The sequence below is a fragment of the Meleagris gallopavo genome, chromosome 1 (genome assembly GCF_905368555.1).
Source record: "Meleagris gallopavo chromosome 1, MGAL_WU_HG_1.1, whole genome shotgun sequence".
In the NCBI taxonomy this organism is placed as follows: domain Eukaryota; kingdom Metazoa; phylum Chordata; class Aves; order Galliformes; family Phasianidae; genus Meleagris; species Meleagris gallopavo.
The window spans coordinates 129,752,882-129,815,825 of record NC_139404.1 but is presented as its reverse complement, the minus strand read 5'-3'; the positions used below and the strand labels follow the sequence as shown (position 1 = coordinate 129,815,825).

The window sequence follows — 62,944 nt, the reverse complement described above, 5'->3', positions numbered from 1 at the left end:
GCCAGACTGAGGGAGCAACAATGGAAAAGGGTGATGACAGCAAACCAGCACGTGTGCATACACACAGCCACACACAGCCAGTGTTTGTGGTCAGCCTGGTTGTGCAGACCTCATTCAGCAAGAGCTGAGGAACAACCCCTGCACTTAACACTCTCAGACATCAGCTCTACAGTTTTGTTCTGGCCAAATATTTATTAATCAGTGAGCAGAGGGCTCTGCTTTACATTAAGAAACAAACTGCTCTTTTTCCCACACCACACAGTGTCTTTCTGAGCTGGTCTGTGCATTGCAGGCTTAGATCTGCTCCCATAGTGCTGGTTAGGATGAGCAGGGATTTCATCAGCCAAACCTTATACATGCTGGGCACAGCAGTACGGCAGGAAGGAGTGCTGACTTCAGGAGAGCTGTTCCACGTCTGGACTGGCAACATTTGTGCTTGGCTTCAGAGTCCCCTGGCACTATGAGCGTTTCCATCCTGGAACAGACAAAAAGAATCAGATCCGTGTTTACATAATTCATTTTGCTGTCAAGAACACACAAAGGCTTTTATGAATGCTGAATTATTTACTAGATGGGTCTGGCAACTGCACAGGCAGCTGAAGCCAGGCTTTGGGCTGTGGCAGCTTTCTGGAGGGAAACTGTCAGTCTGGGAATCCCCATTTCCACCCTAAATTTACAGCAGAGAGATGAAAGGAGGATGCTGAGCAGCGGAGCCCTCAGAGAGGCTGGGGAAGCCCCACTGTCCTTCACTCTAACAGAGGCGAAGGACACACACACATCCCAAGGTACACCCTGAAGGTCTATAGCCAGCTTGACCTTCTGTTCCCCAAATTAAGATTTTGCAATCATTTCCAGCTCAAATTTACTCACTGGGCTCACAAGCCAAATGCCGAGGCTTGCAGCTGCCAGCAGCCCTCATGGCTTTGCTGCAGAGGAGGAGATTCCACAGTCAGGTCTGCAGCACGAGGAGAGGCAGGACAGACTCTGGGTGCATGAGGAAGCCAGCTCCTGCAGCTCCATTCACCAGCCAGCGGGCTGTCCTCACCTTCCTGAGCACAACCATTACCTTCACACCAGAAGCAGCAGCAGCTCTGAGTCTTTCTCCAAGTGCTCTACCACTGCACTCACACCAAAACTATCCTCCCAGGATACTGAGGACATTATTCAGCTCCAAAACAGATCTGCCCCATGTGTAGTTTGTGTTTCAGCTTTTTGCCTCTTTGGACATTTGTTCCATTTGTTTGTAGGCTTTAATTCTTTAGTCTTCTGTTCCCATCACCAGCAGTTATTCTCCCCTTCCTCCTGCAGGAGAAGCTGCCCCATCAAGGCCACTCATCCTGAGCAGCCCCTCCAGGTGCCCAGTTCAGCAAGAACCAGAGGCCTTTACACACAAAAAGATGGAGAAGCACTAAAGCATCTTTTTTTGGCACCGCTTACCTCCAGAGCTGATGAATTGAACAAACTGTGCTGCAAAGATCCATTTTCAGAGAGCCAACTGTCAATTCCCTGTAGTTCAGATATATCCAACAAACTTCAAAGATTGCCACTATTTTCATACTATATACAGATTTAGGCAATTTAGAGCAAGTCTTGGGGCTGACTGTTCCAGTGCTCCACACAATGCAGCTTCATACAGCAGAGGCTTGGGGACATCCCTGCAATACTAAACCAGGCAGGTCATTGCGCACATGTCCTGCTACTGACCTTAGGCTTCAACATATTTGGTTGCTTCAGTAACACTGAGAGGCCCATCCATTATAGTTGAAGTTGTGCACAGGTGTAAGTGGTGAAGGTGGAAGCGTTCCAAGTAACATGTAGATGTGGCACTTTAGGGACATGGTTAATGGGCGCGGTAGGGATGGGCTGATGGTTGGACTTGATCTTTTCCAGCTTGAATGATTCCATGACACACATGTATATGTACGTCATAGATACAGAGTGGGAACTGCAGGTAATTTATCACAATCCTTTGTGAGTTTGAGGCTAACCCTAACATCAAACAGATTATATCAGAAAAGGATTGTGTGGAGCTAAACTTGGAAGAAGCTTTTCTTGTATCTTTTGTATTGAAATGCTGGAATTGTTCCATGTGACGAATGAGGCGCAATCCAAAGCACACTGAAACCTCAGGATGAAGACACTCAAAGCCACCAGAAGTCTTTAATTTCCCCATGGTGGGGGATTACTGCAGTCTGAAGCTCCTACTGCGGTGGTGAAGGCTGCTGTTAGATGAAGTGTGACTCATGGAAACCCTGGCTGATGATAGCCCGCTTCAGTGTCAGCTCTCCTCAAGTCATGGGGAGGGAAGGCGGTCTCCTTGGCTGTCGTGGTCCAGGCTCTTGTTAGTGCCTGCCAAAGGGTAGATAAGCCCAGTCAGAAATTCACAAAACACTATTCCTTAATTAAGTGATCTTTGCTCACACCCTGTGGATTTTCCTAAAATCTTTTTAGCAATCGACAAAAGCCTTCACCTAAAATGCCTGTGTTCCCTTGAGATTCTAGCACTACTATACCTTTAGGTCTAAGAAAAACAATCCTTTCAATACAAGTACACAAGAGATATTTTTAAAGACAGGTTAAGTAAACCTAAACTTGTGATGCTTCTCTAGACCCAGAATTTGCTCAACCTTGCTGAAAGCCAGTGAAAAACATTCAGGGTTGTTCCCAGAGCCCAGCAAAAGAGAACTGAAACGGCATCTTCTGTACCTTGATGAGCCCTTCCAGTAACAGAAGACCCTCTGGAACTCCTGTAGAGCATGAGAGCAGCTTGGAGCTGTACCACTTCAAGAGTTACTTATCTGGAACTGTAACAGCTTGTAACAGCTGCTGCTGGAGGATCAGCTGAAGTTTCTAACACTACTGAGGAGATAAGAAGGCATTTTGGGAAAGAGGGCAAATATCTGCATGGAAAACTTGTCAGTTGCAAAGTCTTCATAGCTTACCTCAAAATGATTCCTCAAGAAACAACTTACAGTTTTAAAGGCTAACACAATTATGCATTATTTTAATGCTAAAGAATGACAGGAAAAGCATATTTACAATAACAGCACTTCAGTGAGAGCTTTGTATTTCTAGGCAATTATGTGACCTGCCCAAGTTTTGGACATGCCTAAAAACCTTAAGAAACTTCAAGGTTCCTACACATCCATCAGTTGAGCATAACCACCATCACAGAATCACAGAATAGCTTGGGTTGGAAGGAACCCCAAAGATCATGAATCTCCAACCCCCCTACCACAGGCAGGGCCACCAACCTCCAGATTTGGCACTAGACCAGGCTGCCCAGGGCCCCATCCAACCTGGCCTTGAACACCTCCAGGGACGGGGCATCCACAACCTCTCTGGGCAGCCTGTTCCAGCACCTCACCACTCTCTCTGTAAAAAACTTCCCCCTGACATCCAATCTAAACTTCTTCTCCTTGAGCTTAACCACCTTGAGCTTACTATCCATAACTACACCAGAATAAAGCATATCACAGATATTCTTTGAACAGTATCAGCCTACTGATGTCATTTATACCTGCAACAAAACACCTCACGGCACTCAGCAGACTGTTCTCACTGCCTGTAGTGAAAGAAGCCCTACGTCCAAATGAATCCACAAGCACCATCAAATCATCTTGCATTTTCCTCTTAAATCTGACACGTTCAGAGATGGCAGCGCTGAAGGTGTTCCTTAAGTGCCACCTGAAGGTCAAAGACGAGAAGGCAAAGAGCATCCCTCCCTCCCCAGCAAGGCAGATGTGCATCAGCTAGGACTCAAAGGCAGAACACTGCCAGGCCCCATGCCACTACAAGTTCATTTCTGGAGAGTTTTTACACATCTTTAACTCTCAAATTATGCTATACTACAATGTTTTCTAAACAAATAATTTAATATCCAGTTTATCAAAGTAAGGAAATCGTTTTCTTTTTCACTGAAACATGGTGAAAAAAGGTCACTGTTTTATTCAGCATCATAGTTACATAGCAGTTGTCTGTTTCTACTACTAGAAAGTAATTATTAAAATAATCCTGAAAGACATCTTTTCTTTCTCCAATGATTTCAAAACTATGCCTTTTTAATGCCAATTCCACACAGCCACTGATCTGATCTGTAGTAGTCAGTTATAGCAATTGTCAAGGCACAAGCTCAGCTCCGCACGCTAGCTGTAGCTTGTATTATAAAAGAGATATGCCACTTATGTCTTCGCTTAAAAATGCATAATCCCTTTGTCATATATTGCAACAGGAGAAATTAACATTAAACACAGACTACAAAAGGTAAAGGATTTATTTCTGATATGATTTGTTGAGTTAAATTAAAAACCTACTGAATGTTTTCTGTAGCAGATGAACATAACCTCATTACTTACTTTCTAACAGTTTATTTAATGGTTGGAAGTGTACAACATGAAGTAGGCCTTTAGGTTTAATATTTTTCAATTTTGCTTATCGTTAGATGAGATTAAAACACAGCAGCCATCCCTTTAGATTATGTTGCAACACTGATCATGTGCCTTGATAAGGAGGAACAATGATTCATTAAATAAATGGCGATGACAGAACGCGTAGGGAAGACTTTGGATTGTCTATTTAAAAGGTCAACATAATAGGCAATTAAGAATAAAACTTCATTTTAAGTGCACTTCCACATGCTTTGTTTATAATGTAGCAAAAACTTCCTAGTCCCCCCCGCCCCAAACACTTCATCACTCCCTACTCTAAAGCCATTCAGTTGAAAATGCACTTTTCCCCAGTAAACTTTTTTCTTTTTTAGAAAAAGTAACTAAAATTTCTACCTTTTCCTATGCTAAGAAATGTTTTTCTAATTAAAACCACAATTTATTACAAGACATGTGAAGACAACATATAGTGAAATGAATTTTAATTGTTGTGCTGTGACTAAAGTAAAGTTTTCAAGGCTGCAATTTAACATTCCAAGTTCTCCCTTCCATCTTTATTGATTCTTAAGGTTTTGCACAGAAACTCTTTGGGGGCTAGAACAGCAGTAATTGCATCACACTGTTTTCCAAGACTTCAAGTTTCAAAAGCAAACTCTTCAAAAAGTACAGTTCTTGATTTGATTAGATACAGGGACAAAAATATAGCACATACTTGAAGGTTACATAGTCTACAAATGATGGCAATAGTTTCCTTGGGAGAGTACAGTTTGTTTTCTTGTAAATACTCAAAAAGGCTCAACTTCAAGCAGTAATAAACACAAGCAAAAGTGATTTAACCCTTAAAATAAATATTCAGGAAAACCTCTCTGTACATACAAGTGAAAGAATATGTAACACTTTCACGCTAAAAGAAAAAATAAAGATTTTGTTCATATAAGCAGCTGAAATCTGCTGTTCCAGCCCAATGTCCCCAGTAAAGAAGGGAGGCACAAACACAGGTGACTACTGTAGCTCACTATCTTATGGCCTTTTTGGACAGGGACATCACCACCATCATTTTTTTTTCATCCCTTTTGTTACATTTATTACAGCATGCCAAATCCTTTGGCGTATGTGATGGCCTTCAATAATCTTTCTTTAAGCTTTTCTTTGCTTGAGTACTCCGGAAGCAAAAGTACATTAAAGCATGTGTGAGATGTAGGTAACCTGTGGGGAAAACAGAAAATAATTGAGATGAAAGAACGCATGCACTACATGCAACAAAATACACTGCTATTTCATTATTATGGATTTAGGAATTCTAGGAGCATCCTCTTTGCTTCAAGATTCAACTTTCAGATTTAACTTAAGTTAATAAATTAAATGAAAGCACAGAATTTGTTTCCATTTATAAACAAGCAAACAGAATTTTACCTCTCTGTATCTGGGCCATTTTTGGCTATGATCATCTTTAACTTTCCAAGTCCTCCCACAGGGGCTCTGTCTGTGCCTGTTGTAAACTGCAAGAATAGTCTTTTCTGTTCATCCGTAAATGAATGGACTATCTCCCAGAATTCCCTAGTGAGGAAGAAAGAAATAAGTTAATTGACATCAGTCTTCAGTGTGACACCTTCAAAAGCAATTAAACTTTGACATTTTAGAAGTCCAACCAATCTTACAAATTCACAAGTTACATTCAAGAAAACCCACCACAACATATTTACCAATCACTGAGACAACCAGGTAGAAATTAGAAATATTACCAAAATACTGTAGTTTAAATATTTTTAAGTCTGCTGATAAATGATCTGCAAACATTCTTTGTCTTACTATTTTTCTGCCCCCTGGAGTAGTACTGGTTCCACTATACTGTCCAGTTGAACCACCTGCATTCCTGAGCACCACAAATACAATTGCTGTCAAGAGCTCTGCTCTATCACAAACGAGTTTTATGATAAAATCCAGAAGACCAAAGACATGTGTCTCTGATTCTTGCCTTCTTCTTGCTCCCCAGTCAATGGGGACAGAAAAGGAATAAACACACTAAAAACATTTCCCCTCTTCAAAAACGTTGAGTTTGCTTGATTTCTAATCAGAGAAATAAGAAGTTCTTCACACATTGTGCCTATTCAAACAATTCATTCCCCCAAAGAAAACCAAAGCAACGCTTATTTATTTAAACTGTCCTATTTGTATGACATAAGAGAAAGATAAAGTCCCAAATAAACAAACATTTAAGATTTACAGAAGCTCACTGGAGGCCAAAGCATTGCTTATGGTATCCGTTCTAATGACAATACTTGAATAAAGTGGAATTATAGTGAAGACTTAAATCCAATACATCAAAAATACAAAATCTTAAACTACTGAAGTCCTTACAAAGAAACAGGAAAGCAAACTGCTTGTAATCCTTCAGAAATTAAAAAAAAAATTACCTAATAATAAGAGAGTCTCTTGTATAGCCACCATCATATTCTGTTGTTTCTTCTAGTGCTTGAAAATCTAAATTCTGTAAGAAGATGACATTTTTAAGAATGACCACTAATTATGTTAGGATCAAAAAAGTTCCACTTTTTCTGATGTACACTCAGGACTCTTACCCTACTTCCACAAATAAGTAATTCAATTTCCTCTGGTCTAAATAAATATTTCAAAGGAGATTCATTGGTCACCATGTGGAATCCTCTCCGAAAGGCCTTGAATTGCTTTTCTACTGATTTATTGAGTATATAGTCAGCATACAGATTGACAAATTCCTGTAAGGAAACAACCCCCAAGAAATCCTTAGTACTTTGATACACACTTCACTCAAAGAATCTCCTATTAATGTAAGACTCCAAAATACATTTAACTCTATGACTCCGCCCAGATAACCTGGGCTCAGCTTCTACTCAGTAATGGTAAGGAGTAAGTCTCAAATCTTTCTCAAGCAGGTCAAAACACCCCCACAGAAGCTATATATGTATGTATTTATCAATGCTCCCTTTAACACAACAAAAACAAGTAAATAAATGCTTTAACACTTGCATTGTGAGGCCAAATCTCTACAGAGTATTTCTGCACAGAGCACCCTAAAATTACTGATTACTTTTAAGAAGTTATTTGAGCACAAAGCATACCTTTCTATTTTCATTTGTAATAGGAATTTTATCACCGTTTTCCTTTAAATCATGCATCATTGGATTGCCAAAGAGATCCGTGTGAGATATTTGAAAAGTTATCATCATATCATCTTCCACACTTCCTTCATACTCTAGCAAGTCTCTCAAACTCTGGTAAAGAACCTATTAGATTAAGATACAGATCTGTCGTAAGTAAGTTTCAATACAGAGCAATATCAGAAGACACGAAATAATCTGTCATGAAAACAGTTGTGACAAGTCACTTAATTTCCATTCACTCCTAACAAATGAACATCAAACTCACTCAGTGTTTGTAAAAGCAACCAGGAGCAGATGCTAAGGAAAGAGATAAAAGGCAACAAATGGTAATAATGACCTGAGGAAAGCTTACTATTACCCAGGGGTCGTGTGGTCTAATCTGTGGGTTAAGAGCCAGTGATTAACTTTTAACTCTTTTGAACCCAAATTTACATCCAGAACACTTTAAACCACTAAGTTCAATTTGTGCATTGAAAATCACAGAAATAACTGAATCAGAGAAAAAAAAATGGGCAGCAGGTTTTTATCTCCTACATCTTGATTTAAAAGTGAATTAAGAAGTAATGTGGAAGCAAGCAACACAGATAGGACAGTCATTAAATTAAGAAAGTGTCTGTACAAAAAAAAAGTAAAGAAGTTAAGAAATCCCAACGTCTTTACGAAATAAGTACAGCTTAGGTCAGAGGTTGACAAGTGCAATCTGAAATTACTTTTGACAGTTAGTTCCACTGAAAGAAATGGTCAGTCTTCCTCCTTACGGTGCCTTAGGAAAAGACTAAGACTCTCTGGAAACCAAAGCCTATGCAGAACAGAAACAATTCTTTGGCTAGGACAGAGGTGTAGGACTCAGACTGAATACAAACTGAAGGTAAAAGAAAAAACAAGTGCAAATGTATTTTTGTAGTTAAATGGAAGTAATAAGTTCCCTCTTTATGTTTTAATTACTGAAAGTTTACATGAAAGCCTCACTCTTTTACTAGCTGTATTCTTTCAACATTTCACAGCATCTCTTAAAATCTCTTATATTGGAAATGACAGGATTTGAAACCCTTGGTTGTACCCGGGTAGGGAAGCCCCTATCCATCCTCCATGTTCTACTGTTAAAGAAAGTATTGAGTGGCTTGATTACCTGGAACTTCATCTTTGGTTTGTGAAAGCTCTGAAGTAAGTTTTTAAGTTATATTAAAATACCAAGAGGAAGCACAATCCAAGCATCAAATCTTTGCAGGTCAAGAGCCACTGTAATGTATTTTGTAGAAAACGATACAATGCAGTTCTAGCTATTGTTTTAGAAATCTCTTTGGGAAGCTATTAAACAATGATTAACAACAAGTCATGTTAATAAACTATTTAATAGTTAGTTAATAACACACAACATTAAGCAACTTTGGTAGTTTGCAAAAAAAAAAAAAAAAAAATAGAACTAAGCTCTATTAATATCCAGCCTTATTTGTTCACAACCTCCACCAAGTCAGATATAGGTTTTCATTGCTATCGATTTGTTTAAACAGATACAGACTCTACACACAAGGTTAGTTTACTTTCAACTTGGACAGTTCTACTGTATTTAATTGAAAACTTCATTAAGGCAGCGCACAGAAAATGCGGTGATAAACACAAAGAATATAATGAACTTACAGGATGAGAGTCTGCCAGATCACGGAAAGTTCCTTTTTTGCCCATTAGCTTCCTGTAGACAACCATGGGAAAATGTACATCCAGTATACAGTTATTGTAAATGGCGAGCCCCAGCACTATGCCAATCAGTGTAAACTGACCCTCAGTTTCAAAAGAGGACGGATTAAACCAAAACAGTTTTGTAGATTCATCGTATGTGAACATGCCTGTAAAAAATTATTTTAAATAGTTATGGCTATATTTAAAAAAAAAAAAAACAAACCAACAAACCACCAACATGTAAAACAGCTTTATAAACCTCTGTATATTAGAACATCTCTGAAACATTGAGAATTATGCTGAATTTAATGGGAAAGAAAAGCTACTTACCTTTAAGGTAACAGAAGCTACTCAAAATGCTAGTACTCACATTACCACTAAAAGCATGCATGAGCCTTGCGATACTAAATCTTACAACGCCAGCTGAAGCTGCATGTATACAACCTTCTATCCCTCCTATTACTGACGAAGAAGCAGCACGCTGTTAACAGAGATTTTAACTTTGATAAATCCAATGGTGCAAGAGCAGAATGTAATCAAAAACGTGGATGAAATTGCATCGAATTCTAGTTACTATAAGTGGTGGACTTTCCTCAAAGGCTTTTCTATGCTGATTCTAGCCAAAGAACAGGACTACATGCAGTTCCATCACTGAGCCATGCAGCAGGAAAGCATGTAGGGGTGCTGCTAGTCAACATCTGGCTGAACACGAGGCAGCAGTGGACCCAGTTGGCTAAGAAGGCCAGTGACATCATGGCTTGTCTCAGAAATAGTCCAGCCAGCAGAGAGGTGATCGTCCCTCTGTACTCAGCTCTGGTGAGGCCACATCTTGAGTGCTGTGTACAGTTTCAGGCCTCTCACTACAAAAAAGACATTAAGGCCCTGGAGTGTCCAGATAAAGACAATGGATCTGTGATGGGTCTGGAGCTCAAGTCTGATAGGGAGTGGCTGAAGGAATTGGGATTGTTCAGTCTGGAGAAGAGAAGGCTCTCTACAATGACCTGGAAGGAGGCTGTGGTGAGGTGAGAGTTGGCCTTTTCTCCCAGGTGACTAGCAACAGGATAATAATTGGCTTAAGGTAGTGGTCAGGGAATGTTCATATCGGATCTTAGGAAAAATTTCTTTACAGAGGATTGTGAAGCATTGCAATGTGCTGCCAGGGGAGGTGGTGAAGTCACTGTCTTGGCTGAGGTGTTCAAGAACCGTGTAGATGTGGCACTGGGGATGTGGTAAGTGGGCATGGTAGGGATGAGCTGACAGACTCAATTATCTGAGAGGTTTTTTCCAACCTTTGTGATTCTATGAACTGAAACTTATGGTGATGAGGTGGTGATAAGAGTTACAAACAAAATGAGCTAGATGCCCAACACACACTCACACATATACATATAAGCATATAAAAATGTAAACATTTGCTTCAGCTATCACACACATTCCAACTTGATGAGAAAACACAGCATGGGACTGCTGTTTCATAGAAGGGTTGCAATTTTAATAGTATGTTACTGATATAAGGGGTAGTGGCTTTGTCTTTTTCCCCATATCCCCTCATTTCAACATACTGTTTCAGGTAACTAATTTCTTGCCAAGTTCATAGAAGGCTTCATTTAACAGCTGAACTGGCACATGCTGAAAGCTGAAGGGAAAGGATATGGCTATATGAATGAGAGTAGGGCAAAGAGTTTCTTAACCTTTTTGCTGTAGCAAGCCACCAGATTAGCTCTTGCTCATCAAATCAGTTTTTATACAGTCTATAAACTGTTTAAATGAATCCCTCAACGAAATCCACTGCTTACAACAAATGTCTAATAACAAAGGACTAACATTTTTCCCAGATTCACCTCTGAAAAGGCTCTAAAACAAAATCCAATTTTATTCACTGGTCAAAATTAGGAATACTGTGCATTAAAATCACAATATAACACCAGGAAAAAAAAGGGAAGCTGAAATAAAGGGGAAACAATTGTACAACGTAGCTAGGAGTATTATATTCTTTTCTATATTATATATAGAATATATTATTACATTCTTTTACCATGAAAATTACTGGTAATAAATCCCCAACTCTGTCTGTGTTATTGCTTCCTTGAACAAAATATTTAAGGTGGTTTATAATATGAAAAATCTAGCAACATACTTGCAAACGAACTGTTATAACAACAAACATTACTCCACGTAACTATCAGAAGACAGCTAATAATCTTCAAAGGATTTTTTTCTACATTTACAAATCAGAAGTCACGCTTGGTACATACAGTGTGTAAGCTGTTATACTACAGTGCATATTCTTAGGTGCAAAATAAAAATGTGAAAGCAAGCCATATTTTCTGCTTCTACACACCTATGGCATAAGCAGATAAGTTAGTTTTTGTCAGTAAGGTTGATATAAATGAAAAAAAGCATGTAATTATTTGTACTTGAATAAAACAGCAACACTTAAACCATGCATGCATAGCTAATGTATTATGCATTTTTATCTGTATGGAACACACACATACACTAGCCAGAAAGTACTAGCTGAATCAGACTTCAATTCTGACATAGGACTACTTCAGTATACATCACTGAATAATGAAAATCCCCACACAACTTTCATTAGCCCAATGTTAAAAAAAGGAATTTAATTTGGAAATAGTATTTTAATCAAAATAAGGAAGTCTTAATACTTTCATACACTCCAATATATTCTGACTAGTCTCTCCAACAGCAGTTTTCTGAGTAAGACTTGTCTACAGATCTGTGCCACTTTTTAACAAGATCTGGCTTGCGTGTGCTGAAGGGCAAGTCCCAGGATTCAGATTCTTTTACCTCTTCTGAGAACTTCCTTTCTTGTCTGGTTAAAATGAATACCTGCTTCTGTGTCAATTTGCTAAACCACAAAGCTCAATACAATGGCTTTAAAAAAAAAAAAAAAACACAAACAGTTTGATGAACACAAGTCATCTACCAGCCACAAGCTGTTGAGCTTTAATGGAAGTTACGTTACAGGAACTAAACTGTTCCATCAAACTCTAAATAAATCATGAAATTAGTACAAAGTCTTTGATTTCTATACTGACACATTGTATTCACAATAATATTTAAACAATTTTAATCCTCTAAAAGCTGCAAGCAAGCTGCATATTAAAAGCAGAGTATAGCTGCATTTGAAAAAATGGAAGTGTTAAGGGAAAAACAGTAAATGTGATTAAAACACAAATATAAAAACTTTGACTGTAACAAATGATTTGTAGTTCTTCTTAATCAACTACAAGCAAATCTGATACTACTAGTATGCTGTAGCCATTTTAGATTAAACCATTAGAAGAACTGAGACTTTTTAGAATGAGATTTTTCTTAAGCTGAGGGAAGGGGAGGAAATAACTCAAGAACTCACCATAGTCCTACTCTGGTTTTATTGCAGAAGTTCTTCCTCTTTGGTTTGCTTACTAATTCTAGAAGCTAATCACAAAGCAAAGCGAGGAGAAAGGTGAGAGAACAAACAAAGGAACCCTGCAAAGGAACCCTGTCCTACTGATTCATATTTAAGCAAACAATGATGGCTCTCACTAACTGCACAGTTATGCCTCTAATCACTGCTTCTCAGAAGGACGACTGATGGCAAAATGCTGAACACTCAGTGAGTTAAGTACTCTCATGATCACCAAGAAATCAATCTGTGGAGCTTCAGGGAAAAGAAGCAGCAGATGTAGAAAGGCACTAGAAATACCTTCATTTCTGAGTATTCAGTAAGTTATTAGATAACATACCAATATCTGGATTGAAGATTTCTTCCACAACCAGTTGAAAAAATTCTTTGGAAACACCTCCTTCATCTACCCCTTGCTCTCCTTCAAATTCAACATACAATTGCTTCTTCAAGTCTGCAGGATTTTCCATGGCAATCATCTCTAGCTATTGAGTGAACAGATGTAATTATTTAATTAGTACATCTCAGTGGAACATCAAGTAACTAAAGCAAAATCACCCTCCAGATCTAAGAAGAAAGCATGTACAAATCACAACTTAAAATATACCAATGTTAATGCTAAATCGCTTTAAACATGTAGTAATTGGGGAATTTCTGTAGCAAGAAACTTACCAAAGATGAGATCTGTTAGCCAGTTAACTCTGCTAGAGCTCTCTACTGTCATTCTTTTAAACACTTACTTCAAGTAAGTCAGCATGAAGTTGGACAAAAATCACAAAAACAAGTATGAAAACAAGGTATACTGCTGCGATAACTGAATTCATCTGACAACAAAAGCCTGCAGTTTGATCTACATAACTGACAACTACGTGTTCTGTGATTACACACATTTTTTGGAAGCTTCACGTGATAACTTAGAGCAGAAGACAGAAGACATGCCTTTATAAGGTGACCACATCTCACTAACAATGTAGAAGTGGGAGGAACAAAAACAAAAAGACACTGATATTAGTCAAACAAATCTCCTTTCCTCCTGACCCTAAGTGAAGAAATCTCAATTCTCTTGTTCCTTTGTCTTCAGTGGCCTTAAGCAGATCTATGGCATTTCTTCCTGGGAAGCATAAAGTCAAACAGGAGGGATGTTTTATAGCAAAGGGTTTCACTTCTATATACAAACTGTTACGGGGCTGTAACACTCTTTCCAACAGAAATTTGTCCTTTCATTAAACAAGTTAGAGTTTTTATACCTGGCAAGAAATAAGGCTGTTTGAAGTGTAAACATACTAAACTTGTACAGTATTATTATATTAAACATATCTACATGCAGAAGAAAATTCAACAGCAGTACAATTAAACGAAGATGAACCTGTACATTCCTCTATGAAGAATTCTATGTTGCTGACAGTAACTGTCAAGTGTATTTACCAGTATGTATTGTTAGCATGCTCAACCATTTCTTTTCTATTTCGCTACTCCAGCTTATCCCCACAACCAGCAACACACCCCTTCATGCCCTAGAATTTTACTATGGGAGCATAAAGGAAAACAGGAAGAAAGAGGACAAAGAAGGAAGTGACTGAGTGACAGTGACCACCAGTGACTGAGACACCAGGGCAGATGGGAGACAGAGCTCAAGATGGGTGAAGACTTTGAAGCTCCTCATGCAAAAGGAGCATGTGGAGAAAGCATCACATCAGCAGGTATTGAAAATTAGTATCAGGAGAGGTAGATACAGGGTACCTATATAGCCTATAGATAGGGTAGCTCCACTGATTATAAAGCACTGTTAAAGAAATGGAGGTTAGCCGTGAAGACCCACAGTGAGTGAGGTCAGATTATCACATGAGATGTATATTAAGATTTTTTTACATGGAATGTTGTGATTTGGATATGTACCATCTAAAGCAATCTCCCCATACAGTATTCAATTGACTATCACTGGCAATGAACTATTTTAGCTCCTAAAGAGACTAAAATAACATGCTTTGAGCTTCACCATGTTTTTAACAAACAATATCTCTTCTATAAACCCACGCTGCAATTCCCTATCTTTGATATTCTCATCACGTCTCCTACAGTAGTACAGTATTGCATTTTGCCTTCCATATAAATCTTTTTAAGTTACAGACTGTACAGGTGTGCTTGAAGAATTTTGCTTCTGAACAGGACAAGCCATGTTCTAAGTAAAATAGTCATTTAAAAAACATAGTTCAGATCATAAATATTGGTTGTACATGAAAGCTGGACAGACACAAGTGACACTAATACTAATTTTTTTTCTTCCCAGCCCATGACTTTGTTGACTGTATATTTGCTACCACCATCAAATTATATTTTGAAAGTTTTATGAATTCTGATGAGTTCTGAAAAAGCAGGTATGTTGTGTGCATTTTAGATGAGGCAGCAATCCCTTGCCATAGCACAAAGATTCTCATGTCAGGAAAGCATTGCATTTATCTTTAGTTCTTTGGCTGAGAACTAGACTGCAACGAGCAACATTGATGTATGAGATGAGATGGTATGATGTATAAGAAAAGTAGTAAGACAAGGGAAGGAAGCACTCTTAGTTGACCAGTGCTGGCTGGGTAGATTGAAACACTGTGCTGGATATCTGAGAGGAAGTCAGATAAAGGATTACCAACAAACCCGTATTTGAGTCAAAGTCTAATGTTCCTTGAAGAAGATTTTATAACCAGGACAATATTGCTAAGCTGCTCAACTGAAAGTCACGGATTTAGCTGCTCCTCTGAACATCCGTGTCTCTCAACCGATGCTTAACAAGAAAAAAATGGAACCTGGTAGAAAACAGACATAATCAGAGAGGTCCTGAATTTCAGCATAACTGCAGTAGTGTTTCCATAGGGAGGAAGTATGAACGTCAGCTTAAAGGATTTATATATTTCTTTTCTAAATAACCAGATCTACTTCACTCATGCTAACACAGATACTGCTGGGTCAACCCAATCTGAGTGCACGTGAGTTTTAGAAGCTAACATTTTCTGCCAGGATTGTTTAGCTAAACGTATGAAAGTCACAACACTTTCCAGCAACTTCCCAGAAAGCATAATCCTAAACTGTATTTCATGGTCCAGATATATGCTTGCCCACGTTGCTGGCATACATCAATAAAGTCAGAATAAGGGCTGAGATTTTCAACTGAACACACAAAAACAATTTATGTCTACAAGGACACCATAAAGCTCCTGGAATACTTGGTGCCTAACAGTGTGAGAATCTGCATGCTGGTTTTAGCTGTCACACAGTTTTTGCTCATTGATCCAGTTGGCAGAGTCATTTACAAGAGGCTCGCTGCCTACCAGCTGTCTGGATTCAAAACAAGATTTGTCCATGTGAATTTCTACTCTGCAAGGAAGTACCAGCCAGAGATACCAGCTTGCTGGAGGAATCCACCACTGCAAATCTCACTTCATACCTCATAAATTACTGCTACCTGAAAATAAATCCATATAGAATCTGTGCAAAAAAAAAAAAAAAAAAAAGTAAACTCAGAGGAAGAGGATGGAAGAAGTAACTGTTGGGAGATGAAAAGGCAGAAGAAGGGATTTAAGGATAAGCTTTTCATTACTACCACATCCATGTAACATGACTCAAGTTGTATTAGAGCTAACCTCTTGAAAGAAATGCATTATACACACAAAAAGCATGTCAGCTGCTTTCTAGGACTGCAAACTGAGCTCTCAGCTCCCAAGTGTGAGAGTGAAGACTAACACTTTACCATTGCCCCTCTCAGGAATTTTCAAACTAATGTACATAAAAGTAAGTATACTGTAAGCATGCAGTACAAAGTCTGTTTCATCAAGCTAATTTCAATAGAAAACAAAAATAAAGGTTCAATGGCATACAACAAGCAAAGAAATTGAGCCATGAGTTTATACATAAAAATTTTGCTGAGATGTATTTATTTCAGGGACAAGTACAGTTCTCTTCATAGAAAGCAGCTTTAAGTATTTAAAAGGTATTACTTCAAATTCTCAGGATAAGAAAAAAATCCTACTGTAATTAAAAAACACTGGTGTTCATATTTGTTTTAATGAAGTCCAAAAAGCAGGACACACATGATGAATTCAAGTTTAAATATTGAGAGCAAACCAGCTTGACTGATTAGCAGAGATCTGTAATCAAGTCCACTTGCTCAAATAAATTATGAAAGCTGATTGCTACAATTGTTTTTAAAATATCCAGTACTGTCAAAAATATGATTAAGATCACCTCAACCTCACTTTATAATCAATATTCTTAGAATGACTTCATCGTGAAATGGTGAGTTATTATGCATATTGTAAAAAAATTCTGTAGAAAATACCCTGTAAGAACACTGGTGTACTGACATGAGCATAAAATTACTTGTAATTCAAATAAATCAAGGTATTCAGATCAACAGTTCATTGAATACAAATCCTGTAAGTAAAACAAAGGAAAAAACAACAGCAGTGCAAGAGTGAAGTATCAGAAGTGGTATTACTTACCTGTAACTTAAGCACTGAACAGATTTAAGACTACACTTTCACAACTCAAGACTTGGCAAAATCTTTCTAATAGTTTTCAATGAGATCCTTGCCAAGTTCAATATCACACCCTAAGCTGCAGCTGTCACTGATACAAACCTGTACAGTGTAGCTTTCACTTTTGTACTGTGTGTTTCTATGCTAACACTGATGGCATCAAATCTGTCTTTGACCTGCAGTTCCAACTCTGAGCACAGTCAGAGACACCAAGTCACTTCTATGAGTGGGACATAATCAAGACTTCTGTCCTGACTTATTTCACGCCACTGAAGTGTCAGGAAGTGGAAACGAAAATTGTGACAAGCACTTCCAAATTTGTTACAGGAAGCTCTTCTAGCAACAGCACCAGTTTTTAAACTGACAGATCAGATAGCTGCTGAATAAAGCACAAGGCAATAGGGCAGTATTTCCCTAACTAACTTGTCCTGCTACCTGCAGATTTACAGCTTAGAGCCTTCCTGAGGTTTGTGTGGGTCACACCACATGCCTGCACTTCTTAGCTCCTGATAGAGCCTTCTTTCATGACTGGCAAATAAGATGGATAACTTTAAGATGCACTGGAAGCATTATGTCCTTGAGCATTATGCCATAGAATTGTTTGTGTTGGAAAGGACCTTTAAAGGCCATCTAATCAAACTCCCGTGCATGAACAGGGACATCTACAGCTACATCAGGTTGCTTAGAGCTCCATCCAGCCCAGCCCTGAACATCTCTATGAATGGGGCATCCACCACCTCTCTCAACAATCTGTTCCAGGGTATCACTACCCTTATTGGGAAAAAAAAACACAACCAAACCCAAAACAACCTTTCCTTACATCCAGTTTAAATCTCCACTCTTTCAGTTTGAAACCAATGGTCTGTACAACAGAGCGAATCTTCAATCATCACCATTTCTTGAATATAACCCATTTTTCACTTTTGAGAAGTGCTTGGGCCATGCTTGTTTTTGTTGACCAACACCGTAAGTTCAGCTCATTGCTTGAATGTAAAAGCATTCAATTTTTCCGTTATTTTTTATCTCAGAATAAATAGTCTGTAATTTCTTCTATCCCTAGGTTTTTGACTGAGTCAGATCACAATAACATAACATGTTTTGACAGCTTAAATTAACATCCATTACAGGATCCATGGCAACTGCCCAGGCATGCATCTGTAAACTCTGGACAGTGCATCACAAGTGAGTATGTTTGATTCAGATCACCAACAGTGCAGTAATGTTCACTGTAGCCCAGCTGAGCTGTAAGAACTCACCAACTAGTTGCTGTCCATGAGCTAAGCTACATTAAACACTTTTTGTCCTCAAAAATTTCTTCCCCATCTTCAGTATGAGGAAGGTCTGCTGCTTCTCTGCTAGACCTGATATTAAAAAAACATCTCCCCAGAACTAACTGTTCCAGTTCATCCTCTCCTGAAGAGAAAGTACTTTACTCTTTTCCATTATTTATGTGTATCAAAGTTGAAGAGCGTCAACGAAATAAACTCTGTTACTTTAAGGTGACAAAACTTAACTGGACACAAGGTAAGCCTGATAGATAATAAAACTACAAACAGCATTCTGAAAAAAAAAAAAATAAAAAAAAATCAGAAAACGGGTACACAGGAGAATCTAAACTTACAACAGTGTATTCCTCATCTGCCTATTACAAAACTATGCTTTCAGACCAAATCCATCTTTGCATAGCAAATTCCACTCCTCATTTCCCCCAACCGGAACTCTAAGCAGAAATCTTCTGTGTCAATTCATAATATCAACAATCCCTGAGAAGCAGCTAACCCATTGAGAAATTCAGATGGATGCTGCAAATCAAAGTGGGAACTCTTTCAGGGCTTTCATAACTGATCTTCAATAGTAGTTGAAAGTCAAAATAGAAATAGGTGTTGCATTGAGAAGCAAAGTTGTATCTTCCCCCCATACTCTCTCCCAAATACATGCCCTGTCTGACATGTGAACGACATGCTTTAAAAGCAAGTTTAAGTTTAAAAATTAACAAGGACTGTTTTGCTTTTAACAGAATACAAAAATGGACTTCTGAAAAATAACAGCTTTAAGCAAAAAACTAAATGGAGGAAAAGTACTGAAATTAAGGGGCAAATTTATGGAAAAGTGTTTCCCGTTAAATACTCCTTGTAGTTTGTATTCTGCACAACTCCCATCTTCAAAAAACGCATCAAGTGTCTTTGTTTTACTTTAAGAAGCTAGCATATTCAGAAATAGGCTGCTCTCACATTTCTCAGGTACTAACAGGCTCTACTTCCCCTTTCTCAGTCATGTTATTTGCACCAAATAGCAAGAAAAGTGAGAAGTTCTACTTATCAAGCAGTCAATCTTTATATATGCTTTGTACCTAGAAGTTCAAGTCCTCAAGAATAGCACACAGCTGAAAGGCTTTAACTCAAACACCCATCTGGAAAACTCCGTTATCAAAAGATGACGCAGCCCAGAGTTTAGAGAAAATCAGACAAAGAATTTGGCCACTCTCTGCATCAAGATGCAACAGCACGAAACCTGTTTGTGAGGGTTAAGAACTACCTTAAACACCTACGATGGCAAGTGCTCTGAGATGAACATTTAAGTCTGCAGCAGCACGTCCAGAATTTCAAACTTAATACAGAAATGCTATTTGAGAATCTTGCTGAGGAAGTCTAGCACACGAAATACTGAATTCACATGTAGTCTTTAGTCAAAGCCTGTGCAGTCTGTGACAGTCAAATGCTACAAACCTAGGTTCCATGTTGCTGCGTGACTTACCCGCACGAGTGCATCATCTATGATGTGATCACGTCTCACTTTAAGTCGTAAATATGGGTTGAGCTGTTGTCCTTGAACTAAGCTGTAGAGCACAGTTATGCGTCGTTCACTGTACATCCGGATCCTATTGTCATAATACAGTCCCAGGTTCTTAGTAACAGCATTCAATATGAAGGGACAAGTCATAAAAGAGAATTTATTTTCTGTTTCTACTTTGAAGAAAGTGTAGTCTTTGTCCATTTCTAGAACATCATTCAGTGGTTCATTAATAAATTCTTCAAAGGGGATAAGTGGTTTTCTGCAATCTATAGTTTTAACACCAAGCTCAGTTTCCAGTGGGTCCACTCGAGGACCTTTTTTATTTCTTCTTTCCTCACCCAACAGCTCTTGAAGAGTTAGTTCACTTGATTCCGGGATGGGTTCTTCATCTTCCTCTTCATTATGATCCGTATCCACATCCCCTCCTACTACATTTGCATAGTAAACCATTTTCAAGCACTTGGAAGCAGCAACAACAGCATCGTCATCGTTCACTAGGTTACGACTGTTGAACTCGTTGCTTATGACTTTGTAAGTAATAAGCTGCTGAAACGTCTCCATCATTCTCCGAATTTGGTCTGCTCTATACTTAGACCACAATCTGACCAGTTTTGCTTGAGCTGCAAGGGGCAGCTTGCTCATTGCTTTGCAAAACAACGGCAGAGCCATTTCCAGATATTCTGGGCTATGAAGATTGCCATTCTCCATAACGATAATAAACAAATTCAGATAGTTCGGATCCCGAGAGTATACATTGTGGTAAGTCAAGTCACATTCCACATTAGGTGACAAATACACAAGTGCATTTAAAAAGGCAGTTTCTATTTTTTCATTAGAAAGTAATCTATCGTAGACCCGCCTGACTGCTTCAATATCTACAGACACTTCATCAGGGCCTAATTTTTGGAGGTTATTATCTCCTTGTGTATTATCACCTATTCTTGACGATGAAGATGATGACGCGCCTGAATCTTCTTCCATAGCAGCAGCCGAACAGGCAGCTTTTTCCTTTTCATCTTCATCTTTGTCTTCATCCTTTCCTTGAAGAGACTTGAGCTCCTCCTTGGTGTGATGCTTGGCTTTTCGGAAACTCTGTACCAGTGCTTCAGCACTGGAAAATACTCTCCCAATCACTCGGATTAAAGGGGAATAATCCTCTTTTTCTCGACATAGTTCAAGAATTTCATATATCTTGTCTTCCGTTAGAAAAGTCACATCTATAACAAGAGAAAATATTATTATTAATTGTATTAAGATAAAAATTAAGAAAATACTGCTAACGTGCTACACGATAAAGCTGTGTATATTATATCATCAGCACATGTTTAAAAAATTAGCGTCAGCACTTTATAAATTCAAGACATACCTGACTTTCATTAGCACGATAACCACAAACTCAGAATTCTTTTGTATACCATCTTATTTGTGGATGTTGATCAGAGAACACACTGTGATAGAAAAACTGCCGGGCAGTTGATTGACTTCATTTAGTTTGATAATATTAGATTGTCTAAAGAAGAGTAACTAGAGCAATCAGCAAGATGTTAAAACCTTAAAAGCCTTATAATAAGGCTGTGTGACACAATACCAATGCTTCTGGTAAATCAGTACAGCCAATACACAAGTCATTACGCTACCTGAACTAAACTGCATCAACTTTTTTCCAACAGAGCACATACATGATCCAACTTAAAGACAGATTTTTAAAAGACTCAGTAATTTATTTTGTTGAATATTAGAAATAAGAGTGTTAGAAATAAAGAAGAAATTTTATGAGTTCTGCAATAGTTTTTGCATAATACATACCTGAAAAAACATTCAAAAAACCCTTGACACAGGGTTATGAGTTTATGCTGTCTTCTAAATTACACGCACTGTTGGGCAGGTGGGTTATTTGCACAAATAACAACTGAACATACTCATCAACATGCTATTCATACAGTCAAGGTGGTTTACACATCAACAGCGTGGTACCTGTCTCCTATACCCTGTACTCATTTTAAGGTCCACTTGCTAACCCAAATCTTTCTATCTAGTAACAAGCAAGAGATAGCATTGGTTACAGTTTTCTCCTCTTCTCTAACAGCACCCACAAGTGCTCTCGCACCAGATGATGATTTAAGAGTAAGATTACCACCAAACACACTGGTTACACTGGTGCTGTTGATGGATACAGTGATGTGATGTGCGTTCTTAGATATGCAGAGATACTATTATGCAGACTGTTTTCATTCTATCTTAACCAGATTCTTCTGAACTGGTACACAGAATGAAAACTGAATTTATAACCACCTCTGCAGACAGTAAGCCTATCAACTTTATATAGACAGTATATGTTGAAGTATTTTCAAACACTATTGCCTATATTAATGACTACTTGGAATGAACTTTAAATTAAAAATATAAACTAAATCATGCAGAGAGACAACCTATTGTTTTTTTGCATAACCATTCTTAGAGCACACATAACATAAGCTTAATCTTTTCTATGTCATGCTACTAAGATTGACTTCCATTAAATATGAAGACAGCAGAAAAAGCTTCAAAACTAAGATCTGTCCTGTTGAATAAATAACAGCAATGAAGATATTATAAAAACATTAAATCCTAGTATATTTCCTATTTTTATTTCCTGTAGTGCATGTGTAAGCAGCAAACTTGCCTAAAATAAATTCTGCCTCTCAGATTGTTCTGTGCCATAACTCTTGAAAAGGACTACAGCCTTGAGTTCATTGACAAGAGCATGGAAGTTATACATAGCTCAAAAAATTACTAATAGAAGTTGATAATTTAATAGTAACACATTCTAAATTCAGCAGGATTTCTCCAGTCATTCTTTCACACGCTTTTAATATTTAAGAAACAAACCATGTGCTACTTCTTGTTAAAATATTAAGTGTTACCATCAGCAGTTTCACAACAGCTTTAAGTCATATCCTGAGACCATACTCCAACTGAGCTGCTGTGTAAGGGCCTGTCCAATTTTACTTTATAGCAGTGATCAGCATCTGATGTATCTATATCAGATACTGACTGGGTGGAGAACAAATCCAGCATAAGCAAAGGTTCCTTCTAACTCCAGTGACTTTTAGCAGACACATCTGAATACGTGCAGTATTCTAACTGTGTAAACACAGTTCCTCTCAAACTTCGCTCTCATTGATACCCATGACAAATTCATACACAAAGTCAAATTTTAGCAGGGAACCAAAAACAGCACTTCTCTTCCAATTTCACCAAGTACTTTTTTGACCATGAAAAAGACTGACCGTGATCTATACATGGCTGGCAAACTCCCTCATCAGCAAAACTTATTAATCACCTTTTTTTTTTAATCTCTGTTACAACCGTGTCATTACTGCCTGCCCACCATCCTTTCTGTACCCAACTCAACATACAATCAGAGCTGAAGACATGTTTCCAGGCTAATTATAACACAAACTATGAAATGGTACTTTTTAATATTTGACTGCATTTCTAATCTATATTTGTTTGTTTTTAAAACAAATTATTTCACTCGCTTTTTCCTTCCTCCTTTCAGAATGTCATCTAAGCGATTAGTGACATGCTGACAACAGTTTCCAAGTAAACCTTTCCTAAGAGATAATAATTCTAGCATTTATCATTACAGAAAAGAATCATAGCATCATAGAATGGTTGAGTTGAAAAGGACCACAATGATCATCTAGTTTCAACCCCCTGCTATGTGCAGGGTCGCCAACCAGCAGACCAGGCTGCCCAGAGCCACATCCAGCCTGGCCTTGAATGCCTCCAGCGATGAGGCATCCACAGCCTCCTTGGGCAACCTGTTCCAGTGTGTCATCACCCTTTGTGTGAAAAAGACAATTTAAATAATTCCAAGAGGCAGTTCTTCTAAATTATTTGAAACTTCCAACCCTGTGTCAAGCATAAAAGCAAGCCGCATATCCTTTTTCTCGGCTTTCTTAACTTTGAATGCAGTTTTCTCTGAAACTGTTGTTGAAGGGTCTTAAAAAAAATAACTAGAGTGCTCTAGAGCTACTCTGTCCATACAGCTACAAAGACAGGTCAGTATTTGTGATTTGACAATGCATAATGTTTGAGTCACTGCTTTAGACAATGGGCTGCCTTTGGATGGATTGCAAAGATTCTTACTTACCTATATTGCACAGAAATGGTAGGGCAGAGGTAAACAAATGAAAATCCTGTATGTACACATCTCCATTCAAATACACAAGACTAAGAGACAAGCCACAGAACAGACCTAACATGTCTCTTGCCAGTCTAACACTAACTGGTTCCCTTTTCCCCTCCCTACTGTTTGCATTTTTGCTTACTCAGATCATAAACAATTTGGGGACACATCCTCATATCAGCTAAAGATGAAATTAGTGTTAGTATTGATTGCAGCATCTCAGGTCTCTTAGAACAGTTATATTTCATTGATGATTCTACAAGTCTTTCTCTAATTCTTTGCTGTGAATGGTTTCACATTCGTTGCTTAAGTTTTTTTTTCATTTGGTAGATGGATTTTTTTTTGGATGCTTATTTTTAGGCAACAATCAAGATGCCAGCTTACACTGTGGTCTCTCTCTCTCTAGTGCTCTCTTACCTTGATTTGCAAATTAATAAATAAATCTGTCTGGTAGTCATAACTGGAAGGTCTGGCATTCAGTAAAAACACAGCTTCACACTAACTTTTGTACAATCATGAGAAGGGTATGTTCTAAAGCCATGAATAGTCCAAAACAAATCTATAGAAGACGGTCTCAGGGTTTTATCAGCCCTATTTCTGCTTAAAAAAAAAAAGTCCACTGAACAAGCATATCATCTATTGTATCATTTTTGTTCACCTGTTATATTTCTTAACACTGGAATTTTTTGAAGTGCAACTCTTATATCTCAGTTACTACAGAGCAATTACAAAACTGGTTAAAGTAGTCAAACTAATGCAGGCATACAACAGCACTGAAGAAAAATTTCCATGTTTGCAGTAATCTCAGAAGGCAAATGAATGAATGAATTCATCTAAGAAGACCAATTTTGGAGATGCAGTGAAGATCCAGATTTGGAATCGGTGTTCAGCATTCATCCAGATATCTCACATGATCTGCAGTAAAATATTTAAAGCTGAACGTTGTATTTTACTGGAGAAGTCAGCACAACACCACCAAACTGAAATCTGCTGGTTTGTACTTGAGCATATTAAATATGTTCTATTTTATAAGGATTCCAAAGTATCATCTTACCTTTGAAGTCATCTCTTGGGCCTTGCATTTCCTTCTTGTTCATTTTTCTGTCAGTGCAGGAATTGTTATGGGCACCCTTGGAGTTGTTTTCTAGGTAAGCTGAGCTCGTTCCTTTCTTGGAGGGATGAGGATCACAGAGTTTTGCATTAATCTTATAAAGCTCGAGGGCCTTAATGGCTGCTGCATTGTTATCCATACGGAGAAAAGTTGGACAGGAAGCACAAAATTCATTCGTGCAGGCTTCATTTCCACAGCCCTCAGTTAACTGGTGGTAGTAGCGCTCTATTAGATGCTTTGCAGCTGCTCGCTTCCTGTAGCAAACATTCAAACAGTAAGTCCAAGGATTAGTAGAGCTTTCACATACAAAGCTCATTCAAAGCATCAGCAAGGCAGAGATTAGTCAGGCACTGAAACACAAGATTTCTGAATCAGAGGGAACATCAGGAGATTTCTTTAAATGCGGGACTCTCATCTTGACAAATGCAAATGTATTTAACACACAATTTCATTTATGGGTCCTCTGAAATGAAAAGGTAAATCTTGTTTACACACAGTTATCAGCTTTACATTCAAGTGTTACAGTGGACAGAATCTCAACTGGTAAAAAAAAAAGAGCAGTTTAGATGCAAAGCAAGGCTGAAAGTAGAACAGAACTGGATTTACAGGTAATCAACTCTGATGCATAGTATTGAGAGGTACAGTTGCCACTGAGAGGGCAGCTACATGACAAATAATCCAGGCATTTATTTAGTAGTACTATCAATAAATACTATACCAATAGGATATAAATCCTTTAAAATATTTTCTCTCTTTTAATATACAAGATTCCAGATGATCACAGTTATCTGATATTAATCTGTTATTTAAAAGAGTAGGAAAAGCGTTACTTGGTTAATTGAACTGCTGACAAAACCATGATTAAAGATGAGCTCAATAACCTCAGCTTAGTGAAGTATCTGGCTCTTGAACAGCTATTTGCCAAATTCTCCCCTTCCCCTAAAGTAATGCGTGGCAAGCAAGTATTTTGAAGAATTACAACTGTATCTCCATATTACTCAATGTGCCTAGTACTGTACACACACAAAAACATCTAAGTGGTCAGTTACTAGAGCCACATGTTTACAGAAACATGCAAATGGTAAATAAAACACCTGAAAGCTATTGCTGATTAGGACAGAAAGAGCTACATGCAGCACCAAGAACACCACATTTCACTGTATTTTCAAAACGAAAAAAAAAATTCCTATTATTTTAAGAAAGCTAGTTATGAAAGCAAGATATCAAATAGAAACAAAATCTCTAACATTTTGGAAATGTCTAATATATAGGTTTTGAATGCAATTTTAACGAGATGCTAACGTCTAAAGGTTAGAAGGTGGGAAGAAGACATAAATCAGAAATTGTGACAACTGAAGTTGCTTTTTCCAGAAGTCGATGCATGCACAGATTCTCCATAGAACAAGTACATCAGAACTGAAGCCTCAGACCTGCTGCTACTACTCAGCACTTGCTGTGCCTAGCCATTAACACGGGTTGGTCAAGTACCAGAGTTTCAAAGCAGTGGCTTCAGAAGGGGAAATGTCTTCATGTTCTTAAAGTAACTACTGAGGTGTATGTTATTCAACAATAACACCGCTATTCCTTCTCTATGATCATGAGATCTGTAAGAGCAAAGGGGAAGAAAATCATTATTCCCAATGTCCACCTGACCTAAACTTTCCAAGAACAGAATAAAAAAGTTTCCCTGGTGCCCCGAGGCAGAGTTGGAAGATCATAAAAAGTAGAGCAGCACCATCAACACTGTCAAAACCACTACTGCACAAGGGAATAGAATAGCTATATCCTGATCTGAGGAAAGAGTTCCAGCCTTTCCAGTTCTCACATGTTTGGTCTGAGGCCTGTATGTGTGTGCACGTGCATACAGAATGGCAGTCGTCCTATACCCACATGAGCATTTTAGCTTTATGCTCCCTCATCACACTTTTCTTTCATTTTATTTCTCCATTGCAGTCTACACGTAGGCCACAAGCTCTTTGCAGCAATGTTTTTTCTGACCTGTGTAAAAACCTATGAATGTTGTAAGGATTATTTCTCATAAGCTTCTCTACACGTGGGCATACATTTTCACCTAGAGCAGCCAGAATTGTTACTCATATTAAATACACTGTGAAAGGATGACCAATTCCCTACAAGAGAGGGCTTACACTTTCAAGCTGGATAAGTTGCTAAAGAAGCATGTACACCTTTCCTGCTTGTGTAACATTTTAACTATTTCAGTATATAAATGCTGATTACATTAACAGTATTTCATTACATCAAACACTATGTTTTAACCAGGTAATATCTGAAATACTAAGGCACAGCACTAAGATTGGAGTTGTCTCTAATGGCTGACATCTAAGGAACTCTTTTTCTTTCCATATCCATCATGATGGAAAGCAAAAAGCAAAGAAATGGCATTTGTGAAAACTAAGAAAAGCTAATGCAGAACCATTACATATTTTCTCATGTTAATTCTTGATTTTTATGTTAAAAACAAAAACAATGAACGTAAGTAAACACTGCAGCATCCTTTAAGCTCCTACACAGGGGTCTAGCAAAGAGTAACTAGTTCCTTACAAATTCAATGGCTAATTAACCGTACATTAGCACACAGACACAGCATAGCTCAGACTGCAGTGGATGACCTACATGCATCTTTGTGAAGACTCACACTGCTGTTGCCTATCTGATTTCACAACTCGCTTGTACGTGCATAGTTGTACACATTTTACAGATTGCCTTGAGGATAACTTCCCACACAGTAGGCCTTGTGTAACCTTCTTAAGCAAGACACTATACTTTGGTGAGGGCAAGAGCCTACTGTAATATATATAACTTCTACCTTCCCCAAAGCCCAATAATTCCACAAGCACATTTTCCATTTTAAAAATTAATATTCACCAACTTACTTATGCAGTACTTAAAAAAAAAAAAGAATCCCTATAGACTTCTTTAATTGTTCTTTAACTAATAAAAAGCCAGATAAGTACTTTGCATTTGTAATTGAAATGCTGCCAAATCTATGAGGTAGCATGAGAAACTCGTACTACTGAGCCTCTACCTTCCTGAAAATGTTGGTAAAATAACATTTTGAAGCACAGAATGATTTAGATTGGGAAAGGCCTTCAATATCATGTCCAGCCACCAACCTGGCATACCAAGTACTATCACTAAAACACGTCCATTAGCCACATCGACATGTCTCATGAACACGTCCAAGGATGAAGACATCCACTATTTCCCTGGGCAGCCTTTTCCAACGCTTGACCAACTCTCTTGGAGATCTTCTTCCAGATATCCAGTATAAACTTCTCCTAATACAACCTAAGGAAGTTTCCTCGCATCCTAGCACTTGCCCTTAAGAGATCGACACCCTCCTCCTTGCTGCAGCCTGTTTAGGCAGCTGTAAAGAGTGATGAGGTCTCCCTCAGCATCTTCTACACACTACACAGCCCCAGGTCCCCCAGAGACTCCTCATCAGTCCCACTTTCCAGTTCCTTCTGCCAGATGTCTTAAAAACATATAAAACAAGGAACTGAATGTGGTGGTTCAAAAGTTTCAACACAACACATCTAATATGTGTTTCTCAGATATCTTAAGCTAAATACAGAGAAATGCTACATAAAGTAAGCATTTTTGCAACAGACAAAAATAGAAACTTAACAGGTTGAGTAATTATACTACACTTTGGAAATAAGAACACCTTCAGACCCAAAGCAGTCAAAATCTTACCTACCAAAGTGTAGTTATGGACAGCCATCTTTGCGAATCTAAACGCTGGTTTTTGAGATCGTCTTTCAAATTTTGCTTGTTTTCCTTCTTCTGCTTAATTAAGTGTAATAATAGCAATGTCTGAAGAGAAATTTACAGTAAAAGCACAGCCCACAAAACATGCCTGCACATCGAAATGCCTGAAGTTCCACCCAGAGTCGGAACTGAGCACCACCCCTTGGTTCCAGTGATGTTATAATACCTTCTGCCCACTTCAGCCAAAGGCATCCCAGCTAATGTATGCCTGCAAACACACACATGGAGCTCACACTTCCAAACTCTGGTCCTTTCAGCATGATGTGCCTTTCAGGCAGTGAACACCCAATAGCTGGGTGCAGACTTTGACTCCCTGAGTGAAGTGGGGGGCACTCACTTCACCACACATGCTGGATCTGATGTGTCTCCAGGAATTGTGTGCTGAAAGAGTCATAGCACTTCCTCAAGATGAACTTGAGAACAGAAGAGTCTCCTGGATATATGGAGCAATGCAGAGACAGCTAGAGAGATGGTGTCACTAACATGGTCAGAACATCCCTCAATCTTACCTCACAAATTACTGTTACACTCTTAAAGCACTCATTACTGCCTTTTCTTCTGCTGATTATTAGCTAATTCTAGGCTCAAAAAACATAACGTTATTCCACAGACTAATTCCCCAGTTCCATATCCAGGTTCCTATCATTTCAACATTCAGTGAGCCAAGGAATTTAGAGATGAATAAGGGATTAATTGCATCCTGGCTTTTCAACCCAAGCAATATCAGGAAAAATGCCTGATTTTTTAATTTTTCTGCAAAACATTTCAGATCTGAAGGCATTAAATAATTGTTTTGCAAAATCAATTATTAGACAATTAATGTAAGCAATCAACATATGTAAACGAGACTAACTACAGACATTATACTTCACTGTGATTTAAATGCTACACTTGAGTTTACAGAATTAATACCTTTTCAAAAGACTGAGAAATAAGATCTTAATAAAAAAGCCCATAAGTGAACTTAACTACAAAGAAAAAGTAACTTGAATTACTATTGGAAAAAACTTCAGCTTAGGATTAAGTAGAAGCTTACAGTGCCTTACTCTCTTTGAACAAATTTGTTATTGAAGACAAAAGAAGAAAGTACAGAGGTATTATCAGGTGTTAGATTACTTTTTATAAGTTTAACTACACAAAACATTTCAGTAGCTCTCCAGATTTTAAGTTATTAAGTAAGGAGTCCTAAATACTAATACTCTCTACTAGCTGCAAGGCCAAGAAAAGATCAATTCCATCTTTAATGGAAAGAAGTGAAACAAACATACTAGCAGGAGGCCTTCAGTCTGTCTCATATTCAGAAGAAAACAATTTTATCAAATATTAAGCAAAATTATTTACTTTATTTGTTGTTGTTTTCCCTCTGTCAAAAAAGTCCTGACATTCCAAGCAAATGTAGTTAACCAGATTAAACTCCATGCTGTACTGTAAAAGCTCAAATGTGTAAGGTATGACATTTAAACTGTATTTCACAGCCCTACCAACTGTACTTCACTAACAATAAAACGTATTGACTCTTTTCTGAGATGCTGATTCTAATCACCTCCTTCCGAGCCACTGCTTTATTCTAGTAGCAAATTTGATCAAAAATAAACTACTTTACAAAAAAATATTTATATTAGAAGACTATACTGCAACATATATCTAACCTACAGAGAAGGGACCCAACTGCTCATCATCACATAGTCTCTTTGCACAACTCCAAAGAAAGAGGTCAAGTACAGTAAATGGAACGTCACCCAACCCTATTTTCACGTTAAAAAGTTTCTGGAGTTTTTAGTAAATTTGGTTTCATGGCAGAATTATTTTACTGAGTTCATTCCATTTGAACTGTCCTAAAAACAGTGACCATGGTCACGCAGATACTAACTGCAGGTAACATGGGATTGAAGACCTAAGCAAACACTTTAGCTCTCATTTTAAGAACAGTCTAGCATCTATGGATTAGAAAGCTTCAGCTTATGCAAATCCAGCTCTCCTCTCAGCTATGAGGAAAATAATTTAAGGCATTCCATGTCTAAAAGGCTCTACGGTAGCACCGGTATGAAACACTAATACAGTCACAGTTCATGTTTGCAATGGCTATTAATCATTTTTCTGGCATATTTTAGGAGGCTGCAGCAGAATTTTCCTTTTGCCATTCTTTCAGGGAAATGAACCAGCTACAAAAACTACTCCAATGTGAGATGACAATGCATCACATCTAACTGACAACACTTTAAGAGGGGCAGTGATATCTTATGGCTTCAAAACCAAACAGGCATTTTAAAGTTTAAAGCAAACCATCCACAAGACTGGAAAGAAAGCTAAATTATAGAAAACTATTATATCAGAATACCCAAGCCTTGGGCATGACAAATGACAAGATATGACAGGCAGTGAAAACACATGAACTTAAGAGCTGTCAAGTTATTCTTAAAATAAATGAACAAAACTTAGTTCTAAATAGGTTTTTAGAATGCTGCACTAATCAATGCCAGATATGATTGCAGTTCTGTAGCAGGAGCAGACAGCAGAAGGTGCTGACGTTGAGAATGCAAGAACTTGAATGGATGCTAAGGAAAAAAAAAAAACAAAACAAAAAATAGACTCTGTGCTAACACCAAGATGTTCATTAGGCAGAGGGAGAACTTGAAAAGCTTGGGATAAGTAAGACTCTTATTCATGTAAGAATTTGCTGCATCAGTCTGAAAGACTTGGATTTTCTTTTCATTAACACACGTGAAATGCATGACTATGCTCCTGGTATGGAGCCTTGCAATGCAAAATACAAACAAATAAAGCAATTATATCAGCCAACCAGAGCAAAACAACTTGTCATTGTGCAAATAAAATGCTTCCATAAATTCCTACACTTACCAATAAATTATAGGCACATAAATAACATTGTTACTATTTTAGCAACACTGCAGGCCTGCAGGTCAAAACTGTTATTCAGCATGCCATTACATCTTGTGCAAAGAGCAACTATGCAGCGGGATTGCAGAAATTCTCTGTAATTGGTGACATATACATCACATCCTGATATAGTCCTAAAAACTTGCAAGTGTACTATGTAGAGAGGCTGTATATGAGTGGTAGGTATACATGGATCCCTATAGCTTGACTGGCTAGTGTATATTTTAGACACATAAAACCTATGTAGTCAGAGCAAGTCTGATCATTACTCTGCACACACACACAAAAAAAACCACCTCAGCTTTTACAGAAAAGTTGCAAATATTAATTTTTCAGGTTCAGTTTTAGGGAGCAAAACATATTGCCAAATTGCTAGAAGAGAAATATAGTTGGATTTGCTCTTCTTTCTGATTTATCCCTCGTCTTTAGACATTCTTCATTTCACACCTGTCAGGGTCCTCATTACCTGACTTATCTGTGTTTGCAGTGGGTAAAAAACAGCAGATCAACTGATAACGTCCAGGAAAGACTACAGCCAGGCCACAGCCAAACAATTGTTTAGGCCAGGAAAACACAGACCCATAACCCAATTTGTCCCTGGATCACTAAAATAGGCTGCTACATCAGCAGAAGACATTATGGCAGAGCCTTTGCCCTGCAAACCTCTGACTGACATCTGTCCATATAGCAGTTGTCAGTTACCTCACAAAACCTGTACTCCTATGCAAGCAGCTAGGCAGCACTTCTGGTACAGGTTTGCATGAGAGAGGGCAAGCAGGAGAAATACTCTTCTTTGTACAAGAAAATAATTTCCTCCAGTGAATTTCTAAAAATGCATGAGGAAAGCATTCTTTGTTTCTTTTTCATCCATTAGGTAATGCAGTGCAATGTAAAGCAGCGCAATGTAAAGCAGCCTGCCTCAGCTTTGCCCTCTCTAGGTTGGGAAGCTACAGCAATACACTACGTCCACAATCTGCAAGATACCCAGCCCATGATGTGCAGAATGCTAGACCACTTGAGGGGAGGCTGGGGAAGAGACAGTTTACTTAAGGCCACAGAAAATGTCTGTGGCAGAAGCAAAATTAACCCAAATCTTTTGAAGCCTAGGACAGCATGCTAACAAATGGGCTACACTCCCTCTATTATTTCAGAAGTTCTGTTCTTAGCCAGAAGAGCAATGTTTGTGGTTTCCCTATTTGAGTTTTAGCACAGGATGGTTTGAATAGCTAGAAAAGAATCTTTGTTTGCTAATGCACAGAAGAATGAAGCCTCAAGTAACTTTTATCTTTTTAAAAATGGTCCTCTCATTCCCACAGCCTTTTTTTCTTTTAAATTTGGAATTGAAGTGAACATTTCAGCCAAATACAATCTTGCTTCTAGTTAATCTTGGCTTCTGGGCTAACGAAGATAGACCAAAACAAGGTTCTAAACTGCTAGGAAGATGCTAGATGAATACTGTTTAGTGAAAAGAAGTTAGTTTGCTATTTTTAAGAGTACTTAGCATATGAATTTGCCAAATCAAACCAGACTTTTTCTTTTTTCCTTATGCTAGCAATTGATCTGCCCCAATAGATACTAGCAGATACCATGCCTTAGTACAGAGTTGCCTTCAATCCCACACATATATTAGTGAGTAGCATGTAGAAATTACACCCTACTGCCACATCTGAGCACAGACCTGCAGATTTTTGACACTTATGCTACCATCTATTGGTTCATGTTAAAATAAACTCTTGAGTTCTCCCTTCAACCCATTCACCTCCAAAAAAACCCAAAAACACAGTATTTACAAAAATCATTTTTCCATAGTGCAATATTAGTTTGAAATTTTGTAATGCGATACCATATTTCCACTCATCTTCTGAGGTACAAAAGTAACTCTTAAGTCCAAATATTCAAAATATTTTTAAACAAGATACACTGAACTCAATCCACTCAGGTACTTACATTCGGCTAGTTTCAATGTTTTCAGAGTGAGGTTCTCCTGGTGATCTGCAAATACAGATGAAGTCTTAAGTACTGTTTGTTATTTTAAGTTACGAGAAAAGGTACGAGAAGGGCAAAGCAATTAACAATAGTAATTATATTATCTAGAAGCACCAGCTTTTCTGCACTTGCACATTGAACTTGTTTGACCAAACTCTAGAAAGTTTAACATAAATCTGAGAACACAATCAAGCCAAAGGACAGCATTTTTTCCCCATGGCTTATGCAGCAGCAACCACCAGAGGAGACTTCTGTTGGCAGTACTTCCTTATTCAGGTTGCATGATGCAGCAGTTCTAGGCTAATTCCTCGTAACCACTTCTGTAACCAAAAGGTATATTCAAAGTTTACCAGCGATCAACAGCTGAACTTTAAGATGCTGCAGCCCAGAAGCAGGCTTCAACATTCTCTAAGCAAATTTCTTGTCTGTCATTACTCAGATTTATGTATGTAACTTCACAGAACATAAGAGTTTCCTATTTCTTCATTCCTATCAACAGGTCAGCCAGTAATTTTGAGAATTAGATGTTACTGCCTGGCATTTGTACCTACCATTTTAACTTAATATAGAGTTGTTTAAGGGGTATAGTTTCATGTTCACTTAAGACAGCTAAATTACAGGTGCCTGACTCCTTCTCCCCATCTTGTTCTTTAACTTCCTGAATCAGCACTACCATAATTTATTTTTAAGACATTAATTTTTATCCTTCTGGGCTCCCCCCAATCCAGTGAGACTTCTAAGCCAGAAGGCAAGGCAGTACAAATACAGTTTTGACTTCAACCATCTTAAGCTGCTTTTCAATAATCTTGTGAACTGTACTCAACTTTCACTGCGGTAGATTTTGGTACAGTTGACTGGAATTGTTGAACTGGATCTATTGCGTAGGAGTAGAAACACAGCACAGTCATTACAGCAACACTTGGTAGCTTACATGAACAAAAATGTCTTTCATGACAGAGCTTTCTCAAAACAGAAGTGAGCTAATATCTGTAAATATAACTCACTCATTTTGTAGGTTTCAACCAAGTTTGCTAGGGGACTTCAGTTAGCACAGATAATGTTCTCAGTATTCTCTACTAAAACCTTACTTCCTTTACTGAAACACCAGATCTTACCAACTTTCTAGAATTTACCAAACTATGTTAGCAGATGCAGTGCCTAGAAAGCATTTCTGGCACACAATTTTAAATTCCTAAACTAACTGGATACTGCGCAGCGGCCGATGATGCAGAACGCAGGAAGCTATTTGTTTATATTTCACTAAGTTACAAAATTCAACTGACACTAGGAATGGAACTCAACTTACTATCCAATGAAGTATATGCTCATGCTTAGAATGCACACATCGTCCAGCTAAAAAAGAAGTTAGAGAAACAACCCAGCCTCAAAATTTGATCTTTTAATTCCCTCCAAATGATCCTTACCTTATTTATTCAAACTCAGGACTGACAAAAGAGCTGCAGTAGAAAAATAATGCTCAACAGCAAAATAGATGAAAGTTTAATCTCCCCTTTGACTCTCCAAACCAAGTCCCCAGATACTCAACAAAGAAGAGCAAACCTCTTCCTAATTATTCGCCTAAATATACAAGTGCTTGAAGCCATCCAATTTGAGGAGTGAAGGAGAGAATCGCCTATCTTCATACCAGCTAGCTCCTCTATTAACATGCATGACTTCAGAAACCAAGAGCACAGAGCTAATTCGAAAGTTTGAGGCAGTTGTTTTCTCTGTTTTACTTGTATGCAACGTAACCCAATGAAGCTAATGAAGATAATGGCAATGCTTTAAGTTGCTATGAAAATACACACAAGACAGTGGTGTCAAGAAGTCAAGAGTATTAGTCACTTTGTCCTTTAAAAAACACAATATGAAAAATTGCAGAAAAGAACAGCAAATTAGCATCTAAACTTAATGTTGTAAAGAAAAAAGTAGATTGCAGTCTGCAGTGCAGACAAATAATGTATCAGTATATCCAATGTCTTTTCCTACCCTTATAGTTTATGTATAATATATGAGAAGACAAAGTTCCAGGAAAGTTCAGGGGAAAAAAAGACTAGCTGAATTTTAAAAAGTTTGGTCCTCTAAGGTAAGTAGTTCAACAGGAAAAGGATTCAAATTCCTTCAGATTATCTTTTGCTGTAACGTGAGCAGATCTACCATAAGAGTGACTTGCAGAAATTTTAATCCACTCAAAAAATGGATTTTAACAGGTTTCAGATGACAATGTAAACAACAAATATGATGAGCTTTCAATACTCATTAAAACAATATGCAAGACCAATCTATTTACAGCAGTTGTACTTATCTGTTGAGAAGCTGTTTATAGTAACTGTTTACAAACAGGAAACCTTTTTTATTCTTCTAGGCAGGCAGCAATACTGAAAACAACTGTGTAGCATGACAAATCTGAAACAAGTTCTGTTCAAAGAAAAATCTCAGAGCAAACGCTCTTACAAATTCCAGCTGTGAGTAAGATCGTAGAAACTGATCAAGACACAACTAATCTGAATACTGCGGTATGAGCTAGCAAATTCAGGTGGTGGCTCACTTCCAACAACAGGGAGCAACTTCTCAATTCTGCAAGCCCTTCTTTTTACTCCACTGTAACTGGAGAGAAAAGTAAACGTATGCAAGTCTACAAATTTTTATCATCAATCATCCTGGACAAATACTTAAAATAAACTGAGCAAATTGCTTAAATTAGTACATTAAACAATTTACACAGAATTTAATATCATAGTAAAGTCAGAGATATTTAAGTGATGGATTTGCTCTTAAGAGGAGTGCAGTGGAGCACCGCAGCGCTTGCAATTTAAAAAGCAGGCAGGGACAAGATAAGTGGGCTTTGAAATCACTCTAAGTAAAAGTGTAAGTCAATTTTGCCATCTGACTTATCTTAAATAAACAATATACCTTAGTACTGTCTACAGAATTAACTGCAAGTCATACAAATTCAAGTCTTAGAATAAATATTATTTTAACAATTACCTTGAGAAACAACACAATACGTCTTGATCTTACCTTTTACAAGCTGTGGCCATTCGGTGACATCAGGGTGATCACAATTTTGAGTCACTGATTAAAAACAGTTGTCACACCAGTCCTGTGTCACGTTGGGCTAAGCATGAGCTTAACAACTCTAAATAAGTAAAAATAATTTAGTTAAAAGTCCTTACAAACTATTTTCAGCCAGCCCACTGAACAAAAACACAGATGCTAAGAATTACTGCAAAATAAAGACCTCACAAAAATTTTGTTCAAATCTTTTAGATAGCATTATGCAACTGCCTGAATACTTCACTACAGTACTTGCAACTGGCAAAACTGAAAATTCAACTTACTTTTAATCTCTCTAAAAAGAAAAAACAACAAAAACACCCCACATCTCTTGAACCAGTGGAAAGCACCTGATGTCAAGACAAAAAGCATTTAAAGATTTGGATGTACATAAACGTGAATCATAGGTTCTAACTACAGTAACAGTTGATAAATTGTTTCCCTTCTACAACTGAATTAGTACTAGCTCTTTACAGAGGTTCTGTGTTTGAAAGGGAAGAAAAAGTAACTTATGCTCTGTTGTATGCCTTTCCCCCAAATGAAGCTGTTTTAAAGAAACAAGTTTTGCCACTGGTGGCCCATCTTTTATGCTATTTGCTCCATTTACATTGCACGGACTCTCCTCTCTCCTCTATGTTTTCAGAAGCGTATTTTACCTGTCAATTCTTTCCTGTGATCTGGCTCCACTGGTTTAAATTGAAGACTTGGTCCTTTACTTTGTCACTCAGGTGGCAGCCAATGATCACTCAGCAATACTCGGGCCCAGAGCGCTATGGGACCACCCCAGCTGATTACTTCCATGGCTGAAAAGGAACCAATTAGTCTCTTACCTATTACTATTATCTACTCTATAGTTAACTGATAAAATATTTCCAAACATAAGCCTCAACACTCAGTATCACCCCATTCTCTCTCCCACCCAAGCTCTATCACTCAACAGATTGCAAAGAGGCCTCTGATGGAGTCAGATCAAACAGCACAACTTACTTTCTGTTGATATGAAGTTTTTAATTAAAAATTGAAACGTTATTACTGTATTTAGTAAACAAAGGCATTAGTCTCTAAACAGCCTATAGCAATACAGATCTCTGTTCAGTATCTGAAAAAAAGTTTTATTTCTGTGGCTCTAACAGGTGAATATCCACATTTTTAGGTTTTTATGCAGCAAGGTGCACAAAGGCTAAGGAGGCACTCAGACCAGATCTCTACAACATCTGTAGTCATCGTGATCCCATGCAAATACTAACAGCACATCCTATAGCATGTTTCAGCAAACAAAGCTTTTGTGCTTCAGTCCAACATATCACAAGTTTTTCAGTAAGGTCTTCAGTCTGACAGAGCAACCAAGAACTCTCACTGCTAATGTGCATCGAATGACTCATCTAAGATGAAACGGCTGAACAGGTCCTACAGTTTCCTGAAGTTTGTCTGAAAAGCTGCTGACTTTTGCTGTTCTATTATATCTTGCAACTCTGCTACACGCTGCATCGCTAAAATGAACTGAAATTTTTTGAAATAAAGCTTTTCAATCAGGTGCATTTATTGACACAAGAAATATCATTTCAATTATGAAGTCAGTAATACTAGAAACTTGTGCAGCTGATTTAAATGAAAAAAGAAGCAAGCAATTGAAAATCTCCAACATAAAACAGAGGTTCTTTAGTAAAATATAGGTAAGGGTGTAAATTGTCAAAGGTAGAGTCAAATAACTGAGTCAATGCTAGGAGTACAGTGCAACAGAAAAATGTCAATGGGAATGGTTCTTCCTCCATCAAAATCAAGTGACAGATCAAAGATTTTCAAATTAACAGCTGTGAGCTGTGAACTAACAACTGCAAACAAAAGCTAATAGCCAAAAAAACCCCACAAAACTAAGAAGCCTTAAAAGCACTGTTTTATGGGAGTTTTATGATAGTTTGATGATATCTACTTTTATGCAAACCTTAACTTTAAAGAAACAGAAATCCATTGTAGGGCAGTGCTTTATTCTCAAGTTAGATCTTATTTCTTGCTGCTTTCTGAAGAATTAGTGTGAAATGGCTCTGTAAAAATGCACTTAGAAATTAAAAATTAATCTCTTTGCACAAGTAACTTTTAGTACAATAGTGAAAGAGGACAGTGGTGTAGTCTCTAATTCCTCATTTGTTAGGAAGCAGCCTGCATTTTGCCTGGTTGCTCTAAGTAGCTAATACCCTAGTTATGTTCTATGGAACTGGAAGCACATAGGAATAACAAGCCAATAGCAACGTTAGTAAAATTGAGTTCTCTCGAGGTGTTTTGTGTTCATGCCCTCTCCCACATGACTGTGAAGAAACGCATGAAGCGCTGCTGCTGGATTCAAAACCATCAGATTTTGGACTGTTAAAGAATATACTCTGAAATGATAGCTCCACAGCCATGAGCAAGGCAAGTCTGTGACCAGGCCTGAGAGAGATCCAGCTGTTAGACACCACAGCACCAAACACAGAATTTACAGCCCCCATATTAAGCAAAACAGTGTCCAAACCAGCATGAACCTCACTAAGTTGTTGTTAACTCATCTAAGTTTAGTAACAAAACCTAGATCTACAAAGTAAATTTATCATAGATCAAGACACTAAATCTTGGAGCTGCAGCCCTTTTTATCTGTTAAATGATACCTTAAGACTGAATTTACTGCCCTGAAATCTAAAAATCTTACACTCCATTTCAACAGTATGGACACCAGGAGCAAGAACCCTTAAATCACTTCTGGCCAGCAGGAAGAGGGAGGTGATTGTCCCCCTCTGCTCAGCTCTTGTGAGGCCCCATCTGGAGTACTGTGTCCAGGCCTGGGGCCCCCAGTAAAAGAAGGACGTGGAGCTCTTGGAACGGGTCCAGAGGAGGACCACTAAGATGATCAGAGGGCTGGAGCACCTTTCCTATGAGGAAAGGTTGAGGGAACTGGGATTGTGTATCTTGGAGAAGGATCCGGGGTGACCTCATTGTGGCCTTCCAGTAATTGAAGGGAGTGTATGAACAGGAGAGAGAACGGCTGTTTACAAGGGTGGATAGTGACAGGACAAGGGGGAATGGTTTCAAACTGAGACAGGGGAGGTTCGGGTTAGATATTAGGAAGAAGTTTTTCCACATGGAGGGTGGTGACGCACTGGAACAGGTTGCCCAAGGAGGTTGTGGATGCCCCATCCCTGGAGGCATTCAAGGCCAGGCTGGATGTGGCTCTGGGCAGCCTGGTCTGCTGGTTGGCGACCCTGCACATAGCAGGGAGGTAGAAACCAGATGATCATTGTGGTCCTTTTCAACCCAGGCCATTCTGTGATTCCATCTACTTTCTCATCCCAGCTTCCCCAGGTACAGTTGCTGCCAGTCCTGTGGGATGGGATATGACTAGCCAGAAGTCTCTAGCACAGATGAAATTCATCTTTCTAAAACCTTACTTGTTTATCCATCTGCAGAGTGCTGTCTGTGGCAGCAAGAGATCAGAACATTGAAACATGGGGTGGGTGTGAAGGAGACCACCAAAGATGCCTAACGCAGAATACAGTCTTTGAACACAGGACATTTTGACTGCTGGATCTAGACAAAAATTGGTAAAAGAGTCAAAGGGCTTGACTTGATTAGGAAAGGGGAGACTAATACAATGGAAAAAATGCATTGTGAAGAAGGAAACAGAGGTACAGCAGGTATTCATCTGTCAGAGGTATTCCTTTACAAAAATTTCTGGATGTAACTTATCTTCCAGAAGGTAATATTCTAAAAACAGCCCCACAGCAAATATTTATTCTTAAAGCCGAATGACTCAAAAAAATGATCTCTTCAGACTTTACTGTCATGATTAACATTGCTTACAGGTTAGTCTTTCACAAACATATAGGGCAGCTGAAGGAACAAGCAGAGTTCATGCCTGTGCAATACATCCCAGAAACTTGAGATGGCTGCTGGAGGCTCTTTGGGACTGGCATGCTCTGATACAGACACATCTATATCTACCTAGCAACTATTTTGGTGGATTGAACCAGGACTGCAACAACTCATATTATAATTACCAATACAATGGACAAGAACCATATCCTTAAACCATGTATGTGGCATAGAGTAGCCTTCATCAAGAGAAAGTAGGATAAATAATGTTTACACAGTATTTGGAGACAACATCTATTTATAACAAGTAGAAAAGACACAGCTCCTCTGAAAGACTATCAAATGAAAGGGAGGGAGGAAGGAAATAAATAAGCCAGTGAAAGCAAGCAGTCAGAAACCATGTTCAGATGCTTCAGAAGTGGCTAAATAGCAACCTGGTTGCACAGCCTGATGAGATCTTCTCATCAAGTACTTCCTTGAACGTTTAATTCTGGAATCACAAACATTGCAGTTGGACTAGATGATCTTGTAGATCCTTTCCAACCTTGTAATTCTACAAGTCTATGAGCCAAGGTGAGGCTCCCAGCTTCAACATACAGAATCCAAAGCCACACCATGGAGAACACAAGTACATATTCACCAGCCAGTAAGTCCAAAATAACTTCCAGCTATCAATCAGTGTAAATTAAAAGTTTTCGCCTGTACAGATTTTCTAAATCTACTATTTTTCCTGTATTATTTATCCTATAGGTGTCCATTTGCACATCTGGTGGCTGACACTCAGTATCTGAAGTCTAGGAAAGCCTTTGAACACCTGTGACTGATAGGACTGATAGCTAAAAGGATCAATGTGCTCAGAAGTGGCATTTTTAAGAATCTGTTTTCTTTAGAAAACAGTTTCAGTTTCCCCCTGAGTAAGCTTAAAATTCAACCTTTAAGACCATCTTTTTTAAAGATATTAATGAAAAAGAAGGTGATTTACCAGTACAGAAAAGTGCCAAGTTCCCTAACTTCCAGTGCAGGAATTTTATTTGCTCTAATTTAAAATGATCATCTCCCTCAGGAAACTTCCTCTCAAGATCACTTTTATATGTTTACTGAAGAATCCCTCTGAATCCTCCAAGAACGAATGCCCTTCTCCAAACTGATACATTTTCAGAACAACTGAGTAGCACGATGAAGTGGACAGTCATCATCCATACAGTGAAAGGTGCCCTTGTACTACCACAGCTAGCTTAACACTGCCAAAAAGGAAACTGCAACTAATAGGAAAGCTGGCCATTTATCATGATCCCCAGAGGTTCCTTCCAACCCCTGTAATTCTGTGATTCTGTCTTAAGACTGATTCATCAAGTGTCCTGAAAGAAACTGCAGAATATCCTCCATATTTCTAAGTTCAGTCTTCACTGTAACTTGCAGAAAAATAACAGTAAGGTTCCTTTTGTTGCTTGCTTGTTTTTACCAACACAGAAAGCATGGAAAGATGTAAGATTCCAAAACTTCTATTTACAAAACTATCTGTAGGTCGAATTATCAACTACCTTAAAGTAAAATCAAATATATGAGTAAAATCTAATTACATAAAATCTAGTGGAGCAACCAAAAAGAAACAAAAAACAGCAGTAAGGCATGATTTTTTTTTTAATTATTATTATTATTATTATTTTTTTTTTTACTACTTCACAAGCCAAACTCATTCAATCACAATAATAGCAGATGAATACAAACCAACATGGCTAGAAGACAAAAATAATGGGGTTCTATCCTGGAAAACATCAATCAAAGTGACTACAACAGTCAACAACTGAATAGTAAATACACGTATGCTCCTTGTATTACAGCTGAAACAGACACCATTCACAAACAGTTCCTGGAAAGGTATTCATCTACACAAAGTACTTCAGACACGTTCAAAATTTGAGCCTAATTCTCCAATTACTCAATATTCTTCCACACCATTCCAGAAGTAGCAGAAAAGAGCTGTGAAGTAAGCATGAAAATAGAAGAAAGAGCCTTGTGATGAGGTAATGAAAAGAGTTAAAAGTTAACTGATTGATGAGAATACTGGAAAAAACTAAGTTTTTTCATAACAGAGAATGAGCACACACAAAAAGGATACTCCAACTAAAAGAAAACACACATATAAAAGAAAATATGACTAGAAACTAAAGGTTGAAAAACTCAGTCGAAATAGAAGCATGCAGGATAGCAAGTAATAAACTATTTGGAGAGAGGATCTGAATTTGCTATTATCTTCAAATTAAGGCCAGTTACTATTCTGGAATCTACACTTTAATGAAAACATAAATTACTGGCTTAATAAAGGTAGAATTTGGTGCACCTAGTAAACCTCCAAATACAGAAATCAGATACAGACTTATATAAAAGCTTCATTTTATGGTATCTGCCTACCCGCTATGCCTTGGCTACGATACCCACAAATAACACAGTAATAGAAAGTGGCCTAGTGTTTGCGACCATTTTTCTTTCTAACGCTAAAGGCTCCTCATTTTCTTTATTTGTTTCTCCTGTTTTCTGCAACTGTCTCCACGACTCTGGACAGTAGATTTCCACCCCCGGCATCCCCCAACATTTTTTTTTTGTCTGAGGATTATTATTATTATTATTATTATTATTTTTTTTTTTTTTAAGATCACAGATACATTTTATTCATCTTTGCAAAAGAGGAAAGATCTGCAATTACCTTTAGCTACTGAATTTATCACTTGGACTATAGCTAATTTTTCCTCTACTCCCAGCCTTGCTCCATCTCTGAAAAACCATTTGTTTCTATCCCAGCTATGTCTGCTACTTCAGCCTCCTCCAAAATTACACACTTTTGAATGGAAAGGTTCTCCTACATCAGAAAGTGAAATACAATCACCTATTTAAATTTGTTTTGGTAGCTCTCCATTTACTGCTATCAAGGTATCAAGTTGTCTTCCAAACAGCTACGTTTTACAGCTTCACTTCAGCTTAAAAATTTAAACTTTTATTCCACCTATCTTTTTTTGCTTATGCCAGGTTATTTTGCTTTCTTTTTTCCACCCACTCATCACATGGAGCTTCTCATGTAAAGCACCTTTCTGTTCACCAAATTCTTCAGTGACACCAGCATGTTTGTCAATATGTAGGTTGTATTAAACCCGAACAATCGTGCAGTTCTGTGGCACAACACTCAGTTTTTCTGATGTTTTGCTGTTCTGATGTTCATTAATTGCACATTGGGGTGGATTAGAGAGGGATTCTTGTTCATCAGCTTACAAGGTGTGTATCATTACAAAGACCACACAAACACGTACAGTAGCAAACAGTCACACGCTCAGAAGAAAGCAGCCAGCAGAGATAACTGCAAAGAAGAAATAATGGTTTAAGTCTGAAAGAGGGCTCCAGGTTCAATACAACAGGTATTGAAACTGGAGAGTGAGAAGCAGGTGGGTGATCCCACTGGTGCTGTGGGTACAAAGTGAATGCACACTACCTGCCCAATGCCTGTTGGAGTACAGGACCAATCTACAGAATTATCGTAGCCCAGATGTTCCTGAGAGAACACTACTACTTATATATCATTATTATTTTTTTTTTTTTTTTAAGACTTACAGTTTTTTAATTAGCACACACCACAGTTAAAGTTTCAGTTTAGAATTAATCTTTTTTAACTCCCATAAAACAGAACGTTACAGAAAAAAGAGACAGCCAACAGTCCTTCCACAAGGCTGGGATTTTAGAACTTTTTTTTTAGAATATTTTTTATTTTTTTTTACTATTTTTTCCATGTTAGATATCTTCAAAAGAAGAATCTAGACATAAATATACAGGTATAAAACTTGTATCATGAGTTAAATTCTTTCCAGTACTTAAAGTGTTTAAAAAAAAAAAAGTATATTCATAGCTTAGATGTAATTGCAGAAGTAATTCCATATGATTTTTATTAATACATTTGATAATCTAGAAAAATCTGAACTCTAATATTATTTTTTTTCTGAATGCAGCAATTCAGAAAGTTAAGAGGATGCATCAAGAACACTATAGAACTTGAGCCACTGTCGAGTGGTGCAGACTTTCTCTAATGCTGGACTACTGCAGCATAGGGTTAGACAATAGGAACAAGAGTAACTACAGGGTAAAGTTTGATTTTGTTATAATGCATGCACAGAGTTTTAACCTTGCTGGACACTTAAGAGCCCAGACAAAGAGAGACACCATGTGGCACAGGCCAATGTTAGAGAAGGTTACTTTTCTGAGTTTCCAAACATCCCAATTTGTAAATTTTGCTTACGCTGATGTTTGGTTAACTTTCCCAGTAGTTCTGAGTCTATTTTGCAAGTTATATTTAAAAAGTGTAGAAGTCTGACTATAAACGTGTACAGCAGCACGGAAAAAGCCTTCAGCAACAGCACCAGGTCTTATCCAACCAACGGAGAAATAGATGAATCATAGTAGCATAATGCTGTGCTTGTATAACAAATTAAAAGGGAATTCATCAATGTTGCATCTTTATTTTCTCCAAGAATATCAAGTAACACAGCTATCCAAAGAAACTAAGTCTAAAAGTAACAGACATTGAAGTTGAAAAAATATGGGAAAAAATGAATGTTTGTGCTTTCCTGAATTTATTTTCAACTTGTTTAAATCAGTGAAGTATAATTATTATTATTAGTCATAACACATATATACAATAGAAGTGAAAACACAGACATACCATATCTTTCCAGAGCTGCAGAAACTTCTACTTCCCAATTCTAAAATGGACTTCTACAGTTCCTGTACCTATAATGCAAAACATTGTATGTCAGTTTTTGCACCACGCGCAACTCACTGTTGCTTCAAAGTGATATAAACGAGAACAGCCGTTCGATTAGTCACAAGTTTACAATGAAATGAAACACGGGACTTTCAATACCAGCCAGAGCAGAAAATGCTTAGTTATGTCAGGGAAACTGCAAAAGCTCAACATCCACACACACTGTTCCTTGTTCTTTCCTCTCTAGTGATGCAATACAGTTTTATAATTCCGTTCATCCATTTTATTATAAATATCCATTTCCTCCTTCTAGAAGATTCTGGCAAGGTTTCTCTCCTGTTCCACCCTACCCCTCCCCCACCCATATTTTTCCTCTTAAAAAAATAGCATTTTCTAAATTAAAGACATCAGTATTTATAATAATAATAATAATAATAAAAATGCTTTCAAAAGTCACAAACAGAACCACACCTTGGTCCTGGCTGCACAGAACTGCTGAAGTTTGGTAAGCACTTCTATAAAAAGTTCATTTTTAGAAAAGCTGTAACAAATAAGGAACTCAGGCCTAAACATATCCTGAATATTGTTAACGACCAACTAACAAGCACAGTACAACCAACGTGAAGGGTGTGAGTTACACAGAAATAGCCATATAACTAAAGAAAACTAAGATTTACTTTTTGAAAACTTACTTATTTGGTTCAAAGTATGCTTTCACTATCACAAAGATTAATACTTAATTTGTTGGTTCTAAAGCTCTATTAAGAGCAAATAAATCCAGTGTAGCTGATTCAGTCTGATTTCCAACTTAGATCAGTGTTCCCATGAAGAAGCCCTGATCCAGTTACCTTAAAGAGTACACATTCAATTTTGTCTTAATGATGTGAAATGACTCATCCAGTACCCAAGGTCCAATTCTGCTCTGGGGATACAAAAAGAATGGATAGGAACATCTGTGCCAGTTCAGCTTCACAACATTGCCAGGCTGTGCATAACTTTCTATATTTCCAGATGAAAAAAAAACCTACACGGAGCAGTCTACCTGTTCAGTGCAGCAAAATTCCTATTTCAACGCAAAGATACGGTAATTACGTGGATTTATATATAGTCAGGGTGAACAACAAACCCATAGAATTGCATCAATAAAACTTTACTACCACTCATAAGAATAAATTTATCCAAAGAGTGAGAGAAAGCACCATGATTTTCCTGATGGGAGGAGGTACTACCAACAGCAGACATCACAAAGAATAATTATTCGTTCACAGAGAAGCCACCGAGCAAACTCTGCTACAAACGCAAACAGTGTTTTCACATCTCACACCACAGGACTTCCAGCTTATATCATAACGTATGCAAAGTCTGTCATGTGCACAACACTTGTACATGCAGAGTAATGCTATCTATACGCTATTACACATAATTAACCAATCATCCTCTAAGCCACAAAGCACCAACTCATGGAGTGCAAGCAAAGTATACGAGTGAAGAAATATATCCCAAATACATTTAGCAGAGATCTAACAATTGCTGCCCAGCAAGAGGAGACTAGACTAAAAAACAAAGAGTCACAACAGAACCAAAGCCATGTAGTCGAGGACATTTCAAATTGAAGAAGCACAACAGAGTAGAGGAGATGGAGGCAGAGGCATTACTAAAGATGATGCAGCTTGCAACAGAAAAGAATCATTGAAAAGGACCACAATGATCATCTAGTTTCAACTCCCCTGCTATGTGCACGGTCGCCAACCACCAGACCAGGCTGCCCAGAGCCACATCCAGCCTGGCCTCGAATGCCTCCAGGGATGGGGCATCCACAGCCTCCTTGGGCAGGTAGCAGTAGTTCCAACACAAAATTGGAGCACACGGACTTCCTGTTCTCTCTGCTCAGCCACCCACCAGCAGCTACCACTGATGCAAGCAGAAGCCCCCCAGGAATTCAGCAGTCTGCTGAAAAGCCATCCACTCACGAGCAGTTACGTGAACAACAAAATGGAAAGCAGGACCTGCAATGCTCGCCTAACAGGAATGGAGGCAATCACACAGAATCAGACGTACTTTAACATTTACCACCAGTATAATTATTATTTAGCATTAAGCAACATCTGCTTCAAAAAAAGATGCAAGTGGACAGAAGTGTGACTAAAAGCACAGCTACTGCTATTGCTTCCACTCCATGTAAAGAATTCTCAATCTGGCACACGACCAGAGCCAAGACTGCTGCTTTTCTATGCCCCTGATCCATATGTTTTCTGACTTCAAGTTGCTCTGCATATCAACAGAGATGGTAAGCTACTGAGTTAACTAAACAACTATGGTGTAAAGAACTGCAAAAATAGTTAAGAAGTTATGAAAAACACAACTCTTGTGCCTTGCCTGATGAACGGTACAGTGAAGTCACCCCAATCAGAAGCTTGACAGCACTTTTCTACCTTTTAAAAAAACCACAGAGACCCCACAGCACACAAGCTAGCTGTCACAAGACTTGGAGGTATTTTGCCTAGTATTATAGGTTTTCTCACACAACATTAAATACAGAAGTTGAATAAGAATCATTTTCTTCCATAAAAGACATTCTTAACATATTCAAACAAAACAAGCATTCACTAGTAGTCTCCTTTCAGTAAGATATCCAGGTCAAAAGAACCATGCAAAAGGACTATATTTTATCACTCTCTTACAAAAGAAAGGGCTCAACCTTTGCAACCTAGAAACACCAGTGCCTCACTAAAGTGATACACTCCCCTAAGAACACTCGTGTTCTCAGAACTCAAAGGATTTACAGCTTGTGTGGACAGTTACATATTTCCACCACCCACAGCACGCAGCTTTTGCTACAGCAGTTGGAACAGGCACCTAAGTGCTGCTGGAGTACACTGATGTACCTTGGACTTTCTAAACATAGAGTAGGGTACTAAACCCTAACACTGATCATCAAGACTTTGGACGTTAGATTTCACTATGAATCAGAAACTAAGTGTTATCTGAATATAGCTATGCAAATAAAGATGAAAGCATCCTACTAGAAATTCTGAAGTAGTGACAGACAGCATTATTTAGCTTTGTAAAATTTTTTTTAATTTTAAGAAAATGAAAAATACAATACTGCAAAAATCAGAATGTTGAGCTGAAGTCATCAGCTCAAATACATGACTAAGCCTAAAGCAGAAAGAAAACAGAAACAAAAAACTTCACCCATGAGTATGGTAGCATTTCCTGTTTGACCTGCAGCCCACTTTGGAAGTTCAGCTCCTTTAAGAGCCGGTTCACCACGCTCCAACACCCCAAGTCTGCTGAGCTGCAGCTGCTCCAACCCGGGTCCCACAGAGCATACCAGAGCAGGAGAGCACAAGCACTGCCAGGGCCCGGCTGCCTGGACAAGCCTGGCATCTCTCAGCACCGCGCAGCTTGGCACTGTGTTACAGATCTCTGTGCCTTTCAGGGAGAGGGGGAGGTCTATTTTTCATTCCCATTGCTCACTTCACCAGTTTACTTGGCATAATGATCATCAAGGACACGTCAAGGAGTCCCAGAAAGGAGTCCAAAGGGAGGAGAAGCAGAGTCATCTCAATGACAGAGGCACAAAGACCTAGCCTCGCCCTTACAACTCAAGCTCTGTTGAACAGCTGGAGTCTTGCCACACTGCTCCCAAAACATCAGAAGGAAAAGGAAATCAGGTGGATTCTTTGTTGCCACACCAATACACAACGAGCCCCAAGCCTCAGTACTGGTTCCATAATTGTGTGCTTGCGACCCCACTGCTTATTGCAAGGTCCACCAAGACCAAAACTCCCATCAATCTGAAACAGATTCTGGAACTTATGGTTGATACACTTTTTTATTTAGTTACTTAGGCCACATCCTGTGAAATTAGGTCACACAAGTGTATTAAGTATGACTTTTGATGTACTAATGAACAGAACACGAAAAAAACCCTAGTAATTGCCACACCAAGCAGCCAACTGGTACATCAGCTCAAATGTGTACCAAAATGTCACAGCTGGAATTAACCTCCGGTCCAGCCTCACTGTTGGCATAACACACAAGGTAAACATGACTCAAAAGTACTTGAATGCACAGCTTGTTTGGATGGATGTGAGCAGTGACACTTTGATGAAGTCTTAGAAAGCCATAACGTGAATATCCTTTTCAAACCACCACACTGCAAAAAGGTTCAAGCCTCTGTGACACCTGCTCAAAGTTTCTCTCTGACACATACATACCTGTCCTAAGGGAATGTAAGTTGCTCCAAAAGAAGCAGGCAACCCCTCTTACTGAAGACGGGATTGGGGGTCCAAAGGGAAGCCACCCATTTAGATCCACTCAGCTGAACAACTGCGACTTCTCATTCTTCACCACTCAGTAGAACATGGGTAAAAACACCCATGTGAGGTGATTACAGAACAAGTCCTGGTAAAGACTGATTTCCACCCCCTTCCTCCATTCAGTAGTTACTAATATAGGGAAGCAGGCTCAACCTATTAGAAGTAAAGAGTAGTTAATGCTTCCTTTAAGAGATTAATACATAACAAGTCTATGTAAGGTGATAATTCTTAATTGATAATGTAATTTTGCAATCAATAAATTATTTTGTCAAAAAGTTCCGCCACAATGAGGTGGAGATATTAAAAAATAGCAATTTGAAGTCCAGCTTCCTCACATGTTAACACTGCCAAGCAGGAATACTGGATCTAAACTTTTTTTTTTAAGATTTTTTCTTTAGATACTTCTACTATGAGGCTACTTTCCTGAAGAATATCTCACCAGTTAGCTACATGTTGCTTCATTACAAAACACAGCCCTTTACACTCTATTTGCTGACTTTTGGCTAACTAACTAAATAATCATGCACAGTACTACCCATATGAGCCAGCAGCCCCCAGATTTTCATTCACAGCCCATACGTTGCTCTACGGGGCTGCCAGGTGTTGGCTGTATATACAGGAAGTCAGTGCAGTAAATGTTAGTTAAGGTCAAAGTATTTGAGATGACAAGAACAAAAGTCACTTCAAGCACGCAATTTGTTCATTGCTGTTGTCTCTGGGAAACAAATATTTAAGCAATAGTTACAGCGCTCTCTTGGGGGAGGGGGATTGGTCAGGCAAAGCAGGAGACTAATACAAGTAAACAATAAATGTTAAATTATTTGGTAAAGACCCTGACAGTGAATTTCTTGCCCCTCTCACGCGATGTGCAAATCAGAATTCAATTACTAACAGCCAGCCCCTGAATCCCGGTTCTCTACGAAAATCATGGCTCAAATACATGGATACTAAAATAAATAAATAAATAAATAAATTACTAATATAGCCAGAAACACAAAACATACCTCTCGTTAAAAACCCATATTGATCCATTAACTGAAGTTTAGCGAAGAGCTGGCCTACCATGACAGAAAAGAAAGTCAGCACTTGCAATGAGCCTCTGTACTCCAGGAATTCTTTCCCTTTGTCTTTCAATTTCATTGTAAGAATTTTTACCTTCCCATGTACGAATACACTGGTGGGAGGGGGAGAGGAAAAAGCCATTTCCTGCATTCAAAATGTGAATACTTGAATACTCTTTGGACATTCCTTAAGTAAAATGAAACCGAAAGTAGTAAAGGGGAAAAAAAAAAACAACAAAAAACCAACAACAAAACTCAGAAACTTTCCTGCACAGCAAAAACTATGATGATGAATATTTAGAAAAATATAAACACTTAATTTGTTCCATTAAGTGTCATATCATGTATCACACTAATTACTGTTTATACAAGATGTTATATGCTTAAACATGTTCACACTTAAATGTGTTTATGTTTATGACTATTAAAACTTGACTCAAAGATTTATCCATTCCCATCACCCCCCATACATATAGTTAAATAGAACCTATGAATTCATGTGAAAACTAACGAACACATCCACAAAGCACACATTTATAGTGAAACACACATGATTTTATACACTAGAGGTACACGTCACCTCATATTTCTGTAGCATGTTGTCTTTTACATAAAAAAATATCAATAAAATGAAGCGAATCTGTTTTATTTTCCCACATTAGCTAGAACAGGTACAATCTGTAGGTGCTCTAACAGATTCTGATAGGCTTAAACATCCCTAGATATATTTAATGCATAGAGTTTTACCTTCCATCCACAAATCATCACTCACATGCCTTTAAGCAGGAGCAGTAATTAAAAGATGACTGGAATTGTTTGGTACGTGAGAAACAATCAAAATCACATCAGTTTTGAGGAGGACGTGGATTAAGATCTGGGATTTGAAACTTACTGCTTGGAAGAAAAAATAAAGACAGACACCTGTGACTGTTTGAGGTTTTACATTGTTTTTTTTTTTTTTAAAATAGGTGCACACAATCATATCCCTAAAAACAAATAAAACAAGTGACAAATCAAATCATTTGTTTTGCCTCTAGCTTGATGTTTTTATTTTCAAACACTTGGGAGACACTGAATACTCCAGCAAGGAGAAACACCAAACAGCTCTGGTAAACAGAGAAAGAACTTGTTAATTCCTGTAGGAAAGATACCACATTAAACAGGAAATGCAGAGTGGAATGAAACATTCACAAGAGACAAAAAACATCTGTAAAACTGCACTACAATTATTTCAATTAAAATTATTTTTCATCCTGTAAACCTAAATAGTTGTATACTTTTTATTCCAATATTATGTCTGAATTGACAACAGTGCTATTATGGAGACAGTCATAAGCACTGTAGACTGCATCTGTTTCTAAAGGCAAACGTAGGTAAGGAAAGTTACTGAAAGTTATTGGTAATGCACATTTCATATTTTCAATTCAGCCCAATCACTAAGCACCATGTTTCACAGTACTCTCAGATAGAAAAAAGTCCCGCTAACTGTTTCCAAGATCAAAGTACACAGAGTACTCAGAGACACAATATGCAAATAGTGTAACACCACCCAAAGCAAGGAGTTTGTGAGCCCATTTTCCATGAGTTTTCTTTCTTACCATGAAGTACTTGTCATCACCCCAGCCTTCTCCCACCCACGGGAGGTGCCTATCAGTACTGTCACACTCACCCTGCAGCTTCACTCCAAGCAAACAATCTCCAAGCAGATGCTACCTGTATGATCCTTTGAGAACTTTAACTTTTAGACCTCTTCCTTTCAAATCACGGAAACAAAGCTGTATTAGATATACTGACAATACAATCAGGCAGCTTTTACTTCCTTGGACAATCAGGGCTACACTCGGGTACAATTTCACACTGGAGAACTTTCTGACAGACATACAGTAGAGGTGCAGTAAAACAAATCTGCCAAGCAGGCTCACACAGAACGTCAGGTTAATGCAGCATCCTGGTGAGACAGTGAAGTTTCCATACAGAGAGACCATCACAGAAGTGATGTGTGAGACAAGCTTTGTCCCAAAAGCCCGATTCCAACACAGAAAGTATTTTCGTTAACTGGAGAGTGGGATAGGAGGAGTGAGGGGAAGCAGGAGTCTGTAGGTTATCTCACTTAAGGGACACGGTCATTCACGAGCTACTGCTAGGGAACAAAGCATGGCCCACATCACCTCGGACACCCGATCTACAAACCGTCCGCCAAGCCCCGCGATCCCGCAGAGTCCCTTTAAAAAGAAAGCAGCACAGACACTCAACACTTGAGAGCCACGTCCGGCAGCCAGCAGCGACAGCTCCCACTCGGCGGCAAGACCCGACACCCCAGCCCGGATTGGGGAAACACGAAAGAGACGAACGCACCAAGCAGGCCCCGCACTCGCTCCACGCCCGGACCGCCCCAGCTGCCCGCGCTGAGCCGGGGGAGCCGAGACAGGGGAGGGCCGGGTTCACCCAAGGTCGCCCCGAGCCCCCCCTGCTCCTCGCAGGGCCGGGAGCCCCAAGGCCACGCACCCTCCCGCGGGGCTCTTCCCGACGGGGGAGCGGCCCGCGCCGCCTCCCGGCCGCCACCCCCCTCCCGGCCCCCGCTCAGCGCGGCGCGGCGCCTACCGACCTGCGCGCCGCGGCCTGCTGCTCCCGCTCGCTGCCGCCGCCCGGGCTCATGCGGGGGCCGCGCCGCGCTCGGGGCCGGGCCGCAGGCGAGGAAGAGGTGGTGCCGCCGCCGCTGCCGGAGGAGCCGTCGGGGCGGAGAAGAGGGGCCCGCGGCCTGGCGGGAGGGGAAGGGAGAGGCGAGCGGCCTGGCGGGGCGGCGCGCAGAGGCGGGGGGGCGGGCCGGGCCCGCGGGGCGCCTCCTCTCGCGGCCTCGCTCGCACTCAGCCCCGCGCCACCATCTTGGGAGAACGCGATGTCAGCGCAGCGCAGACTCGGAGGACTGGCGGCGGGCTGGGGGAGGCGGGAAGGCGGACTCGCCGCGTCCCGGCGTGCAGCGCGGGCGGAAGGATGAGGCGGCCGCGCCGCGCCACGCACCGTGCCGCACCATAGAGTTCGCGGGCGGCTTCCCTTCTGACGCTTTCACTCGGGGCACCCGGCGGAAAGGGGCCAGAGCGGCACTTGCGCGCGTGAGGCGGAGGTAGCCATGTTGGAAGAGGCCAAAGCTTGAAAGGCGGGCCGAGGCGGGGCTTTCCGCTTGTCGTCGCGGGCGCGGAACAGAGTGTGCGCAAGCGCGAGCGCTGCTCGGCGCTTGCCGCCTGTGGGGGAGGTGCGGGCGTGTGCGATCAGCCCCTGCACGCGCCTGCGTGTGCGCGGGCGGGCGGGCACCTCTGCCTGCGGCATGCGTATAAGCAGCACGTGGGTATTCGGAGCCACGAGAACGGTGTACGTGTGTTACTGTCGTACATACATGCGAAAATAAAAACTTCTAAGCCCAAGTTGAATTCTTTGTGTGCTTTCAAGGTCTTTAAGAGGAGAGGCGAACACTATGGTGTGTGCACCAGCACCTCCAAGTCCTCCACAGGGCTGCCTTCAGTGAGTTCTGTACTCATGTCTGGGATTACTCTCGTCCTTTGCATCCTTCAGCAGTTTCAACAATCAGTGTAAAACTGCGAGTTGGAGGCAGATGACAGTAGATAGAGAAAATGTGCAGGATGGAGTGTGGTCTGATAGCGATAAGAGAGAGAGAATGGCTTTACACCAAAAAGGGGAGATTTAGGTTAGATGTTAGAGGGAAATTTTTCACTCAGGGCGGTGAGGTGCTGGCACAGCTGCCCAGAGAAGCTGTGGTGACCCATCCCTAGAGTGACTTGACTTGCTATAGATTAACTATGACCATCAATGTCCCCAGGCTGCTTCTCTTTGGGAGAGGATAACTGTACTGTACTGCCTTACAAAGTATGTTATATTTTCCAAAGCACTCAGGTATTGCGGTATAGACACGCTTTTGTACCTTGAATGTTTTCAGCCAAGGTATAACCAGCTGCTGGGAAGCTACTGAATCTGCCCAGCTAAGCAAACTCTGCATTTGGAGAAATGTGAGTGGAATTCTCAGTGGAGAAGCCGCTTCTGCATTCCTCCTTGGTAATCCATGCTGCAGCGCTTGGGCATTTCTAAGTGCTGCTGCTGAGGGAAATGAGTGGTTCAGTGGCGTCTTGCAGTGATCTCCTACACAGAATGGGCTGTGGTGAGATGCTTCAATTACCTGATACAAGCAGTGCTGGATAAAAATGTGAAACCCAACAATTATAGCTAATAGGCTGATTGCTACGTAGAAGCCCTGCAGAAAACCTAATCTCAGCATGCAGACATTTGTAAACAAGTGCCTTTTCTTCATTGCTGGAGGAGAGCAGATGCAACTTACCTCCCAAGTTGTGTGGAATAGGCAGTGATTTCCAGCGTGAGGAAAAGGAAAAAATTTAATTAAGAATTGAATTCCGATTCACCGTTCACGTGTAGTGCTGGAGAGAAACCATCAGGTCTGCTGCATATTAATTTCAGATGTTGATGTCTCACTTCAGAGAGAATAATTTTCTTTGGAGATATCTTAGCATATGAAGAACGCTGCATGTATGCCATTCTTATTTCATGTGAAAACTCCAATACAAAAAACCCAATAACACTCCTTTTTTTGTGTGTGTTGATTCCAGAGAATGATCTGTGGAAAAATGAGATCTTGAAGCTCTGTAAGTGTAGCCACTTAGATGAGAGGCATCTTTTTGTGAACAGTCTACCTTAGTTAATCCTCTTTTGACAGAAAGAGTACACTGAAGTGTTAGGAGCCTTTGGGAGCCAAGCCAAATGCTTCAGCCTGCTGATAGCTGGAGACTTTATGTCTCCCTTTGCCGTTAAAAGATAAGGGATAGGAAAAAATAATCAGTAATATAATGAAATACTGAGTTAGAGCCCAGCCTTGGTAAGGCAGAGAAAAATCCCTGTGGTGATTGAGTGATTGTGATGGAAATACGAGTTGTTACTGGGATAAGAAAGAGTGGTCTGTTACCCCAGCTGTTCCCTCTCTTTTTCCCTTGAGGAAATTTGGAGATTGGTATAGTACTCAGCTCAGATCTCTTCATTTGCGGTGTAGACAGGGAGACTTAAGCTTTTAAGGCTGTCTGTAGGGGAGTGCAAGTTGGGTGGATGGATGCAGTGTTACCTTCGCTGGAGGAGGAGAGAAAGTCAAGAGTACATGATGGAGGCAGCATAGCCTCCACAGCCCTGGCTGGTGAGCAATATGCTCCAGCCCTCTTGGGGGGAAAAGAAGGCCAGACCGGAGTGGGCATTGTTCCAATCTCTCCTTCTTGCCTTTGTGTTTTATGGTCAGGAGTTATCAGGTTTAGAGCAGTTAGTACTGTGCCACCCAAAATCTTAAAATCCATGAAGAATCTTGACTGCTCCACCTTTCACTCATGTAGTAAACATGACCCTCCTTGTGCTGAAACCTGTGGTAAGGTTTTAGGTAAAGTGAGTGACAAATGAAGCGAGGGAAAATAAGGAAACAAGCACTTCATTTTCCAGAGTCCTCTGGAGACCTGTTTTCACCATATCACAGATATTTTTAAGTAATATGTTTTTTTTTGTCCATGTTAATTTTTAATGACCAAAACCAGTCTTAGCTTTTATTATTGGCTTGATATGTAGGAATAGCAAGGAGGATATTTAAACTCCACCAGAATACTGCTCTTTTCATTCATGAGACATAGAAACATTAACTTGAAAAACACAGAAGCTAAATGCAAGCAATACAGAGAAAAGTTTGTTTGATTCCTTGCCTCAGCTCAGCACTCCCTTTTGTCAGGCATGCTTCCAGTTACCCTAAATTCCCACTGGAGGCGGAGTAGGTGGTGAATGCTTGGTGAACAAACTATCAAGTATGGCTTTTAGTGCTTCATTCTAGGATGTGAGCTACTGACCTCTGCTTCTTCATTTCAAGCTGAAGGATGTTTGCCTTTCAGAAACGTAGGCATTTTTGAAAGGCAGCGCATGCTTCTGAGACCTAAAACACATACTTGTTCTGCCCCTTCCTCACACAGACTGGTCTCTGGGTTAAGGTGTGGTGTAAAAGTTCCTGCTACCTCATCCTCTGTTCCATCTCTAGCTGCAAGGCTGCTCTCAACTGCTGGTGATGGTGTTTTAGTTCCTCTTAGCCGAGGGAGGTTTTCTCTGCATTTCACTGCTTTCCTCAGCACAGCAGTCTCTAGAAGGAATTGAGTGGAAGGAAAAGCAGCACATGCTCACCTCTTTGCCCTTGAGTCTTTGAGTTGGCTGTCTTTCTGCTAGCCCTGGGTACTCCTTGCTCATTTTCCTTGCAGGGGCAGATTATGGACACAGTTGTTCTTCTCATGAGGCACAGAGTTTGAACTTCACTGCAGGTCTCCAAAATATTCTCTTCGGTCACCTCTGCAGATGAGCTAGAAATGCTCCTTTGTGCCATTCTACCTTCTTTCCTTTCCTTTCTTTTTTTTTTTTTTTTTTTTTTTCTTCCCTGTACTATGAAGATGACAGCACTGCAGGTATTCCCGACCCATTTTTTCCTGCCTTTTTGCTCACTGTTGTGCTCACATGCTTCTCTGTGTTCACAGCCCAGCTCCTGAGAGGGTGTCTGGTTTCAGGAAGAAGTCATGAGTCGTTACTGTAGTTGTAAAAGATGCTCAGATGCAATACTTTTGTATTTACTCAGAGATTTCATGGGAACATCTTGGTGTCTCCTGCAGCATGCAGCTGAAACTGTCTTGCATCATACAGCTATGCAGGTTTGGGTTAACTCTTGTTTCAGCTGTAAGGGAGAAGCCCTTGACACAGCTGTTTTCCTGACCACATGCCTACATTATTTTTCCTAGATATATATAGAAGCCTGACATGCTGAGCAGAGCAAAATGACTTTGTGCAATTAATGTGACATGCTTAATAATGCTTGGAAGGGTGCAGGCATCTGCATTTATCAACCTGCCACAGCTAAAAAATAAAATAAAATAAAATAAAATAAAATTCTGCCAAGCAATCCCAGCACAAACATATGTTTTTCTAAAAGAAGGGCCCACAAGGTGCCCAATAGGTGATATTGCTTTTGAGATAAGGCACTGTATTTTTCCAAGAGAAACTTCTGTCACACCAGGAACTCCCTTTACCCTTGGCTTATACTACTGGGTGACAAATTCTGTTTATGATCTTTTTTTCCTTTGGCATTTTAATGTCATAATTACTTTCCTATTTGAGCAGCTTGATCCTTGAATACAAAATATGGTTTGGTTAATAGCACTGCAGTGACACTTAGGTGAAATCAGGTCCAACTAGCTATCCATATTTTTTTCCCAGTCAATAATAAGTGATTTTTAAAAGGTCATTATGACATAATTGAAAAGTTGAAGACTTGGGTAATTAGCATAGAGTATGCAGCTTTCCACACCTGGTGGTTTTGGTACAGCTGCATTAGTAGTACTGTTGTCTGGGGAAGCTTTAATGTGGAAAAGAGGGTGCTCCCAAAAGGTATCTGCTTGAAAACAAAACTTGTTTAGCATGAGAAGAAAAAGTGTTGGCTATAGCTCTAATTTGCCCTGTCTGGGGTGTCAGGAGACACGGATGTGAAGCCTGACTCCCCTCCTTTCCTTAGCAGCAATACATGTCTTACTGCAGCTCTTCTTCAGCAGCTGCAGACAGCGAAAGCACAAAAGCAGGGGGGAGCAGGGGAGGAGAAGGAGAGTTTCAGCAGTCTTCATGCCTTGTTCTGCTGTGAATTGCCTGTGTTTTGGTATGGCGTGGAAATTTAATTCCTCTGTTTTGGGTTTTGATCTTTGCATCACTTCTAGGCATTGACCATTGGAAGAACCTAGCTGGGGAGAAGAGGATGAAAAGATCAATTTAAGTGGGGATAAGTTGCTTTTAAACCTGGAGGCTAGAAGAACTAAAGCTATCCCAAGTGCCGAGCTCGCCATGGAAGCACAGAACTGGCGGATGCCTTGCAGATCTCTGTTGAATGACGAAGTGCTCACTGTCCTACCAGAGCATGTCCTGTGTCTGACCCACATGCTTGCATTGCTTTTTTTGTTGAAGCTACAACATTATTCCCATCTTAATCCCATGTGATGCTGGCATGTGGCCATGCCACACCTCCTGACCCTGGGGCTGAAATGCGCCCTAGTGCACTTTGAGCAGAAGAGATCATCCAGGCCATTGTGCACCCAGCAAATGCATTCAGCAGGTGTTTTGTCCGGAAAAGCATTGAACATCTAGTCCATACATTTCAATCCACCACTGTCCAAACGTAGACTTATGGTAAGGGGTCTTTGCATTTGTGATTTTGCTTTCACAGTTTTGCTTACGTAATTTTACACTTGGTAGTATAAGGAAGTAATGCTTTCTGTTTGACGTGCTGGAGGAATGCAGGTATTTTCACAGAGAAGTTAAAATCTTTCATGCCAGAGGAAAATCCCATTGAAATAGTTGGGAATTTAGCTTAAGTGAGTGCTGAAAGGCTTGGCCCTTGGGGGGGGAAATGCACATTGGAGTTGTACCAATGAGCCTCAGTGTTCCTTGTTCCTGTTGCTTTTCTCTTCCAGATGTGATGACTGGGTGCAGAACTCCTTTGAACTAAAAATAAGTATATTTTAAAACAAGATGTTCATTTTCCTATGTCAGAAAGTCTGCTCACACACAAAACAGCATATTGCTTTTTGTGTTGGTTTTCTAGGCTGGTCTTTTATGTGTGTGAACTGTGAAATCTTGATTTTACTTTACTTATATGGGAAAGGCCAAAGCTGTGATCAAATGATTTGGTTTGCAAAGATGGGATGAGCTTCGGTGAACTAGTTTCCTTACTAACCTGCAGCAATAATTTATTGCAGGTACTTAAAAAACAGCCACTGTACAGTTTAGAGATATTGAAGAAGAACTATAGTGGTTGTCATGCATATGCATATGAGAACCAAATTCAAACAATTGCAATCAATATTAATTGTGATTTCTTTTCAGTTTTTGCCTTCTAACCCTCTAAGTTACCTGACAGCCTTGCAATTATGGAAAAAAATGTTTAAAAAAAAATTAATAATCATAGGACTGGCATGATTCTGTGCCCTAGGATTATTCTGTAGCCCTTGAAGATTGCAGTGACATTGCTTTTGCTAAAGGAAGCAGTAGGTAAGAGCTTTTTTACCAGTTACATCTGATTTGAGAGCTAATTGGTTTCCTCACCATTCTGAGGAGAATACTGAAAATAAATGCTGTTGTATGCTTCCAAATTAATCAAAATTGATGCAATTACAGACATAAAGGCATTGTAAATCCAGATGAGTGCTCACAAGGTGTAACTTCGTGTATGACTTCTATATGATTTAGATTCTAGTAGCAGTGGCCATCACTGCATAGCCTGCTGCTTTCCAGTCTCTTGTTCTTACTGTATGAGCCAGACTTGATGCTTGTTTGTTATTCATAGAATTACAGAATGGCTTAGCTTGGAAGCAACCTTAAAGATCATCTAGTTCCAACCTCCTTGCCATAGCCAGGGTTGCTGACCACTAGATCTGCCCAGGGCCCCATCCAGCCTGGCTTCCAGGGATGGGGCATCCACAACATCTCTGAGCAACCTGTTCCAGTTATTCACCACCCTCTGAGTAAAGAATTTCTTCCTCACATCTAACCTGTATTTCCTTTCTTTTACTTTAAAGCCATTCTCCTTTATCCTGTCACTATCTGCTTGTGTAGAAACTCAGTATCCCTCCTGGTTTATAAGCTCCCTTCAAGTACCAGAAGACTGCAGTGAAATCTCCCCAAAGCCTTCTGTTCTCCAGACTGAAGAGGCTGAGCTCTCTCAACCTTTCTTCATAGGAGAAACACTCCAGCCCTCTGACCATCAGTGTGGCCCTCCTCCAGATCCGCTCCAACAGCTCTGCATCCTTCTTGTAATCTGAGCCCTAGGCCCAGACACAGTGTTCCAGGTGAGGCCTTACAAGGGCAGAATAGAGGAGGACAATCATTCCCTTCTTATCTGTAATGACCATCAAAGAGGTGAAAAGGTACAATAAATTGGTCTGCTATTGAAGACACAGTCACCAAGAACTGCCTTTCGTGATTCAGTCGCCAGTGGGAACTTCCATGCTGGAATGATCATTTTTCCTTCAGTGTACGTTTTGCCATCTCCAGTCTGAAGTTAATGACTGGAAGTTGTTGGAGATTCTGTCCCTCAGAATAAGGGAGAATGCAACAAGATGCTTTATATAAGATAGGGGTTTATCTTCCATTAATTGCATACCGGCATACTGGATGGGTTCCCTCTCCAGAGGGAATATCCTTTTTTCTTGTTATAATTTAATTCTATGCTTACAGTTACTCTCTTGAATGTTCTATTAAACTAACGAGTTCCCAAGTGTAGCAAGTAGTGCCTCTGTTTGTTTGTTTATTTCTTCTCATAAAAACACTCCTATTGGACCTGAAAGCAAGATTCGCACAAGAAAATCTTTGTCCTGGGAGTGAATGCCGTGGCTTGCTTTCTCTGCCAAGACTCTAGGCTCCTCAGTTATAAGCATGTAGGATCCTCAGCTAAGACTTGTGTAATGTGGTAAGTACTTGTAATCATTTATAAACTGGAATCAAAGCTAAAGCCTAACTTCTAATGCTGTAATGCTTGTAACGCTGGAAATACTATCTTCACATAGAATATCAGAATATGAAAACATTTTCAGCCAAAGCAGATAAAAAGGAAAGCATCAGGAAGAAATGTCTTTACTCCACAGGTGCTGGCAAAAGCTGATTATTGAAATAGTTTCTTCCTGGAAGTTTGTGGCAGGTTTTGATAGCTGGAAAGAGTGATGATTACTGTAGGGTTGTCTGTGGAAAAAATAAATTTTGTTTGTACCTAAAGCAATTATAAATGTAGCATATGCATTGCTAGGCAGTTCTAATTTCTTACCCACTCGAGAAAGTAATCTGAAAGACTTTGAACCTCCTGTTGCACTGAGAAGGTCACTGGGAAGCTTTTGCAGACACAGACCTTTGTGCAGTTCTTTGCAAGGATTGCAGTGTGAGGAAACCCTACTGTAGACCTAAACTCACTTTCAACTTTCTTGTGACTTGAGTTCTTATATCTGATTTTTCATATATGAATTCATGAATGCAGTAAAATGGATCTTATAACTTCAATAGTTTCCTAACAATGGTCTTCTTATAATGTTGTGTTTTATACCCGTCCAATGAGAAAGATGTCAAGTGCAGTCAGAATTTCAATTTCCACTTATATTGCCAGAATATAGTTAAAATAAATACGCTGACTAGTTTTATTACATTATTTACTGCACCTACATACCATCTTGTATACGTTTACATTTAGCATGGTTACAAACTGGACAGCAAAGTTAACTAGCACAGTGCAGCCACATTACACCCTTGACTCTCTGAGAGCTAATTTAAGCACATGGTAACCACACTTGGGGAGATATAGCAAAGCCTTCAGCTCAAGAGGCTTCTAACTCTGCAGCCAAATGGACAGGCAGGAGCATCCCTGGCTGCTAGCCATCAGATCCTGAAACAATGTGGGATTCAAGCAGGAGAGATAATGTTCCAGGGGAAAATTCTTCAGGGAATGTGAACCAGTCCCTCTTGCTTTCTGAACTGTGGGTGGCTGGGTCATCCTTGCTGCAGAGCTATACACGCAGCAGGGACTGCTCCTTTGGGGCATTCAGCTCAGATCTGGTACATCTCCTGTTGGTGTCAGGCAGAACAGAAGTGAGACTGAGCTAACCCCTTATGACAGCTGCTTAAGTAAATAATGCAAGTAGTATCTCATATGTGGGACTTGCAGGACACTGAGGGCATCGAGGTTGATGTCCGAGCCATGGTGAAGGAATTGCAAGGAAGGAGATCCTTTCTCAGCTCCCCTGGCTTCTGTTCTCAAAGGTTTAAAATAAGTTTTGACTGGATAAAGCAAGTGGCTTTCCCCAGCTCCATCATTTAAGTCTGCAGGGCCCAAATTGAATGGCCTTTAATGTTAATCTTTAAATCTTTCAATGTAGTGATTAAACATGACAGGGATTATGCCTCTGCCCAATGGCTGCTCACCT

At 39.4% G+C, this 62,944-nt stretch overlaps 1 protein-coding gene across 3 annotated transcripts; it reads right to left on the bottom strand.

Annotated features, from left to right (window-relative positions):
* Positions 1-4,910: 4,910 nt before the first annotated feature.
* Positions 4,911-53,659, bottom strand: UBE3A (ubiquitin protein ligase E3A). Of its 3 annotated transcripts, XM_085213556.1 has the most exons (14): positions 53,521-53,659; positions 45,488-45,555; positions 37,602-37,748; positions 36,910-37,027; positions 33,850-33,894; positions 25,156-25,466; positions 19,889-21,144; positions 12,952-13,096; positions 9,164-9,369; positions 7,484-7,648; positions 6,965-7,120; positions 6,800-6,873; positions 5,799-5,942; positions 4,911-5,591 (listed from the first exon to the last, which is right to left on the bottom strand). In XM_085213556.1, exons 4-14 carry the CDS (start codon positions 36,927-36,929, stop codon positions 5,471-5,473), a joined length of 2,643 nt encoding a protein of 880 aa, XP_085069682.1. In that variant the 5' UTR covers positions 36,930-37,027; positions 37,602-37,748; positions 45,488-45,555; positions 53,521-53,659; the 3' UTR covers positions 4,911-5,470. The 3 variants fall into 3 exon arrangements, with proteins under 3 accessions (XP_085069682.1, XP_085069674.1, XP_085069690.1); XM_085213548.1 differs by lacking the exon at positions 37,602-37,748; XM_085213564.1 differs by lacking the exons at positions 33,850-33,894; positions 36,910-37,027; positions 37,602-37,748.
* Positions 53,660-62,944: the final 9,285 nt, after the last annotated feature.

Bases quoted from the DNA above. Each gene is read 5' to 3' on its own strand.
- UBE3A (XM_085213556.1), bottom strand. From the start codon at position 36,929: ATGGCCACAGCTTGTAAAAG. The intron at 33,895-36,909 runs GTAAGATCAAGA...CTGTATTTGCAG, and splicing joins ATGGCCACAGCTTGTAAAAG to ATCACCAGGAGAACCTCACT. The intron at 21,145-25,155 runs GTAAGATGATAC...CTCTTGTTATAG, and splicing joins CCCAAGAGATGACTTCAAAG to ATGTGACTTTTCTAACGGAA.